Source organism: Furipterus horrens, unplaced genomic scaffold (genome assembly GCF_987537825.1).
Source record: "Furipterus horrens unplaced genomic scaffold, mFurHor1.1.pri manual_scaffold_17, whole genome shotgun sequence".
Classification (NCBI taxonomy): Eukaryota; Metazoa; Chordata; class Mammalia; order Chiroptera; family Furipteridae; genus Furipterus; species Furipterus horrens.
The window spans coordinates 22,547,196-22,619,284 of record NW_028327187.1 but is presented as its reverse complement, the minus strand read 5'-3'; the positions used below and the strand labels follow the sequence as shown (position 1 = coordinate 22,619,284).

The window sequence follows — 72,089 nt, the reverse complement described above, 5'->3', positions numbered from 1 at the left end:
CAGTTGACTCCAGCATCAAAGCAGAGCAAGGCACAGCCTATGTTTTGAGACCCAAGTAGATGTGAAAGTTGAGCTTTTCCACAATATTATAATGTGAGTGGAAAAGGGGCTTTGAAATACATTTGACAAGTTCAGAGACTGAAAGTAACCCCTCAGTGTGATCTGAACAAAAATTTCTAACTAAGCAGGTCAAAGTGGGTAGTAACACCTCAGACCTATAACTTCCCTATTAAAAGTTTATGTTTGCTTTAAGTAAGCCCTGTCCATCGTCCATTGTCCATGTGCATCTAGGTTAACATGTCTTTGAAATGCCAGAGTAATCCTTTTTTTTTTTTTTTTCAGACTTCTGGGAGACCAACCACCTTCAAGAGAGCACATAAACTCATTAACTATCCTATAATCTAATCATAGAGATTTCCTGGTATTGCTTTTTCCAATCTTTATGTACTCTTCTGTACATTTCCTCCTTAATTCCAAATATATAAAAAGAACTGCAAAGCTGTCATTCGCTGGACCATTTGAGATCTTGTTTCTTGGCGTGTTGTCAGTTTGGCTCAAATAAACTCATAAAAATTGTCTACAGGTTTGGACATTCTTACATCAGCAATAATATCATTTAACATTGAACAGAAAGCAGTTGCTTAGAGCTGACCACTGAACTCTCTGTGGAGTGGTGTAGGGCTGAGGACATGGGGCTGTTGTGGGGGAGTGGTTGGAGGGTGCCTAGAGGCAAAAATAAATAACTCAGGCAGTGAAGAGTGAGGGCTCCACACTTGGAAGCCGGAGCCAGGGAGTCTGCCTCCATCCTCAAGGTAAGCTGCTGTGCCACCTTCTAAGACAGGCACCAGGCCTGAAAGTAGAAAAACTGGTGTTTGTGCTGCCTGTCATCTACCAGACCCATAAGCAGAGACAGGGATTGAATCTTTATGGGTGCTTTATTCAGATGGTCAGCAATCTGGGAAGATGGTGGGTTTGTACTCTAACAAACTGTCTTACATTCCATTTTAAACAGGCTCTTTTAATAAAGAGAAGAAAAGTGTAGGTAAAGGGTTTGAAATTCAGGGAAGAAGTTAATCAGATAAAAGCTGCAGCCCTGGCTGATGTGGTTCAGTGGACTGAGCACCAGCCTGTGAACTGAAAGGTCGCTGTTTTGAATCCTGGTCAGGGCACATGCCTGGGTTGCGGGCCAGGTCCCCGGTTGCGGGGTGTGTATCACTCATACAGATGTTTCTCTCACATATCGATATTTCTCTCCCTCTCTTTCTCCCTCCCTTCTCGTTTCTCTATAAATAAATAAATAAATAAATAAATAATTTTTTAAAAAGCTGCAGCATTCTTTCATCTGTGCCCTGGACAAGGTGGTCATCTCACCCTGGAGTATAATGGCTCAGATATCATCTTGAATTGCTTGCAGTCCTCCTGAGGCAGAAAGGTAGAACTGCTTGGGTCTGGAATCAAGGTGGATCATACCTTCAGTTCCTGAAACAATAGCTTCTTACATACATTGATTACTAAGCTTATTAGCCAATAACTGACACTTAACTTTTTCCAACATTTGAGTCCTCCATCAGGCCCTCTCTGCAGAAGCCTACATATAAGACTCTCTACTCTAAGAAATGCAAAAGGGGTCATCCTTGAAATGATTTGCAATTGGTTGCCACTTTTCCAGCCTTTGTCTATGGTGGGAGATGCCTCCAAGTCCTGCCCTGCATCTCAATGGCCTCCACTGCGAGGACTACATGCCCACACTGGCTGGATGCCAGAACATTAAAGGTCCTCATGAAACCAGAAAAGTGGGTGTTCATGCTACCTGTCATCTACTAGACCCAATAAGCAGAGACAGATATTGAATCTTTATTGGCACTTTATTCAGATGGTCACGATCTGAAATGATGGCGGGTTGTACCCTTACATATCATCTTACATTCCATTTTAAATGAGCCCTTTCTATAAGGAGAAGAAAAGTGTAGGTGAGGGCTTTGGAATTCAGAGAAAAAGTTGATTGGATAAAACCTGCCACATTCTTTCATCTGTGTCCTGGGCAGTTGTCTCACCCTGGGGTATAATGGTTCAAATACCATCTTGAATTGCTTGTAATCCTCCTGAGGCAGAAAGATGGAACTGTTAATGGTCTCCTGGAGTCAAGGTGGGTCATACTTTCAGTTCCTGAAACAATAGCTTTTTACATGCACTGATTACTAAGCTTATTAGCTATTACCTGAAACTAAACTTTTTCCAACATTTGAGTCCCTCCTCACTCAGTTGGCAGCCATGTCCAAGTCTTGTATGAAGTCCTCTGATCAGAGGTTGGGCAGTGCAGAGGAACAGGCACTGCCTTTGAACAGGGGCTAGACGTAGACAAGAGCAAGGCTTCACTTGCCCAGTGTCACTTTGGTACCAGTAGCTTTGCCAGTGGCGGGAGCAGAGAGGTGTCCGAGGGAGGGAACTGTCCCAGGCAGGGGCAGAGCTACATATATTCTAGTGCCTTGTACAATGATGTTGCCCCTATGCGGCTCCTGATGAAAGATTCCCCATTGTGGGCAGACATGCAGCAGGAGGAATTCATTGCATTGAGCGTATAAGAGACTAACAAGTGACTGACAAGGGGAAAACCTCTCCTAACCACTTCCAGTACTTGGCTGAAGGTGGGACCAGAGCACATAGCTGCACGTGTACTTCAAAGGTCAACATTGCAATAGAGGGAGGTGCTGCTCTGGAGTAAGACCTGCCAGGACAGGATTAGCTGGGGGAGCTGGACCCTTCCGGAGTGTTCAGAAGTTTAGGCTGAGAGGTTTAAACAGAGGGAAGGGAGAAATGCTTACCTCTTTCTCTGGGATCCATCAGCATGGATGTGCAAGCCAGTGCTTTGCAGGACTGGCTGGCCCTGGAAGTCACATGGCTGAGTTGACCCCACAGCCTGCGAAGCAGAGTTGGCAGCGTGGCACACTGGCCACACATGCAGACTCCAGGAAGGCACCTGAGGCCCAAAAGTGGTGTGGAAAGGAGCTGAGCTGCCTGGATGATTGTGCAGTGGCAGCCTGCAATTCCCAAAGGACAGTATTTTGAATGGGGAACGGAACTCTGGGTACAGTCTTGGACTGGTCTGGTTAGGGGTGGTTGGGTTTTCCTCTGGGTGCTCTGGAGAGGATGGGCTTTGAGGTAGGAGCCTGGCACCCTCCCAGATTGTGTAGCTTTTGAATAGAATACCTCTTTCCTTTTCTCACCAAACCTCTGCCTCCAGGATTTGCCTGTTGGTGACAATGAGCAGCTAAACCCCACTTTCTGTTCAGTAACAACTTCGGGCCCAGGCTGCCCTAAAGATGGGATCATGCTTTGGTTTATTTCCATGGCTCTTGTATTCTGGAGAAGGATATTATCATTGGAGGCAGAGATGGAGCAGCATTTGAGGGTCTTGGAAAGTACTCAACTCATACCCTCCCTCCCTGGGGGCCTGCACCTAGGGGTGGGCCCCACTCCTTGTTCTGGGCCTCAAAGGCTCAGAAGGGTGCTGCATGCCCAGGGTGGCACCACCTTGTGGGGTGGGGTGTTTTTGAGTCTGAGAGCTGCCAGACTCTCTTATCCAAAATGGTGATGGTGTAGACAGGGAAGGTCCCTGGGGAGCTGTGACCCACTCTTGCATTTCTCCAGATGCCATTGGTACTTTACGTTACCAGACAGGAGATCTGGCCCTGAGTGGGTCTGCCTAGGGCCAGCTGATAGTGGGGGTGGTTCTTGACTTCATGTAGGAAAGATTTTATAAAATGAGTCCAGGTGACTATGATGGTATAAAGCTGAGGACAGTGAAACAAGGAAGGGCTTAGCATAAAAGAAGCAACAGGAGAGCATAGGCTAGGCTGCCTTAGCTTACTGGGAAGTCAGAGAAAAGGGGGCCTTGGAGACAGTTTCAGGGGATTAGTCTGGGACAATCTGCCACTGCCCACCGCTCCTCTGACTGCAAGTCTTGGGGTACCTGAGAATTTAGGAGATCTGTGCTTGTGGGGGAAGAAGTGAGGGAACAGGAAAGGCCATGGTGTGGGTTGCTCCCCAGAGAGAGAGTGCTCACCCTGGGTCTTTGTCTTGAGTTTTTATCTTTCTCTTGCAAGTGGGGATTCTTAGGGGGTGGGGTTCAGGGGAGGGTTTCAACAGAATATTCATCAGTTTTGCAGGTGTGCTTTCAGGGTCCTGGTCTCTACTGATTGGGGTCAGTGCCAGGGCAGGGGTCATTAGTCATTGCAGCTGGTCCTGGTGTTGCCCACCTTGTTTTCCTGCTTTTCTGGGTCTGGATCTGAAATAAAACTGAGGCCTAGATGTTATCTTTAGGGAGGTGACCTTCTGTATATGGCTGTAAATTGCTCAGCCATTTTGTTCAGCTATCTGTCTGTTTCCCTATTCCACTTGTCCTGGCTTACTGGCCTGTGTAAACATCATAATACAAGTTGCTAACAATGGGATTATAATCTCTAAAAAATAATCACTTTTCTACATTTTTCCATAGTATACTCACAAAAGTGTAGCCAAAGGCATAATACAAAAACATCTTGATCTACAGAGGACAGAATAACCCAAATGATATTCTGGCAACATATTGGTGAACCATATCAGAGCTGGGAAAGGACTGGTGAACAAAGAATGTGTTTACATGTTAAAAATTCACTGTAAGGATTTAGAAATTTATGACTACTATCAAAAAGGAAGAAAGTAAAAAACATTACAGATGCACCCACACTGATATTTGGTTTTGCTAGTGTTCCAACAGTACACAATTTTAGAGACAAGTGACAGGAATATGATATTCAGGTTTTTCAGTATAAATTATTTAGTAATAAAGAAATTTGATGTACTGCATTCTTCCATTTGCTAAAAGAACAAATTAACAATGAGGCTTATTTAAAGGACATGCTCAACTCTTAAAAAGAGTGGTGGTGACCTCAGGATGAAGCTGAACATCTCTTTCCCAGCCACTGGCTGCCAGAAACTCATTGAAGTGGACGATGAACGCAAACTTTGTACCCTTTATGAGAAGCGTATGGCCACAGAAATTGCCGCTGATGCTCTGGGTTTAGAATGGAAGGGTTATGTGGTTTGAATCAGTGGCGGGGATGACAAACAAGGTTTCCCCATGAAGCAGGGGGTCTTGACCCACGGCTGCGTCTCCCTGCTGCTGAGCAAGGGCCATTCCTGTTACAGACCCAGGAGGACTGGAGAGCGAAAGTGCAAATCTGTTCGGGGTTGCATTGTGGACGCCAACCTCGGCGTTCTCAACTTGGTCATTGTGAAAAAAGGGGAGAAAGATATTCCTGGTCTCACTGATACTACTGTGCCTCGGCGCATGGGGCCCCAAAGAGCTAGCAGGATCCGCAAGCTTTTCAACCTCTCTAAAGACGATGATGTTCGCCAATACGTTGTGAGAAAGCCCCTAAACAAAGAAGATAAGAAACCTAGGACTAAAGCACCTAAGATTCAGCGACTCGTTACTCCACGTGTCCTGCAACACAAACATTGGCGCATTGCTCTGAAGAAACAACGTACTAAGAAAAATAAGGAAGAGGCTGCAGAATATGCTAAACTTTTGGCTAAGAGGATGAAGGAGGCCAAAGAAAAACGCCAGGAACAGATTGCCAAGAGACGCAGGCTGTCCTCTCTGAGAGCTTCTACTTCTAAGTCTGAGTCCAGTCAAAAATGAGGTTTTCTAAGAGTAACAAATAAATAAGAACTAACATAAAAAAAAAAGAGTGGTGGCAACATTTCCTACTATAGCATACTTTCTGGATTTCCCCTAGATTAACATTCACACACACACACACACACACACACACACACACACACACACACACCTGTCAGGAGCATTTGCCAAGGCCAGGAAGTACCTTTTCCTGGAAGGTGAAAAATAGACCATTTACTTAGCTAATTGTAAGCTCAGCCCCTTCGGAAATGTTAAATGAACTTACAATTAGCTAAGAAGAGACTCATATAATCTGCCTGTTGCTTGCTAAATGTCTGCAATATGCAAAATTCCTTAGCCAGCAGCCATTGTTTCTGCCAAGTGTCTTAAAGTTGAACTGTCCCATGTGTGACTTTTCTATTGGGCTAAGATGGGTGCAATAATCAAAGTCTGGAATGTCAGCAGTAACTGGGGTTGTCTTTGATTTATATTAGGAGATGCCCAGGCGGTAAACTTTAGAAGTAGGGGCAGGAAACCACCCATTCACCACCTTGCTCTCACCTGCAGGAGGGAGCCTATGATGAAGGTGCTGAGGGGAAAAAAGCGTTAAAGCAAGCTCCATGGCTATATGTGCAATATTAGGAAGGCTTTATTTAAACTGAAGGTCAGTGTAGCTATGGTATGTGCTGAAGAACCTTGAGCATTTTATTTCACTTTAACTACCAGGGATTCCAGTAATTCCTGATGGCATCCTAACAGGCTGCTACTGCTTCAGTCAGAGCACAGGCCAGATCTTTCCCCCAGAGGAAGCCCAAAGTCAAAGAGCCCCAGGCACCCTGGCATCCTTCACTTAACTCCTCTACCCTGTGGTCTCCCTCCTAAACCCCCAACCCACTGGACCAGCATGACACCAGAAAATTGTATACATATTACTTGATATTTCAACTAAAATTTCATGAGTGCTTGTGCCAGGCACTGTTTGCACGGTATACATTGTCTTCCCAACACCTTTGTGGTTCTGCTACAAGGAAAATGTTATCATCCCCACATCACAGTCAGAAACCTGAGTTCAGTAAATTGAGTCCCTTGACCAGAGCAAGAATTCAAACTCAGATCAATCAAGTTCCTGAGCCATTTTTCTACCACTGTTAGAACGTATTTTCTCTCTGGGAAAGTAACACTATTTTATTAGTCATGAACTATGGATGCCACTTTTTCTGTTGATGTGTGAATCTCAAAATAGGCCATGCTGACCACTCCTACAAGTCAGTTACAAAGTTCTGATACCTGGATGGGCAAAGGCCCTGTGAGTGACTGGCTAGAAATCAAGGTTTCCATGAGTTCTGGTTGGGTGAATTTATCTGCTGTTCAGTAGATACACGTGTTTTATATTTTGCTGAGGACACAATCTTCTTTGTTTTTGTTTTTGTTTCCCCAATAGCTTCAATACTGAGTTCACCGGACTGCATTAATATGATAAACAAGCCCAGTACATTTTCTGAAAAAGGGTGAACTCCTAAGGTATTGATAGCACAAATAGTAGATATGTGAAATTATCAGGTTGAACCAGAGAGATATGCACTGAGCTCTCACCAGGACTAGCAGGCACTGTAAGGGCCCTGAAGGTAGCTGCCTCACAGTCAATCTCTGGTATCTGAGGCAAAGGAATATATGCAGCAATGATGGGACCATGTAACAAAAGTCACACACAGAGAACTGTGAGCTCCTAAAGCTGCAGACTTCCTATTAACAGGCCAGGCAAGTCTTCTGAGAAGGGTCTCAAGAACCTATAAGAAAATGTCAGACGACCAGTAAGAAAGGGGAGTTTTTCAGTTAAAGTAGGATATGTTGACAATTGCATCAAAAAGAGTAAAACACCTAGGAATAAACTTAACCGAGGAGGTGAAAGACCTGTACTCTAAAAAAGATAAGACACTGAAGAATGAAATTAATGACGACACAAGTAAATGGAAGGATATACTGTGCTCATGGATTGGAAGGATTCACATGGTTGAAATGACCATACTACCCAAAATAATGTACAGATTCAAGGAATGCCAGTGTCATTCTTCTCAGACCTAAACCAAATAATCCTAAAATTCCCACGGAACCAAAAAAGACCTTGACTAGCCAAAGCAATCTTGACAAAGAATAAAGTTGCAGGTATCACACTCTCTGATCTCAAACTACAGTACAAAGCGACAATAATCCAAACACATGGTACTGGTACAAAAACAGACTCAGAGATCAATGGAACAGAATAAAGAGCCCAGAAATAAATCCTAGTTTACTTTGTCAACTAATCTATAACAAAAGAGGTAAAAATACACACTGGATTAATGACAGTCTCTTTAACAAGTGGTGTTGGGAAAACTGGACAGCTTCATGCGAAAAAAGAACCTGGACCAACCTCTTTCACCATATACAAAAGTGAACTCAAATTGAGTTAAAGACTTAAATGTAAGCCCTGAAAACCATATTTCTAGAAGAAAACATAGGATTAAACTCTTTGACATCAGTATGAGTAATATATATTTAAAAGGATTTTATTAATTTATTTTTAGCAAGAGGGTAAGGAAGGGAGAGAGAGAGGGACCGAACCTGAAACCCAGGTATGTATCCTGACCAGGAATTGAACCAGCAACCCTTTGCTTTGCAGGTTGATGCCCAACCAAATGAGCCACATTAGTCAGGGCAGTCTGAATAATATCTCATTTGATAAGTCCCCTGAGTAAGAAAATCAGAGGCAAAAATAAATAAATGGAACATCGATTCAGAGGCTTCTGCACTCTGAAGGAAACCTTCAACAAGAGAAAAAAAACAACTTACTAAATGGGAGGATATACTCGCTAATGATACATCTGATAAGGGGCTGATATTCAGAATATATAAGAAATTCACGGAACTCAATAAAGTAACAACAACAACAAAAAAGAACAATCCAATCCAACAATGGATAGAGGATACAAAAATACATATATCCGAAGAAGATAAAGATGATCAACAGACATATGTAAAAATGCTCAACATAGCTAACCATCATGAAAATGCAAATCAGAACCACAATGAGCCCTGCTGGGGTGGCTCCGTGGATTGAGCGCCAGCCAGCAAACCAAATGGTTGCCGGTTCAATTCCCAATGTGGACACACGCCTGGGTTGCAGGCCAGGTTCCCAGTTAGGGGGGCGTATGAGAGCCAACCACACATCCATGTTTCTCTCCCTCTCTTTCTCCCTCCCTCCTCCTCCCTCTAAAAATTAATAAATACAATCTAAAAACAAACAGACAAACAAACCACAATGAGATACCACTTCACACCAGTAAGAGTGGGTATTATCAAAAAGTCAACAAATAACCTGTTGGAGAGGGTGTGAAGAAAAGGAAACACTTGTATACTGTTGGTGGGACTGTAAACTGGTACAGCCTGTATGGGAAACAGTATGGAGGGTCCACAAAAATCTATGTTCGTTGCAGCATTATTTACAATTCCAAGGTAGGGAAGCAGCCTAGGTTTCCATCAATAAATGAATGGATAAAGAAGATGTGACACACACCCACACTAGAATTTTGTGCACCAGTAAAAATGAATGAAATCCTCCCATTTGCAACAACATAGATGGACCTAGAGTGTATTGTGCTAAGTGAAATAATTCAGGCAGAGGAAGACCCACACCTTATGTAGAATCTAAAACAAAAACAAAAACAAACTCATAGAAACACAGGTCAAAAGGATGGTAACTGAAAGGGAGGGGGTGGAGGGATGAGTGAAAGGAGAAGGAGAGTACAGACAATGATATTGTGATAAGTTTACACAGTGACAGGTGATTACTAGAATTAGGGAGGTGATCACATTGCAAGGTATAAATATGTTGAATATCTATACTGCGCACCTAAAACTAATACAGTATTCCCTCACTTATCGTGGGTATTGCGTTCTAGAACCCCCCGCGATAGGTGAAAATCCGCGAAGTAGGAACTTTACATTTATTTTAGTATTTGTATATATTTTAAGGCTTTATAAACCCTTCCCACACACTTATAAACCGTTCCCAGTCCCTTATTAACTCTTCCCACTCCCTTATTAACCTTTTCCACACTTTTATAAACACTACTTATGTTCTTAAACATATTCTACACTCTTAAACCTATGTAACTTTAACAACATACATATACAGTACCGCAAAATTCGGCAATATAGCGAAAAACCCGCAATAAATAATTAAATATAATATTTTTAAAAATCCCGCGATACAGTGAGGCCGCGATAAGTGAACTGCGATAAAGAGAGGGACTACTGTATAACCAATATAAGATTATATACCGATTATACTTAAATTAAAAGTAAACTAAAAAAATTAAAGAGCAGGATATGCTGAAATACCAGAGATACTTTTTAAAACAATGTCAATTAAGATTGAGGGGATTCTGTTTATCATTTAGAGACAAAATTAACATACCATGAATAACACCCTCTAAAATATAAAATTTTGGGTTTTTTTAGTATATTCATAAAGTATATTCATCTACAATCAACATCACTACATATCCCAGAAACTTCATCATCCCCCCACCCCCGCCAAAAAAGAGAGACCCATCAGTAATCATCATCATCGCTGCCGCCACCAGCCTTGGCAACCACCAATATGTACTGGCTCTATGGGTTTGCTAGTCCATACTTTTCCTACACATGGAGTGATACAACTTATAGTACTTTGTGACTGGCTTCTTTCAGGCAGCAAAATGTTTTCACAATCCATCCATGATGTAGAAGGCATCCTTTTATATGGCCAAATACTCCTCCTTTGCACAGATATACCACTTTGTTTATCCAATAATCAATGGATGGACATACTTGAGCTTTCCTCTCTTTGGCTTTTATGAATAAAGGTGCCACAAATATTCGTGTACGATTGCTTGTTTGGACATACGTATTGAGTTGTCTTGTACCTATACTAGGGAGCGAAATTGCTGGTTCACATGGTAACTATTTTAAGTTTTGAGACATTTTAATAACTTTAATAATTTAATAATTCTATCTAGTCCATTGTTTTTTCAAGTTTCATAAGGCATAAACTCCAAGAGTCAAAACGGAAATATTAGAACGGAACAGTTAAATCAAAGGAACACTTAGTAAAGTGCCCTCATTGGATCCCATGCTAGGGTTGGCACCTCAGGGTTTCAGTTGTGGCACAGAAATCAGATTTGCTAGCAAGCTCCCGCATTAAATTCTCGCGCCACAGAGGGTATAGAATCTTGACTCCGGCCACAGGAAATTCACAAGTTACCATCCCCACCTGCACCACTTGGCTTTCAGAGACGAACCTTTGCCTAGAGGAGGACACTGTCACCCCTCTCCCGGCGCCCCGAGGAAGAAAATGTCTGCCTCAGTGACAACAGGTCAGGGTGAAGCCTAAGGCGGTGTGGATAGATAGGACATCCCGCACCAAGACCTGTCAGAAGAGCTCAACAGATCGAGGTCCGGCAGGAAGTGAGTCCCAGGTGACCGGAGCTGGGACTCCAGTGGGTGAAGGGAGCGGGCTCCTTTCCTCTGGCTCCGACCGGCCGCCTCCGCCACTGAGCTGGCTGCGGGCCTGGGAAGAGGCACCGGCACGGGGCCGCTGTTCATCCACGTGCGTGGGAATGTAAGTAACAGCGGGCGCCTGTGCCCGTCCCAAGACAGACGCGGGAATGGAGGTAGCGGCAGGGCCCCGGACCCGGGTCGCTCAAATAAAGGCCAGAAATGAAGGAGCGGTGGTCGACCCGCACCGAGCTTCCCTCTCTCCTCACGGCGAAAATGGAAGGGGCGGTGGGCACCCTGCCCTTGCCCCTAAATGGGAGCCGGGAAATGAAGGGGCGGCAGACAACGGGCTAGTGTCCCTTCCTGCGCGACGAAAATAGAAGGGGCTGTGAGAACCCCGCCCCCGACTCTAAACGGGTTCGGGGATATGAAGTGGCGGCGGGCACCCAACTACTGTCCCTTCAGGAGCGGCGAAAATGAAGGGGCGGCTGGTACCCGGCTCCCAACCCTAAACAGGAGCGGGGAACTGAACGGGGAGCGGGCACCCAACTACTGTCCCTTCAGGAGCGGCGAAAATGAAGCGCCCGCGAGAACCCCACCACCGATCCTAAACGGGACCGGGGAAATGAAGCGGCGGCGGGTAGTGGGCTACTGTCCCATGACTCGTGGCAAAAATGAAGGGGCAGCGAGAATCCTACCCCCCCCGACCCCCGATCCTAAAGCAGAGCAGGGAAATGAAGGCTACTGCCCCTTCACACGCGGTGAAAATGGAAGGGATGGCGAGAACCCCGCCCGCGACTCTAAACGGGACCGGGAAAACGACGTGGAGGCAGGTACCTGGCTACTGCCTCCTCACGCGCCGCGAAAATGAAGGGGCGGCTGGCACCCCTCCCCCAACCGTAAACAGCAGCGGGGAACTGAAGGGGCGGCGTGCTCCAGGTTACCGTCCCTTCACGCTTGAGGAAAACGGAAGGGATGGCGGGCACCTGGCCCCCGACTTAAACGGGTGTGGGGAAATGAAGCGGTGGCGGGCACCCGGCTACTGTCTCTTCTCGCGCGGCGAAATTGAAGGGGGCGTCGAGAACGCCGCCCGCGACTCTAAACGGGACCGGGAAAACGACGTGGAGGCAGGTACCTGGCTACTGCCTCCTCACGCGCCGCGAAAATGAAGGGGCGGCTGGCACCCCTCCCCCAACCGTAAACAGCAGCGGGGAACTGAAGGGGCGGCGTGCTCCAGGTTACCGTCCCTTCACACTTGAGGAAAACGGAAGGGATGGCGGGCACCTGGCCCCCGACTTAAACGGGTGTGGGGAAATGAAGCGGTGGCGGGCACCCGGCTACTGTCTCTTCTCGCGCGGCGAAATTGAAGGGGGCGTCGAGAACGCCGCCCGCGACTCTAAACGGGACCGGGAAAACGACGTGGAGGCAGGTACCTGGCTACTGCCTCCTCACGCGCCGCGAAAATGAAGGGGCGGCTGGCACCCCTCCCCCAACCGTAAACAGCAGCGGGGAACTGAAGGGGCGGCGTGCTCCAGGTTACCGTCCCTTCACGCTTGAGGAAAACGGAAGGGATGGCGGGCACCTGGCCCCCGACTTAAACGGGTGTGGGGAAATGAAGCGGTGGCGGGCACCCGGCTACTGTCTCTTCTCGCGCGGCGAAATTGAAGGGGGCGTCGAGAACGCCGCCCGCGACTCTAAACGGGACCGGGAAAACGACGTGGAGGCAGGTACCTGGCTACTGCCTCCTCACGCGCCGCGAAAATGAAGGGGCGGCTGGCACCCCTCCCCCAACCGTAAACAGCAGCGGGGAACTGAAGGGGCGGCGTGCTCCAGGTTACCGTCCCTTCACGCTTGAGGAAAACGGAAGGGATGGCGGGCACCTGGCCCCCGACTTAAACGGGTGTGGGGAAATGAAGCGGTGGCGGGCACCCGGCTACTGTCTCTTCTCGCGCGGCGAAATTGAAGGGGGCGTCGAGAACGCCGCCCGCGACTCTAAACGGGACCGGGAAAACGACGTGGAGGCAGGTACCTGGCTACTGCCTCCTCACGCGCCGCGAAAATGAAGGGGCGGCTGGCACCCCTCCCCCAACCGTAAACAGCAGCGGGGAACTGAAGGGGCGGCGTGCTCCAGGTTACCGTCCCTTCACGCTTGAGGAAAACGGAAGGGATGGCGGGCACCTGGCCCCCGACTTAAACGGGTGTGGGGAAATGAAGCGGTGGCGGGCACCCGGCTACTGTCTCTTCTCGCGCGGCGAAATTGAAGGGGGCGTCGAGAACGCCGCCCGCGACTCTAAACGGGACCGGGAAAACGACGTGGAGGCAGGTACCTGGCTACTGCCTCCTCACGCGCCGCGAAAATGAAGGGGCGGCTGGCACCCCTCCCCCAACCGTAAACAGCAGCGGGGAACTGAAGGGGCGGCGTGCTCCAGGTTACCGTCCCTTCACGCTTGAGGAAAACGGAAGGGATGGCGGGCACCTGGCCCCCGACTTAAACGGGTGTGGGGAAATGAAGCGGTGGCGGGCACCCGGCTACTGTCTCTTCTCGCGCGGCGAAATTGAAGGGGGCGTCGAGAACGCCGCCCGCGACTCTAAACGGGACCGGGAAAACGACGTGGAGGCAGGTACCTGGCTACTGCCTCCTCACGCGCCGCGAAAATGAAGGGGCGGCTGGCACCCCTCCCCCAACCGTAAACAGCAGCGGGGAACTGAAGGGGCGGCGTGCTCCAGGTTACCGTCCCTTCACGCTTGAGGAAAACGGAAGGGATGGCGGGCACCTGGCCCCCGACTTAAACGGGTGTGGGGAAATGAAGCGGTGGCGGGCACCCGGCTACTGTCTCTTCTCGCGCGGCGAAATTGAAGGGGGCGTCGAGAACGCCGCCCGCGACTCTAAACGGGACCGGGAAAACGACGTGGAGGCAGGTACCTGGCTACTGCCTGCCTCCTCACGAGCGGCGAAAATGGACGGGGCGGCGGGAACCCTGCCCCCAACCGTAAACGAGAGCGGGCAAATGAAGGGGCGGTGGGAGGTGGTTACCGGGCTACGTGCCCCTCACAGAGTCAGGATTTGGAAAGGGCAGCGGGCACCCTGCTCCCACTTTAACGGGTACTGTAAATTGTGAGGGGCGGTCACCACACCCCGTTCTTTGAAACGGGACAGAAACGGACGGAGCGGCCGGCTCCCTCCCCTCTCTGAAGCCACAGTAGCCTTTCACGTCCAACTCTGACCCACGTGGTTCCAGAGCGAGTAAGAGAGAGAAGGCTGCGCATCCCGCAATTCCTTCCACCCGGCGCGGGTAGGAACAGAGGGCGGGGAGCCCCTTTCCCCTCAGCAGATCCTTGCGACCCGACAGGGTTTTGCAGGGATGTTCCCGGCAGGCGGCGCCCCTCCCGGAAGTGGGACGTCTTCACCACAGGGGGCGCACTGCCGTCACGCGCTCGCTGCCGGCACCGGAGTTTAAGCCGGCTCTTAGACGGTTCGAGACTTGTTCCCCTGTTCGCAGTCGCGCGCCTTTTTGACAACACCAGATGCCTGTTTCCGAAGGCGTCTTTATTCACGGGTCCTGTGAGGGTGCGTTCATTTGCAGAAACGGACTTAAAGGCAGGCGCACAGGTGCACCAGGCGAGCGCCCTGGGCCCCGACTTCTGAAGAGCTCCGCAAAAGCCCAACTTTACACTTTTTTCTAATGACACCAAGTTTGGTTTCATATGTGCAGTTTTAATTAGGTACAAGTTGTAAACTTGCGGGGCCCTTCAGAAGTGGGAGCCCAGGGCGCGTGCTTGGTGCGGAGGCCCTTAAATCTGTCTCTGTTCATTTGTGAGGGTTTAGGGAGAAGCCATTCGCCCTGAGGAGAAGTGAAGTTTTCATCTGGAAGGTTCCAGTGGACGGAAACCCGGACGGTGAGTTCCGTGGGAGACGTGAGGTAAAGTCTGGGTCAGTTAAGGGAGCGCTGCCCAACCGTGAGGCTGGAGCACATGAAACGTGGGACCCCGGCCTAATCCGGCAGGGTTCCTGGATGCCCTCCAGCGACCATTCTGTGCCTAGACACGGGAGTAGACGCTTCCTAGGAATGAGTTCTTTCTAGCAGGGCTGTCTCCGTGCCAGGCACACTGCTGTTGGCTTTCCATGCAATTGGATCCGCCAAAGGCAGTTTTATGAGGAGGATGTTACAGAGAGAGGCACTGGGCGCCATTTCGGAAGCTAGTCCACGGATGAGATGGGAACAGTGTCTTTTCTTGATGACTGGGCAGAAAAACAGTTGTGAGTTGTTCTTTTTTTTTCTTGGTCCCGTCCAGGAAAGAAGACATAGGTAGGCGAGCTGTGTGAGCAAATGCAGAGAGAGGACCCGTATCACACGGCAGGTACTGGTCTTCACACATGTGGAGACACCAATGTGACTGCCTAGTGATCTCAGAGACTGCGCCAAGGACATTTGGATGTTTCTAGACACAAACATCATACTGGTGTGTGGTTTTTAACCTCATCGCCATTTCCCCCTGGCATTTGCTATGGGTCCTGGGACACGTTCTTCTGTCTCCGTATGCCTCAGGCCTCAGTGCCCTCAGCTGTATTTAGTGTGTAACACCAGTACCCACCTCCTAACATTGGGCGAGGGCTCAGTGAACTAATATATGTAGGAGGCTCGGAACAGCACCTGGCGGGTAGCGTGCTGAACATAACTGTGCTTCGTTGTTAATGCAGACCAGATTCCTGATGGCCTGCCCTGTGCAGTGTGTTTTTCTCATGAGAAAGCCACTTGGGATGCCACTGCAGGATGAGGATGACGGTGATGTTGGCTGAACTACACATACCTGGAGTGGAGAAGAATGGGGGATTGTTCAGTTGTTGCCTTTGCAGGGCATGGTTCTCGCTAGGATGCCTGGGATTGAAGGTGACTGAGGGTTACTCAAAGCTAGATGAACGTTCAGGGTTATTCACTAGTGTAGTAAGTATTTCTCACCTACTCCTTTTGTGGCCTCCTTATATTGAGACACACGAGAAAATTGTTATTAGATTGGGAGTGGAGATACAGGCCAGCACAGCTCTGGAGAGTTCTTCTTACTGGCAGGTTTTGTAGCCTTGCTCAGTGGAATTCTAGAGAGAGTTCAATACAGCTCTCCTCTATGCACGCATGGTTGCGGAGCACTTGCAATGTAGCTAGGAGCTGAATTTTTACTTAAATAAACATCATGTAAATGTCCACATGACTCTAGGTCCTAACATTGGACAGCACAGTTCTACAGGGTTTGTAAGTGGGTTTGGGCATTTTATAAACTTTTTGTAACTTGGATATGGAATTGGGAGTGTGTGTCTGGTTTTCTAGGAAGTGAGTCCATTGCTTTCATCAGTTTCTGTTTTGTTGTTGTTCCTTTATTTTCTAAGATGCCTCACAATAAGTCAAACTGTTTTCTAAATATAAGTATATTTTAGCCAATGTGAGTGATTTTTAAACAATATGTCTGAAATTTACATGCAAACAAATCCCCCTTTTTTTGCCAACAACATTTTTATTCAAATTGCTTGCATTTACATTTTTAACGTACCTTCATTTTTTTTTTCACAGTTTACATCCAATAATATTTTGTATTACTTTCAGGTGTATAGCATAGTAGTTAGACAATCATATATGTTACACAGTGTTCCCCTTATATTTTCAATACCCACTTAGCACCATACATAATTATTACAATATTATTGAATATACTTATTTTGTTTAAATCCTCACCCAAAGACATGTTACTGATTTTAGAGAGAGAGGAAGGTGGGGAGAGACAGGGCATGGGGATGGGGAGAGAGAGAAACATTAATATGAGTGAGAAACATGGATCGGTTGCCTCCTGTAATGCCCTGATCAGGGATCGAACCCACAACCTAGGCATGTGCCCTCACCAGGAATCAAACCAGCAGTTCTTTGGTGCATGAGACAATGACGATCCAACCAATTCATCACTCAGCCAAGGCATTGACTGTATTTCTTATGCTGTATTTTACATCCCTGTGGTTATTTTCTAACTACCAATCTGCACTTCTCAATCCCTTTACCTTTTTCACCCAACCCCAAATCCCTCCTCCCATCTGGCAACCATCAGTCTGTTCTCTGCATCTATGAGTCTGTTTGTATTTTGTTTGTTTGTTTATGTTGTTCTTGTGATCGCAGGTGTAAGTGAAATCATATGCTATTTGTCTTTCTTTGACTTGTTTCACTTAGCATAATGCCCTGTAGGTCCAACTATGCTGTCGCAAATGGTAAGCTTCATTCTTTTTTATGGCCGGGTAATATTCCATTGTATATATGTACCACCACTCTTTTACCCACTTATCTATTGATGGACATTTGGGTTGTTCCCGTATCTTGGCCATTGTAAATAAAAGCTTCAATAAACATAAGGGTACATATAGTCTTTCAAATTGGTGTTTTGGGATTCTTCTGGTATATGCCCAGAAGTGGAATTGCTGAGTCATAAGGCAGTACCATATTTAATTCTTTGAGAAACCTCCATACTGTTTTCTTAGTGTCTGCACCAATCTGCATTTGTACCAACAGTACACGAGGGTTCCCTTTCTCCACATCTACGCCAACACTTGTTTTGTTGATTTATTGATGATAGCCATTCTGACAGGTGTGAGTTAATATCTTAGAGATTTTAATTTGTGTTTCTCTGATGATTAGTGACGTTGGGCAACTTTTCATATGTCTATTGGCTGTCTGTATGTCCTCTTTGGAGAAGTGTCTATTCAGGACCTCTGCACATTTTCTAATTGGATTGTTTGGGGTTTTTTGGTGTTGAATACTATGAGTTTTCTATAGATTTTGGATACTAACCCCTTATTGGAGACATCGTTGTGGAATGTCTTTTTCCATTCAGTAGATTGTCTTTTCCCTTTATTATTACTGTTATTTATTTTTTTATCCTCCCCTGAGGACATTTTTCATTGCTTTTTAGAAAGAGAGAAGTGGAAGGTGGTGGAGGAAGAGAGAGAGGAATCAGTGTGAGAGAAAAATATCAATTGGTTGCCTTCTCGTATGCACTCCTATTGGGGATTAAACCTGCAACCTGGGTATGTGCCCTGACTGGGAATCAAGTCTGTGATCTTTTGGTCTATGGGACAACACTCCAGCCAACTGAGCCACTCCAGCCAAGGCTGTCTTCATTTTGTTGATGGTTTTCATTGCTGTGTAAAAACTTTAGTTTTATGTAGTCCCATTTATTTATTTTTCCTTTGGTGTCCCTTGTCCGATGCAATATATCAGAAAAAAATATTGCTATGAGAAATGTCTAAGATTTTACTGTCTATGTTCTCTTATGGAGTTTTATGGTTTTGAGTCTTACATTTAAATCTTTAACCCATTTGGAGTTTATTTTTGTATATGGTGTAAGAAGATGGTGTAAATTCTTTTTTTTTTTTTTTTTTTTTTGCATGTGTCTATATGTTCAATTTTCCCAACACAATTTTTGATAGATTATTTCTACCTCATTGTATGTTCTTGCCTCCTTTGTCAAAGAATAACTCACCATATAGGTGTGGGTTTATTTCCGGGCTCTCCATTGTGCTCCAATGATTCGTATGTCTGTTTTTTTTTACCAGTACTCTGCTGATTTGATCAGTATAGCTTGAATGTATACTTTGATATGAGGTAATGTGATATCTCCAACTTTGTTCTTCTTTCCCAAGATTGCTGTGGTTATTTGGGGTCTTTTGTAGTTTCATATAGAATTTTGGATTAATTGTTGTAGTTTTGTGCAATATGCCATTGGTATTTCAATAGGATTTGCATTGAATCTAGATGCTTTGGAAAGTATGGACGTTTTAACAGTGTCAAATCCCCTTATCCATGAGTACAGTCTGTTTCCATTTATTTATATCTTCTTTAATCTCTTTCTTCAGTGTCTTATAATTTTCTGAATATGGGTCTTTTGTATCCTTGGTTAAATGTATTTCTATGTGTTTCATGTTGTTTGATGTGATTTTAAAAATTTTATTTATTTGTTTTTTAAAGAGAGGGGGAGGGAGGGAAAAAGAGAGGAAGAGAAACATCCATGTGTGCGAGAAACATTGATCGGATGCCCCTCGCATACCCCCAACTGGGGACTGGGCCCACAATCCAGTCACATGCCCTAATAGGGCATCAATGGCCCAAACAACTGAACCACATGGGTCAGGGATGCTTGATGCAACTTTATATGTGATCGTTTTCTTAGCTTCACTTTCTGATAATTCATTATTAGTGTATAAAATGCAACTGATTTCTGTACATTTATTCTGTATCCTGCTGCTTTATTGAATTCATTTATCAGTTCTGGATGTTTTTCTGGTTCAATCTTTAGGGTTCTCTATATACAGTATCATGTAATCTGCAAATAATGACAGTTTTACACCTTCAGTTCCCATTTGGATGTCTTTTTATTTCTTCTTTTCTGATTGCTGTGGCTAAGAATTCCTGTACTATGTTGGATAAGAGTGGGTAAGTGGACGTTCTTGTCTTGCTCCTGACCATAAGGGAAATGCTTTTAGTTTTCCCCCACTGAGTAAAATGTTAGCTGTGGGTTTCTCACATATGGCCATTATTATGTTGAGATATATTCCCTCTATACCCATTTTGCTGAGAGTTTTTATCGTTAGTGGTGCTAGATTTTGGCAAATGCTTTTCTGTGTCTACTGATATGATCTTATGATTTTTATACTTCATTTTTTAATGTGGTGTATCACTTTAATGGATTTGAGGATATTGTATCAGCCTTGCCTCCCAGGAATAATCCTTACCTGATTATGGTGTATGAGCTTTTATGTTTTGCTAGATGGGATTTGCTAATATATTTTTATTTATTCATTTTTAGACAGAAGAAGGGACAGAAAAGAGAGGGAGAGGAATATTGATGTGCTAGAGATACATCAATGGATTGTCTCTAGCATGTCTCCAAGTGAGGACCTGGCATGTGCCATGACTGGGAATCAAACTGGTGACCTTTCAGTTTGCAGGTTGGCACTCAATCCACTGAGCCACACCAGCCTGGGAGGTTTGCTATTATTTTGTTGAGGATTTCTGCATCTACGTTCATCAGGGATTATTGGCCCCCATAATTTTCTTTCTGTGTAGTGCCTTCATCTAGTTTTTGCATTAGGATAATGCAGGCATCCTAAAATGAGCTTGGAAGGCTTTGTTCCTCCTGATTTATTGGAATCGTTTGAGGAAGATAGGTGTCAGTTCTTCTTAAAATGTTTTGTAAAATTCACCTGTGGAAGCCATCTGCTCAGGGACTTTTGTTTGTTGAAAGTTTTTTGATTACTGCTTTGATTGCATCAGTTGCAATCAGTCTCTTCAGATTTTGTTTCTCTTGATTCAGTTATGGAAGACTATGTTTCTAGGAATTTATCCATTCCTTCCAGATTGTCCAATTTGTTGGCATATAGTTGTTTATAATATTTCCTGATAATTCTTTGTATTTCTGTGGTTTTGGTTTTTACTTCTTCTCTTTCCTTTCTGATTTTATTTATTTGGGTCTTCTCTCTGTTTCTTGATAAGTCTGGTTAAGCATTTATCAATCTTGTTTCTCTTTTCAAAGAAGCAGGTTTGGTTTCAGTGGTCACCTGCACTGGTATTTTAGGCTCTATTTCATGATTTCCACTTTGAGCTTTATTATGTCCTTTCTTCTACTCACTATGGACTTTGGTCATTGTTCTTTTTCTAGATCTTTTAGGTGTAAGATTAGATTGAGATTTTTCTTGTTTCCTGAGGTAGGCCTATAAGGCTACAACTTTCTGTTTTAGGACTGCTTTCACTGAGTCTTACAGATTTGGGGTTGTTGTGTTCCCATTTGCATTTGTCTCAAGGTATCTTTGGTTTCTTCCTTGATCTCATTGTTAAACCATTCATTGTTTAATAACATGTTATTGAGCCTTCCATGTGTTTGAGTATTTTCACTTTTTTTTTTCTTTTGATTGATTTCTAGTTCTATAGCACTGTGGTCAGAGAAGAGCTTGATATTATTATCACCTCCTTTGATTTAATGAGACTTGTTGTGTTTCCTAACGTGTGTTCTCTCCTAGAAAATGTCCATGTTCACTTGGAAAGGATGTATATTCTACTGATTTGGGGTAAAGTGCTCTCATAATATCAATTAAATCCATCTGGTATAATGTGTTATTTAAGGCTGCTGTTTCCTTGTTGATTTTCTGTTGGACGATGTATCCATTAATGTCAATGAGCTGTTAAAATCCTCTATTATTGGCTGTATTACTGTCGATCTCCCCCTTTATGTCCATCAAAATTTGCATTATATATATATATACGTGCTTCAATGTTGGGTGCATAAATGTTTGCAAGTGTTGTATCCTCTTGTTGGATTAATCTAATCCCTTTAGTATTATGTAGTGTCCTTCTGTGTTTCTTATTACAGCCTTTATTTTAAACTCTATATAGTCAGATATAAGTATTGTTTCCCCAGGTGTTCGTTTGTTTTTTTGTTTTCATGAAATATTTTTTAAAATTATTTATTTATTTATTTTTAGAAAGAGGGGAAAGGAGGGAGAAAGGAGAGACAGAAACATCAATATGTGGTTGCCTCTCACGTCCCCAACTGGGGGCCTGGGCTGCAACCCAGGCATGCGCTCTGACTGGGAATCGAACCAGTGATTCTTTGGTTCGCAAGCTGGCACTCAATCCACTCAACCCACACCAGCCAAGGCTGCATGAAATATTATTTTCCATCCCTTTACTCTTAGTCTGTGTGTGTCTTTCCAACTGAGGTGGGTCTCTTGTAGACAGCGTACATATGGGTCTTGTTTTCTCATTGATTCAGCTACATTATGTCTTTTGATTGGAGCATTTAAGCCATTTACATTTAAAGTGATTATTGATAGGTACTCATTTATTGCTATTTTATTCTTTATAACTATGATCCTGTTTTACCTCCTTCTTCTTAAAGAAGTCCAGTTAACATTATCATCAGTTTCTAAAAACTATCCAAGAGATTAAAGTCTGCTACTTTAGAGCTTTGCTGAAAAGCAAGCAATTATGTAAGGGAGCTAAGAAAGCCCTCTGGTAACCACTGCTGTTTCTCTTTTCTCATTTGCCCTTTCCTCAGCTGGAAGTGTCTTCTCTGAAGAAATACACAACTAAACAAATTTGAATCTGAGACTTCAGTCCCAGATAAATTGGACACTGCTGGAAGAGAGCAAAGGCTGCTGCCTTCAGTTGTCCAATCCTGGCCCGCTGAATCAGGGTGAAGAGTTTCAAGAGTATGACGACAACTCTGTAGTCTTCCATCAGCACTTCAGGCAGTTCCAATACGAAGAAGCAGCTGGGCCTCGCCAAGTTTTCAACAGGCTAAAGGAGCTTTGCGATCAATGGTTGAAGTGAAATACACATTCTAAGGAAAAAATGATGGAGCTTCTAGTATTGGAGCAATTACTGACTATGCCGCCCTCTGAGCTAGAGTCCTGGGTGGCAGAACAATGCCCAGAGACTACAGAAAGTATTGTGTCACTATTAGAAAACTTAGAGACCAAACTTGAGCAACCAGAGCCACAGGTGAGAAAAGAGTATGGGACCTGAGTAATTAAACCAATAGGGTATCAGAGGCAGGTGGGATTGGTTGGGACATTTGTCTCCATGTCATTTTCAGCCCCAGGATTTCTCCACAGTCCTTTTCATATCTCTCTCCTGCTGCGGAAAATATACGGGTCAGTGGTTTTCAAGCTCTTAATACCCAGTCCCCTTTCTGTAACAAATATTCTCTAAAGTCCCAGTAAATGTACTTAAATGAAATTCATAGATAATATAACCTACCTCACATCATTCCTCAGAAGCACCAATATTATGCTCTAGTGTCTGCAGACCAGATCTGGCCACCACCTGTTCTGTATACCCTGTGAGCTAATAATGGTTTTGAAGTATTAAAGCATTGTTAAACACAAAAGAAGAAGAAGGAGAATAAGTCAGAGTCTGAATGTGGCACACAAAGCATAAAATATTTACTATCTGACTCTTTACAAAGTTGTCCAACTTTGAGTCAAGTAGAGTCTAGAAGGAATTTAAAGGAAATGGGACATAGTTTATTATAAAGCACAAAGCATTTCAGCATGCTCAAGTCTGGGCTTCAGTGCTCCATAAGACCTCATGAAGTTGGTAGATGCCTCTCTGCATGGACTCAGAAGGGGACAGGCGGTGTTTCAGACTGATACAGCTTGAACACTAATAGTGTTGCTGCTGGTCATGTGATTTTCCAAAGTGGCAAACAATTCTTGGTGAATCTGAATAATTAGTAGTATAGAATTCCTTTTTAAAAATAAAAAATTCAATTACAGTTTACAGCCAGTATTATTTTTTATTAGTTCCAGGTGTACAACATAGTGGTTAGACAATCATATATTATATTTTACAAAGTGTTCCCCTTGTTATTTGCAGTACTCACTTGGCACTGTACAAAGTTATTACAATATTAATGACTATTTCCTATGCTGTACTTTACATCACCATGATGTTGACTTCCAAAGTATGTAGTCCTTTCCTAGAAAAGTCAAATCATGCTAACACATGCAAAAATATGTTGTGATTATATGACCCATGAGGTGAGGTTCTTGACAGGTTCTTTTTACCTGCATGAATACTTAAGGGGGATAGTCCGAATTTGGTAGGGGCCTGGTGCACCTGCCATCATATCCAAAACACCTCCTGGGGGTGGTGGCCCTGCCCTCTGTTCAGAAGAACAAAGTAAAACTTGTTTGGAGCATGCAATAGCTGAGCACAGGGCAGCCTCTTTGGAGAAGGGAGGAAGTAGTTCTAGTTGGGCATCGGGGGCACTGGAGTCTTGTGTGTTGATGGGACTCTGCAGTGAGCCTGCATGAACAAGACTTCTAAAGTCTGCTGCCTCCGGGATGCAATGCTTTGATGATTTCCCTTCCTTTCTGTGTCTCCTTGTGTGGCTTACTGCATGAATTTTGTCTTCATGTGGTCTAATGCTGCATTGCCAGTATGGTGGGCACCAGCCATGGGTGGCTCTTGAGCACTAGAAATGTGGCTAGACCAAATGGGGATATGCTGTCAGTATAAAATGCACAGCACATTCAGAAGGCCTAGGCTGCACAACAAAGTAGGTGAAATATCATATTAATACTGGTTACATTATGAAATTATGATATTATTGATATATTGTGTTAAATACTGCATATTATTAAGATTGATGTTACCTATTTATTTTACTTTTCATGTGGCCCCTGGAAAACTTAAAATGACTTGGGTGGCTTGTCTTATATTGGTACTGCGCACTGCCGGTCTGGACTTGAGAGTGATGGGTTTTGCCATTTCCTACAGAACGACGGGCAGGAAATGCTCATGGAAGACCTGGCAGCAACTGGAATGGCAGACATATCACCGGACACCCACCTGGAGGCACCCCAACTCCAAGCAATGAACCCTGTCCCTGAGTCCCTAGTGGCAAAGGTGTATATCCCACAGGCAGAGCTGCAGGAGCTGAGCTATGGTGCTGCTGGGGAAGGCCAGCACTTTCTGGAGCCTGGTAAGGAAAGGTTTTATTTATATCCTTGATTTCTGTTTTGACAGCTCAGGTGCTGTCCAGGGTTGGGGTTGGTTAGCAGCACTGAATATCGAATGAAAATGGATCTTCTGATAAAGAGTAGGAAATGGTAATAGCTCTTGGGCAATAGCTGGCTGCAAAGCACTTTAGATCGAACAGGGTTCAGAATCCCTTAAGCTGATGAACCTGCTCAGGAAAGAGGCTTTGACCAAAAATGTTATACAGGATATTGAGGGGAGTTTGTGTGTTATTAATCAAGATTAATTCCCCCAGCACATTTTTTGTCAATGGAATCTGAGCAACATTCATACATGCTAATTTGTCAATACACCATACTCACTTCAGATCCTTTAGGAGGAGTGAATTGCTTGCCACAGTAAAACAAACAGGTGTCTTATCCATAAAAACCTAGACCAGTGTTCCTCCAAGCATAGTAAGCAGATTCTCTATAGCAGTATCACCCAGGTACATTTTTTATAAGCTCTCCAGGTGAGTGCTGCACATACTACTGTTTGAGAACCACAGCTCCAGACAAAGCAGGAGTTAGTCCAGGGGGAGAAGGTCCAGGGGAAGGAAGGCTCACAGAAGTTCATGGAAATCTCAAGCGTGGTCAAGGACTTTCCAGGATTGCATAGAGGGAGAAAGCACACGATTCTCTGGGCAGACCCTGAGAGGTATCATGTTAAAAAAGACCATTAGGTTGTATATGAATTCAAAAATCTGTTAAATATTCAGGTATGTTCCTCGGTTCCTTGCTTTCCCAAGGCCTAAGTGCGTGAGAATTGATATATTAGACACTAGGACCCATTTGCTCTTGAAGCCAATAGAAATTCTACCTCTGGTGCTTGCTTACCTATGATATTACCCCCTCTCTTGTGTTCTCCATTCCAAGTGCCATCTTTCCTCTCCAGTTATCTGGAAGACAATAGGGAAGAGTGCCTGTGAGATTCCACCCTCTCCTTGGAAAGGCTGGCTTGGTCCATTCTAGGCCTAACAGTAGGACCATATGTTATCTGTGCAACACCATGCCCCAAGGACTTCATCTCATAACGCCACAGTGTGGTCGTTTGGTCACAAATTTCTCTCCCTTTCTGCATTTATTCAGTTTGTCCAGGTACCAAATTGCGTAGCTTGCTCTAGCAAGTTTTAGGCATGTAGAAGACATGTACTCTGTCTCTTGTTTAATAGAGGTGACCAGGAGGAAAAACCCAAAAGGACATATATATATCCCTTAAGGTCAAATCCAAACTATGTAAAATGCTGTCATTTATAGTCCAGTCTCTACCTTACCTATAACCCTGATCTGTTAACAACCAGTATTTCTGTGTGTATGCCTGCAAAGAGTGGCAGAACCAGGCCAGCCGTGATCAGTTATAAATCTTTCTGCATATGAGTTCCCATTACATGTGTGAATTCGCTCCTCTTACCAACAGTACTGAGTATAAAGACCACATATGCTGCTGAGCGGCACTATTGTTCTTGGTTTGAATACTTTAGTCTCTAAAGCACAAAAGAGTCCAGTATATTTAATAAGGTAGAGATAGAATGAAGTAACAAGTAAAATATATCAGTTAGGAGGAAAGGAAACTACCCATTTCTCATCACTGTTTAAAATGATAGAATATTCTTTGTCCTACTGACTGGGAGGTCCTTATGTCTACCTCCTGGTCACCAAAGTCTCTTCCTGTTTACCACTTGTAGAAGGTCCAAGGGAACTGCGGGCTGATCTAGGAACAAGATATGACCAGGAGGAGCAATAGCATACACAGCTTTGTTGAGCAACTCTTTGTCAGGTGTGCTGGTGGGGGAATTCAGGGGTCAGAAGGGGAGGGGCAAAGGGAACTCTCCAGGGAGTAAGGGCTCAGTGAGGGTGCTTACTTAAGTCTAGCTGATGTCATAGTCCAGTAGCACACTGGCAGTCCATAGGTCAGAGAATTCCAAAGGGCAGCAGCAGCTTGGGGCCATAGAACCACAAGGCTCCATCTTTTCAGTGGCTAGCAGCTGTGGGGTGATATTTTCTGGGCTATCAAAGGAGGGCAGCGTTAAATGGCTAAAAATATGCTTGTGGGGCTAACTTAAAAAAATGGATGTGAGAGAATTTGAGTTTGGCGCCTGCAGGCTTTTGAGTAAGGAGCCCCAGCGGGACATCAAGAACTGAACAACCTAGGGCCCAATACAAAGAGGGCTCATTCGCACCCCTGAGGCTCATTTCCGGCACTTCTACTCGGGTGGCTACTGTGGCATTTGAGGGTAGAGTGGAGAGCGCTGCCAACAGAAGTCAGCATAGAGGCATGACTTCTGACTGACATTCAGTGTGGACCAAAATACCCTGTGGCCAAGCTGTACAGCACACAGTGAGCAACCTTCCACGGGCATGTGTCAGCAGGACAAATTTCCAGGTTAGGAACGATTAGTTAGTGGGCATATCCACTTAAACTTTAATAGATATGGTCGAATGTCTTCCAAAATTACTGTACCAATTTACCTCCTGTTAGAGCGTATGAGTGCGTGCCTGTGCCCACGCGCCGTCTCTCACAGCTTGCCCTGCGATGAGTGCCGTGGCTGTTTTCCCCGTGTTGGCAGACAGGAGGGCTGATACCTGTGAAAATCTTTTTAATCAGTGTCGAGTTCATTCAGCAATTGTGATAATATTTCACTGACCGTATGAGCAGAGGATGGGAACTGACGTTAGAAGGGTGGGAGATGGGTCAAAGGGAGATTGGTTAGTGGCCTTAGCTGACATGGGCTGTGAGCTTAGGTTGGGGACTGCAAACCAGTGATAGTGGCAGGAGCAGGGCTGTGAGCGTCCAGAAAGTGGGTGCTGAGTGCATCCGAGCCACAACGATCCGAATGTTACACAGGAGAGAAGGGGTGGTTGGTGGACCGTTAAGAAGTGCGTGAGGTTAACATCCAGCAAGGAGCTCTAGTTTGGGCCAGCCTCTTTGAAAGCTGGCACCGGAGAGTACTACGCTGGGATGAGTAAGTAAGGTGACAGTTCTCAGTTTTCTTTGGTTGGTGCTGCACAGAAAAGGGCAGCTGGACTGATGGTAAGTCCGTGAGCCCCAGCTGCCTGCGGATGATACCTCTGGCCTTGTTTTCACGGTGGACAACTGTCTCCAGGGCTGCATCAGCCCTTGACTAGCCACGTCTTTAGCTCCCTTTCACTCAAGGGAGAGGCGTCTGGGGTGGTTTCATGGTGACCTGTGATGAAATCTACAGACTGAAGAATATCAAGTCCATAGGAACACATCCTACCGTTCTGAACTTATTTCCACATCTCTCTTATGGGGGATTCTGGGCCTCCAGGTTTCTGCCACCCTAAGGCTGTGCTGCTGTCCCCCCCACCCCACCTTTCTGGTTGCTCCAACATTCACTTGACAGCAGATTTCCTTTCATCCATGACATCCAGTGTTATTTGATCTGTGGCTCATACCCTCTCATCCTAGCCCTGTCTTGAAATGCAGGCATAAACAAGATGAACACTTGTATTTAAATTCTCTTCCTTTGAAATACCTGGCCTTTTTTTAAATGAAAATAAGAAATAAGGTATTTTCGTCAACTTCCTATGCTTTGATATAATGTCATTTTACTACTTCTAATATTTAAACATTCCCCTGTATTTCCATCTGAAATTAGCCATTTCCAAGTCACTTGATTGTAGACCAGTAAACTTGGTCAGAGGTGAGGTAAGAATGTGCAAAGAGGGTGGCGCCACAGCAGCTCTCACTGAGGAGAGGGGTGATAGGACACAGGGGGACTTCTGGTTTTTTTTTTTTTTTTTTTTTTAGATTGACAGTGAGAAACACTGTTTGATGATTATTTTGGTTACTTTCAAGAGACTCCAGTCCTGGAGTTCAGCTGAAACAAATATATACACATTATTTTTTTCGCTTGTTGCCGACTTACTTCAGTTGCCATTATAATTTATTTCTTACTAAAACTATTCCAGACAGTGTTTCTCAGTTTTAATATGCCAGCGCTTTAAGAAGACTGACTTCATGTTCTGGGCCTCAGCTACATAATTCCATTCTTGAAACAAATATGGAGCACATTCAGTGTATTGACCTTACACCAGATTTGATTCACCACCATTCCATAGACTGGAGGAGGGTCTCTTTGAATTCAAAACAGTAGGATCTCCCCCATCCTTGATTTGGGTTTTGTTCTTATCTCAAAAAACAAAAAAAAAACATCATAAATGACTCATCAGGGGCTCTAGTGAAGCAATGTTGACAAGGTAGTAGGCAGATGTTGAAGAGTCACGTGTCCAGGATAGAGATCTATACTCTGCATAAACCTGTGTTGACTCAAAATACCCTTCCTCCCATCACTCCTAGGGCCTGAATACCCACCAGTGAAGCTTGACCCCACAGAGTCCTGGATGGAGGAAGTACTGGACTGCGTGGAACTGGAACAACTACTGCAATGTCCTGAGCTCTATATAGGTGAGGGTTCAAGTGATGCTTGGGAAGGAAGTAAAGAAAAAGTCATGCTTACTCCCAGGGTAAAGAGATTTGGGATGGCACTTGCAAGTTTTACTTTCCCACTAGCTGTTGAGTATAACTCTTCTCAGTCCCTAGCTCTCCATTCCATTTGTAACACAGTGTTGTCTGCAATTTCTGGTCTGCAATTTCTGTTCGGTCTCTTGATTTTGACACTGGGAGGGAAAATATGTCAAAGCAGAAACAAACTGGAGAGTATCCATTTTCTCTCTTCTTAGATGAAAATACCCTTCTTGATCCCAGTTTACTAGAAGACTTTGAACAGCCACCGAATGAATTGGAAAATCCAGCAGAGCAGCTATCCAGAGCGCACCCATTGCCTGTCCGTGACCAGAACCCCTTTCCAGAAGAAAGAGCTGAGAGACCCAACCAGGAAGAACCTCTCAGCCCCAGAGTCCATGAGCAAAACGGTGCCCAAAAGAACCCGCAGCTATATCATCAGTGTGGGAAAGATTTTGTTTCCAGTAAGATACTTAGTGAACCCCTCAAAGCTCTCCCTTATGAGTGCCTTGAATGTGAGAAAAGATTCCTTCGTAAGTCCGGCCTGCAAAGGCATATAAAAATTCACACAAAAGTGCAATCCTATAAATGCAGTGTGTGTGAGAAGGAATTCAATTACTCGTTGCAACTCAAATTACACCAGAAATCCTTTTCTGGTCAGCAAGCATACACTTGCACTAAGTGTGGGCAGCGTTTTTGCAGTAGACGAAAATTTGTAACACACCTAAAAATCCACACAAACGGAAGACCTTATAAATGTCTCAGTTGTGGTAAAACATTCAGTCGACCAAGAGACCTTCTCATGCACCAACCGACACACACTGATGAGAGACCATTTGTCTGCCAGAAGTGTGGGCGAACATATAAACATAAATCAAGCCTTATTTTTCATTTTAAAACCCATTTGGCAAAGAAGCCATAGAAGTGCACTCATTGTTTTCAAGCTTCATAAAGAAAGCACACTTTAATATGCACCAAGCTGCTCACTTTAGAGAAGGATTCTTTAAGCATTTGTTGAATAAACAGTTTTTAGCTACACAGATTGACACAAATCTACCAAAGCTTTAACGTGTGTAGGCTGTCTTGGAAGAAGAGTTTTGTTTCAGCTTATTCATAAGAATAGCTTTGTGTTGTATTAGCAACAATTTTCTCATCTATTAAAGTAGGATCTATGTTACCTCTAAGATCCTTAAAAAAAAAATCCATCTTCTAAGGTATATAAATTCTAGAGTATCCACTGACTCTTGCCACTGTCCTAGACATGATTATTACTGTGTAGGCAAATCTTGTTTAATCCTTATGATGAACATGTCTTTGTCCCAGGACAACCACAGCATAAATGTTAGTAAGGAGCATATAAATGTTAGCATTCCTTTCAGGTCTAGGGTCAGTAATCCAACAGACAAGGATGTGTCCAGTTGCCCTGTATCTATGCAATATTTTAGTCCTGTGGAAATGGATATGATATTCCTGTTTGATTGCTACTTTCTAGGACTTAGAGCCACACGCAGATGATTCCCCAACAGTGCCAGTGACCACTTCCCTTGACTCACTCTTATACCATATGTCAGAATCTGTACACCCACTGCGATGTTTACACATCATTTGAGCCTTGAACACAGTCCGTTTTTGAAATGTGCAGCACTTCCAAAAGTTAGGGACAAGGGGAAATGTCCAACTCATACAGGGCAGAGAACAGTACCCACCACACAAGTACTGGGAAGAGTGAGTGACTTATATAAATGTGGAGACCTTACTCGGAGTGAATTTCCAGTAAATACTGTATTTTCTTTTTGTTTTTTGAAATGATGAAAGCATCGAGGGCCACGACTTTAAATCTCGTTTTGGTCACATCCCACAAATCGTATGCAGTGTTCTTACCTGTTATTTTGCAATTGTTTGTTATTGCAGTTTTTATTTTATTTTATTTCATTTCTGCCCCAAGAGTTGGACATTGTCAATTTTTGGTTATAATGTAAAGTTATTAATAAACGTGGTTCATTCTAGTTTTGCTTTGAAGTTTATTTATGTTTTCTTGAAGACTTATGTCCTATGGCTGTAGTGACCAATGGTTCCATTTGTAGAGTACACCCTAGGAGAGTAGTGGTTGTGTCATCAGTTTATAGCTATTCACTTTCTCTAAAAACTGCCAAGATGTATAAAGACATCTTTTCCACCTCATTGGCTTGTGGTTTCACTCACTGATTGGTGTCCTTGATGAAGAGAATTTCCCAGGTGTTACATGGTTCAACTTATTATTTCCTCCCCCTCTAATATTAGTGCTGTTTGAATTCTGGTGAAGAAACTTTTTGTCTACCCCAAGATCATGAACATATTTTCTACATTTTCATTTTAAAGTTGTATTATTTTACGTTACACATTCAGGTCACATTTCACCTGGAGCTGATGTCTTTTACAAATGGTATGAGGTAGGGTTCAAGAAAACACTTGATATTTTGTCCTCGGCCTTTGGGTCTTAGCAAAATTCGAGAAGGTAAGAGAATGTTTCTTCCAGCCTGTACATGGAATTGAGCAAATGCATTATGAACAGCATCCCAGGAAAAGGGATGTCTCATGCAAAGGTCTGAGGAGGAGCACAGAGTGGCTGGAGGGAAAGTTCGAGTGCAGGCGGAGGCCAGGTAATGAATGGAGGGTCTCGTAATCCACCTAATGGAGTTGGAACCTTATCCTGCAGTCAATGGGAAACCATTGCTCTAGTTGAGAAGTACAGGTGAGATGTGCATTTTAGAAAGCTCACTCTGGCTCCTGGATGGGGATTAGGGAATTCAAGATGGGAGGCAGGAAGACCAGTGGAGAGGCTACTGCAGATGAGAGAAAAAGTGGGCTGAGGTAAGGGCAGTGGTGTGCAGATGAAACAGAAGGGAAGGATTGTTTGAGGGGAATTAGGAGGCAGAATCCAGAGGCTCCATTGACCAATGGGACATGGGGAGTGTGACAACCAGGTCTGTGTCCTGAGCACCTGGAGTCAGGAGACTGAGGGAGCAGATCATGAAATGAAATGAGGGCCCTCTTAGCCCATAGGTCCATGGTCACCTGTTTAAACTCAAAATTTTCAGTCCTGTCATCCTATTTGCGCTGTTCTAGACTGCCACCCACACTGATTCATTCATTCAATAATCTTGAAGACAATGCTAAGTGGAATAGGTCAGTCACAGAGGGACAAATACTGCATCTTTCCATTTACATGAGGAATCTAAAATAGTCAAACTCTTTAGAATCAGAGTAGAATGGTGGTTACTAAGGGAGAGGGAAATGGGGTGTTGCTACTCAGTGGGATTCAAGATTCAATTTTGCAAGACAAATAAGTTCTGGAGATCTCTTGTACACATTGGGACTCTAGTTAACAGCACTGAACTGTACACTTAAAAATTTTAAGAGGGTAGATCCCATGTTCAGTGTTCTGACCACAGTAACATAAATTTAAAAAATAGAAAAGAAAACCACCAAGACTCACATTTAATGGAATAAAGTGATACAAAACACACAATTATTTTATAAAATAAAATGCCAAACTGCATTTAAGGAGGACAGTCAACACATACTTCCGAAGTGAATAAATGAACACTTTTTTAGGAGAGAACAAAGACTGAGATGTTGTTTACTGACACCTGAGGGCCAACTAGGTGTGGTAGAATGGTTGGATCACCAATGTCCAAATGTTTGCTAGATAGATCCAGACACTCTGTTTTATATATACTCTGAGGAAACCAGGATTGGGTTCTTGGGTTCATGAAATGGGTTGCAAGAGGAAGTTTCTTCTTTTTTGGAAGGCCCTATACACTCACCATGTACTAACATTCAAAGAGAAATAACTGACAGCAGGGAATGAAATACTTGTCGCTTTTGATCTCTGTGTTCTTTATCACTCTATGTAAGCCATAGAGTGAAATGGTCCCCCACTTCCCGGCAAGGCAACGAGAGTTTCTTGACCTCCTTTTCTAGGCTCCATACTGTTAACAGTGTCTATCATTATTTATTGAGTGCTTACAATATGTCACAATTATTACTAAGTATTTTCCATAGTTCATCTCATCTCATCCTCACAATCACCATATGAGGTAAGAACTGTTCATATATATACTGAAGCTTGGCAAAGTTTAAAAAATTACCAATTACCCAAGGTCACACAACTAACTGTGATTGAAACTGCAAAGTTTGACTCTAAGCCATGACACACTTTGTTCCTTTCTGAAAACAGGCTTTTTTTTTTCCCAGCCTGGAACTGAATACTACAGGTCCATAAGCCTTTAATCAAACGACTGGGTCAACTGTGTAGCTGCAGCATTCAGACTTTTCCAATAATGGCAAATTAATACATAACACCATCAGCAGGATATGGGGCACTATCCCATAATGAAACCATCAACATTAATAAAGACAATGAATGAACATTCTCCCATTAATTAAGGGATAGTTTAATTTGACAGATATCCCCACATCCTTTCTGATCAACAACACGCTCCCAATTTTTGCAACAAACTTAAGAAAAGCAACCTGCGTTCAAATAACTTTTCCTGCTTCACAACTATATATGAGGAAATGTAGGACTTTTTGAGACTACACACCAAAGAAAAACATGGATCATCTCTACATCCCCAAGCCACTATCCTGGCCATGTCACTGGTAGATTATACCGGAAAAACAAAACAAAACAAAACGCGACATTGGCTTTTTAAAATGTTTTAATTCTGGAGCTGGCTCCCTCTCTCCAGCTCTAGCTCTAGCTCTCAGGCTCTTCTTCCTTGGGGATGCGTGGATGATGGTGCTGCAGCTGCCTGTGTTTCCCAACGAAAGGCTCCTGGCAAATGGGCCCATCACTAGGCCCCAGCTAATGCTCCTCAGTCCTCATCATCTGTGAAGCTCAAGAAGAGACAGCAGAGAAGAGAGAGACAACAACAGCATCCCCAACAAAAATAGCAAGAGACCAGGCTAGATTAACAAGGATTAGAAGTTATATGTCACAGAGCACAGCAAACAGAAAGAAACGGGGCATTAAGAAATAATGCCAGCCTTTGGGCACCAGTAGGCTTACTTCTACCACACATGGCCCACCCCTGGGGGATGTGGATCAAGTAAAGGCTGGACAAAAGAGAGATGACTCTAATTTAGCCTGAGTTTGAGACCAGAGACAGGAAAATCAAGGATATTGGAAATCAATGAATGAATACATTGAATGATGATGGGAGGAAATGTGACTTGCCCAAGTTGGAGATGTTTCTAAGCAGTTGGTTACCCACGGATTTCCTGTGAACTATTCTGGATCTTCAGGAAGATATTTTGTAATTAGAAATCAGGCTAAGCTGAAACCACTAAACAGATTGATGTCTTCATTTTTAAAAAATGTACTTTTGTCATAAAAGTGGCACATACAGATGAAAAGCATAGATGCAAATAATCTAAGCCCATCACCCAAAGAGCACATTAAGAGATTCTCTCCGTCTTTTCTTAAAGTCTCTTTCATATGTGCATACATAAACACTCTCAACTTCTGCTCCCCACCCCCACCCCAAATTAGGAAATCACATGGTACATTCTACATTGTAACCTGCTTTTGTTACACCAAAATATACAGTTATGTTTGCTCCATATCAATACATAAAGTTTCACATCACTTTTAATGACTAAGTAGTACTCAATGACTAAATCATATGGATTGGGAGTATTTAATTCTCTATGGGTTAGAAATTTGTCCTTTTACATTTTTTAATCGTTATAAACAATGTTACCATGAAGTCTTTACCAATAAAATTCAGTGCATAAAAAAAAATGTTTTAATTCTTAATGTGTAATTTTTAAAAAGTTCATTCTTCATGGGTAATCATATCTTCAAATAACTTTCAGGCAACTGAGAAATCGTGTTGTTGTTCAGAACACAAGCTACAGTAAAACGTCTCATGTCTGATCACTAAGGACAAAGCAGTCAGCATCTCATATATGCCATGTTTATTGAGGTCTGCTGTGTGGAAGGCACTGTGTCAGATGAGTTAGAGATGAGTAAGAGGCAGTCACTTCACTCCGGCTGGCTGTATGGAACAAGAAGGGGTGGGGCAAGACTTGAAGGCCAGGATCAGATTTTATCTTTCCGGTGCCTCGAGATAGGAACATTGGTATAAGGCAGTCACACCCTGGTTTGACAGGGAAGAAGCAGCTGGCTGGAGTCTAAGGCCCATCCTGATATCAAGATCATCACAGTGCTATGACAACTGGCACAGAGCCCATGTCTTGCTCTCTACACATTAAGATCAAACCCTAGCTCAGGGACTGGCATGTATGGACGTTCCATCAATTACATGGTCAGTGAAAATACACTGGACATGAGCACTCAATACTACCCATTAATCACACTTTATTTCTGCTATACATATATTTTCCCATAATATGAGACTATATCTCAAAATTATTACCATACCAGTTAAAGTTTTAATTACACAGATATCTATATCCATTAATTGAAAGTTAGGAAACAGACAAACAGGAAGTGCCTCTTATTTCTCTGAGAAGATAAAAGCCACTGGAAAGAAGATCCTGTATCAACCTCCTGGCACCTGTCCTAGCTTTCTCTGCCTCCCCTCCTAAAATAATCAAGGGATGTCCAAGCCTTCAGTCAAGGCCAAGACCCCCCCACTGGGCACATAGTACCATTCCCTCTTGCCTCCCCGAGGACTTTGCTCCTACAGTACTGTGTATCTTCTTCCTGCAGCAACAATTTTTCTCTCTCTACTGAATCAACATAAAGCATACACCTTGATCTCCCATCTTCTAAAAAAAATAACTAGATAAATAAATCTCCCTTGACCTATCTCCCCTTTATTCTCATGTCTTTGCTAGCCCAACAGGAAAAAAATATAGAAAGAATCATCTGCACTCACTTTCTTATGTCCCATTCTCTCCTCAACCTTCTCTGCTCAGGCTTTTAACCACACCATCCTCGTGAAAGGGTTTTCAGAATTACCAGTAACCAATGGTCACCAAATACACTGGCCAGTTTTCTATGCTGTCACCAACCAACCTCTTAGCACCTGACCCATTTTAATTGCTCCATGCTTCTTGAAATACTTTCTTGCTTGTCTCCTATTTCTCCATCTTCTCCTCAAGAGGCTCCTTCTCAGCCTCCTTTGCTAGAGCTTTCCCCATTGGCCACACACTAGAGTGCTCCATGGCTCAGTACCTGAAATTCTCCATTGACACATCAGTCCTAAGGCTCTATAATTCATATAAATGTCAATGACTCATTTTCATAAATACACTGAGTACAAACATGGATGTCTCATAGGCATCTCAAGCCTAACACTTGTAAAATGTAATATGTCCCAAATTTTCCACAAACATTCGCTCTTCCCCCAATCTTCTTATTTCAGAAAATCACAACTTTGTGCACCCAATGGCTCAACCCCAAACCCCTGGCATAAAACTTAACTCCCTAATTTCCCACACATCTCTCATCCGGTCCTTCAGAAAATTTTATATGTACCTTCAAAACACATCTGCAATCCCAGCATGTCTCACTGTCTCCAGTTCCACCACTCTAGCCCAAACCACTTTCATTTAATGGCTACAATATTACAAAAGTCTTGCCCTGATTTGTGTGCCTCTCTGGACTGAGTGCCAGCCTATAAGCCAAAGGCTCACCACTTTGATTCCCAGTCAGGGCACATGCCTGGGTTGTTGGCCAGGTCCTCAGTTGTCGGTGCACGAGAGGCAACCACACATTGATGTTTCCCTCCCTCTCTTTCTCCCTCCCTGCCCCTCTCTCAAAAAATAAATTTAAAAATCTTAAAAATAAAAACTTATAGCTCATCTGCGTCCTTCCCTCTTTTCTAAGCAGCATCCATCCTCTAATGTGCTTTTCTCTGCACTTCATAAAAATCCAAACTCCCCGCCCTAATCTACAGGGCTACACAAAATGTCTTCCTCTGTGCCCTCATCATCTACTACTCTCCCTCTGTCTCACCACGCTCCAGCATCTCAGATCTCTTCCTGTCCCTCAGACGCACATTCCCTTTTACACTCCCTAAAATCTAACTCTGATGTCAAAACTGCATCCTGCCTGGATCCAAGAGCCCTACCTTGAGACACTCAGACACTAGAAAAGAAGCCATCCATGAGGACTGAGGAGCAGCAGACTGAGGACAATGCCTCTCGGTAGGAAGCTGCAGGGGGACAGACACAGGGAAAGTCTGGCGCTCAACCTTCACATTTCTTGACAAGTGATTTCCACATACCTGAGCCAGGGTACTTTGGGTTCATGTTGGGTAAGTAGGCGGAAAATCAGATGTCAGCAAGATGACACATGATTGAAAGGAAGGCAATGGAGACAGATAACTTTCCAGATGCCTGCCTGCAAAGGGAAAGGGGGTAACTGAAAGAAAAAGCAACCCTGTATGTTATGAGTTGTTTACTCTGGGCTCAGATCTGGGCTTTAAATGGCATGAGCCCTATAAGAGAGAGAACCTAAAGACACAAGAAGAGGGGAGACAATCAACAGTGTGAAAAAACTTTCTGAGAAACAAAGGGAATGGGGGTCTGAAACACAGGTGTGAAGGGTTGGCCTTAAGAAAAGGCCACTTTTTTCTAACAAGAGGAGAGGAGGATCTGATAGGTGTGGACATGATATATTTGCAGGCTTTGCTGTTAAGACAAGCAAAGAAATGAAAACCAAAAATTAATAATAGCTTCTGAAAGAAATGAAAAGCCACCCACCCCTCCAAACCCACCTTACAAAGGGAGACAGGCCTAAAAGGCTTTGTAATCATTTAAAATCTTCATGGAATATAATTCTTATTTTTAAAAAATGCACTCTATATTTTAGAGCAGGTTTAGGTTCAGAGCAAAATTGAGCAGAAGATGCAGATTTCCCATAAGATCGGTGCCCTCCCACCTGTCATACACCCAGCCCCCCTGTTATCAACATCCCCTCACCCAAGTGGCATGTTCATGACAACTGAAGAACCTACCTTGACACATCATTATCACTCAGATTCCCTAGTTTACATGATGGTTCACTCTTGGTGGTGTAAATCCCATGAGTTTGGACAAAAGTATAAGGACATTTATCCACCATTATAGTATCAAAAAGAGTAGATTCACAGCCCTAAAACTCCTCTGTGCTCTACAATTATTCTTATTTTAAACTGTGCAGGAGCATGACAAAGTAAAGAAACTTTCCCAATTCCCTATGTAAAACTGAAAGAAAAGTGACTCCAAAAACTGACAAAATAAGCATAAAAAGATAACTGTAGACCAGTCACACCTATGGAGATGTAAAAAATGACCTGAATAAAAACATAAGCAAATAAGTCCAGCAGTACATTAGAAGAATTATACATCACTTCCTCAAGGTAACGATAGCTCAATAGTAAGAAACAAATTTGTATTTATGAAAAAGAATATCAAAACTATGGACGTTAAAATGAACACTATCACAATAACCAACAACAGAATCTAGGAATCGAAACAAAGGGAAACTAAGTAGGCAATGAGAGTGGGGAAAGAATTATAGGCATGGGGAACATTTTGGGAGGAGGTCAGCAGGGAGGGGAAGGGGAAAAGGGAAGGAGATGGTACAGGAATTGAGAAGCATAGTAGGAGGGAGTGGAGAAGATAGGAAGATGTTGAGAAGAACTATATGCACAACCAAAAGGCATGGACTAGGGGGGGACAACTGGAGGGAGGGGGGTCACTGGGTGGAGAGGAACAAATGGAAAGGCAATTGGGACAACTGTAGCAGCATAATCAATAAAGCACATTAAAAAAAGAAACCAATTTATTTTTTTTTCCGTATTCATAATTCAAAGGAAAAAACGATATGAGAATCTTGAGGTTGTTGAAGGAACATTTGTAAGAATCTATCATGCCTTAATTTTAAAAATCACTCCTTTACCAATCAGGCATTTCAAAACAAATGTCATCAGTGCCATGCCCTCCCCATAAAATAAGAACCAAATAAGGGCTATAATGAGTCCTTTTGTATTTTAAGATGCTCATTTTTAAACGGTTTAACATTTATGAAAGGAAGGTGATAAGCATGCATATTTGAGATTTCCGTTATTAAAGTGATGATGTGCATTAGATGATGGTAGTCTTAAAATTGAGGAAATCCTGTTTTGAAAGGTCAATCAGTGTGAGGCAGAAATAGTGTACTTTGTAGATTCTCAAATCTGCTTTTAAGAGTCTAAAGTCATAATATTTCTTATTATACCTGTCACAATTGACCAAAAAGAAGTTGTGGTACATATACGCGATGGACTATTACCCAGCCGTAGAAAGAAATGGAATGCTACCGTTTGTGACAGCATGGATGGACCCAGAGGACATTATGCTCAGTGAAAGTAGTCAGACAAAGACGAAGACCATATGGTTTCACTTATATGCGGACTATATAGAACGAAATAAAGGGACAAACAAAATTGAAACAGACTCATAGACTCAGAGATGCCACTGATGGTTGTCAGAGGGAGAGGGGTCAGGGGGATGGGTGCAAAAGGTGAATGGACTAACAAGTACAAATTGGTACTCACGAAAGAGGAACGGGAACGCGAAGTACAGCATAGGGAATATAGTCAATAATATTGGAATAACTGTACAGTCTCAGGTGGGTACATAAAAAGACTGTATAATTCTCTACCAACCATGCTGCACGCCTGCAAATAGTAGAAAATAATATTTAATATAAACTGTACTTGAAAACTAAAACTCGAAAGAAGTTGTGGTGCATACGTATATCCAATGAAATAGTACTCTGCCATAAAATGATGAAATATTGCCTGGCCTTTTTTTGTCAACCAAGAGTCTTCTCAGCACCTCGATATAGTCGCTTTTAACAGCTTTCAGCTGGAACTCATTCATGCTACAAATAAGCCATGGAGAACCTGAGGATACCATCTCAGGGCCTTTCCTAAATACCGCGCTGTCATTTCTGGCCCCATGTCGCCCCCTCCTGTTTGTGTGCTGCACTGCTAGGATGTCTCCGTCCCACAGCTCCAGGTAGAATGTGGGGCCAGGTGCCATCCTGCTTTGGGATTCCCAGCCTCTCTTGGACCTCTGTTCATGTTTCCTATCCTGATATTTTCCCCTTACTTTCCAAGGCTCTCAACATTTCGCCTTTTCTCTCCAGTGACACTGCATCCAGTTCTACAGGTGTGTGTACGTGGGGAGAAGCCCCTGGGAGAGCCTGGTGTTGAAGTGGGATGCGATAGGAACCACAGAGCCCCTCGGAATGGAGTCAGGCACATTTGGGCAGGCTAGGAGCTCGGGTGGGGGTGTAAAGCGACGGGCAAGGATGGCAGACAAGCAGGTCCATGACCCTGCAAAGCATCTCCTAGGAGGTCTGTGAGGGGAAAAGGGACAGAAATCCAGTGGGAAGGCGTGAAGCAGGGAGGGAGGCAGCATCCACAGCACTAAACTTTCCAGGAAGAAAGGAAGCAAACTCTCTCTATGTTTAAAGTATTTCAAATTTAAAACTTGGAGGATCAATTAAAAATAAAAGTTGAGGGATCAGCTAAACACAAAACATTGTACTTGAGTGTGTAAATTCTCAGAGGAGCATAGATGAATACTTTTTGAAACTGCCTTACATGCACTACATTTGAAGAAATAAATTAATGGGTGGTGGATGGTGGGAGCAAGGTTTCCTCTCACTGTTGGTGAGGGAAGTCATAATTAAGCAGAAGGGGCAGCTAGAATGATAGAGTGGTAATGGATTAGAGTTGGAGACACCAGTATAAAATCATGTTTATCTTAATACAGACACAGATGTATAGATGTAAAAATATTTATAGATATGTGTGTGTGTGTGTGCATGTTACATTAGTTTCTTATTGCCTCTGTAACCAATTACCACAAACTTAGTGGCTTAAACAAAAACAAATAGTTTATCTTGGCGTTATGAAGATCAGAAGTTTAATTTCAAGTTGTTAGTAGAGCTGCATCCGTGCTGGAGGCTTCAGGTGAGAATCTGTTTGCTTCCTGCCCTTTTTAGCTTCAGAGCCACCTCCATTGCTTGGTTCATGACGCCTTGTGTCTCTCCAATTTCTTGCTTCCAAAGTAATATCTGCTACTACTCACTCTGCTCCTCCTGTCCACCTTTTGCATGGACTTGTAGTGAGTTCAGGGACTTTTCTGAGTTGGGGGGAGGTTGTTAAGAAAGAAGAGACAGGACCCTGAGAGGCAGTAGCACCACACCGAAGCTTTCTTTGGGCAGTGCTTGAGCAGGCTTGTATGAGAAGGGAAGTCCCACCTAGCAAGAGACCTTCCAGAGACAGAGGCATAGGGCTACCATCCAGAGGCAGAATAGGGCAAGGGAATTCCCAGGGAAGAAGGAGAAGGCAGAGAGGAGGCTTATGCTTCTAGGTGATGTTAGTGAGGAGTCTCCGGGTCATATAACCCTGAAAGGCAGCAGCGGTTTAGGGTCTTTTGTAGCCCCAGGATTGGACTTATTTGTGGTTAGCAGATATTGGGTAAAGTTTTGTGGAGTATGTAAAGTAGGTAGGCTCAAATGGCCTTAAAAAATACAGGTGGAAAAAATACAAATATATAATACAGGCGGGGAGTGTTGGACTATATTTAAAGCACTATGACGTATGAGAATTGGAGTTTGGCAGCAGCGGGCTTTGGGCTAATGATCCTAGCCCAGCTCTGGAGGAGTAAACAACACAGGGGCTCATCAGGAGGGCCTCTTCTCTCAAATCCCCCAGTGAACTGACCTTCCAGGTTTCCCTCCCCTGGCTTTTCCAGATGAAAACTTCACTTCCTTTTGGGGAAGATGGCTTCTCCCCAAACCCTCCTGAATAAACACATCCTCAGAGGGTCTGTGGATAGAGGCAAGGGGTGTCACAAAGACAGGGCACTAGTGTAACAGCATGGGGACAAGTCTCAAAGTGTCTAAAGCTGGTGAAGGTGTCCTATTTCTTGGAGGGAAGCTGAAACTCCCCTCCCGGTGCCACAGGGGTACCACATCCTTGCGACACTCAGGGAATCACCTCTTTGGTGCCCACAGCTCAATGGACACAGTACCCAGCACACAGGCACGCAGCCGATCTCACCTCTGAGACCGACTGAGGCCAAGGCACCAGAACTATTTGCGCTGGGCCAGAGTTGGAACCCTGGGTCTGTACTTGGTGCTCCTGGTCATCAGATGGAGATGACACCCATCCTTGCAAAGGGCCAGAGTGCCTTCTCACTTGGACGTGGCTGGTTTTCAATGCCAGGCGCCCCAGGAGCCTGATGACACCTCTCAGAGGAGAAGTGCTTCTGATTCAGCTTCCACAAGGTCAATGGTCCCTGGAGAAACCCTTTGGTGGCCCCTGAAGCTTTGCCGTGGGTGGTGGCTTTGGCCTGAGATGCACATCATGAAGCAGATCTTGGAGTTGCTGGTGTTGGAGCAGTTTCTTATTACCCTGTCCCAGGAAGTCCACAGCAGTGTGCAGAGAGCTTGTCAGGCTGAGGGATTAGGTGAGGGAGAGAGAGAGAGCCAACCTGTGGCTGGTTGGCTCCAAGGACTGCGACTTCACAGAGTCTTACTTCCCCACTTGGACTGTCTTGATTGCCCTGAATAGCCCTTACATGGCCAAGTGACTTTTTGTTGTTTAGTCTGGAACTTTCATCCCCTAGATTTCCCACCCAGGGACACAGAGTGAATCGTGAAGGGAGCCTGTTTCCAGGGGAAGGCAGTGTGGCTACAGCAATAGTGTTAGCTCTGGACCTAGATCAAAGGGGTCCAAATGCTGGCTTTGCTGGCTGCCCACTAGCTGTGTAAGTTTTGGCAAATTACCATTCCTCCTTGTGCCTCGATTTCCCCCTTGGTAAAATGGCTTCTGGGATTCTTTTGAGGATTAAAGGGAGAGTAGAATGTACGTTTTGCTCACACTGCTGGTACCTAGTTAGTGCTTAACACTGTGAGCTGCTCTGGTGTGGTGGTGGATGCCTGTAGTCCCAGCTACTCAGGAGGAGGGGTGAACGTGGCCCCAGGCTGCATTAGCCACTAGAAGTCAGCTCCAGGAGAGTCCTCCAAGCTGTAAAGGAGACAGGTGAGGAACAGGTATTTGGGCAGGTGGGAGGGAAGAAGGGTTTTGGAATGGCCTCCCTGACACCAGCAGGATGGAGGATAGCTGCTAACAAGAGAGAATTTCTGAAGTCAAGGTTCTTAATATGCATTGAAGGACCTCAGAAATGGTGGTTTGGGTTTCTCTGGGCGAGGGGATCTAATAATAACAGTTTCTCTTTAAATCAAACGTTTGATTTTGACTTTGCTAAAATTAACAGTGCAGTTGAAAGAAATAGAGAGGTCATTTTTACCCCTTCATCTCATTTCCACAATGGTAACATCTTGCAAAACTATAATACAATATACAGTCAAGATCTTGACATTAATACGGTCTGCATACAGAACAGTTCATTACCACAAGGCTCCCTCCTGTTGCCCTTTTATAGACTCACCCACATCCCGTCTTTCCCACCACCCCTGTCCTACCCCTTCCCAGATCCTTCACTCCTTGCAACCACTAAATCTTCTGTCTTTTTATAATTTTCTCACTTCAAGAATAGATTTTATCCTCATCTGAGTATATTTAATGATTTTTTAGAGAGAGAGGAATGGGGGAAAGAGAGAGAGAGAGATGTGAGAGAAAGAGAGAGAGAGATGTGAGAGAGAAATATCGATCAATTGCTTCCCATATGTGACCCAACCTGGGACTGAACCCACAACCTAGATTTGTGTCTTAATTGGGAATCTAATCCACAACGTTTTGGTGCACAGGTTGATGTTCTGAGCCACCCAGCCAGGGTTCAAGAATGTTTTATAAGTGGGAATGGCATCCCTACCTCTGCCTCTGGTGCCACCTTCCCCTAAATTTTCTCTCTCTCCTTCCTCCTCTGGACATATCAGTACTTTTCCATTTAAAGTTAAGCACTCAGTGGATCCTAATAGACCTCAAGTTTAATTTGTTCCCTGGACCAAAGCTGAATTAGGAGCTACTGTTAAATAATCTTCTAAGGTAACTGAGGATCCTCGCAAGTTTGCTGAGGAATTAGATATTTTTATTCAGACCTTCAGCCTGGGTTTTCTGATTTATAGCAGCTAATTCATATGCCACTTCGTGAAGGCCAGGCTTGCCATTGGATGATAATTACTTGATGGGAACATCCCAAAAGGGATTTAGAAAAACAAACCTCTAATTTTGGGGAAGAAGCTAGAAGACTAGCTTTGAGTAATTATGGTAGCTATCCCCAAGTCTGTTGGTTGGAGCAAAATTCAGACATGCTCCAAAAAGTCTCACAAATCTCTTCATGACTATTATAATCAACTTCAGGTAATTTTTAAAGAAAATGCTGGTCTTCCTTCAGACACTGATTCCTCTTGGGTAACCATGAACTCTTTGTGTTTTAAGGAACTGAACTGAGATCTTGCCCGTTAGGTTAAAAGGACCAGGATAGAGTGGGAAGCCACGTCCACCCTAGATTTGGTTAATTTGGCCAGTCACCTTGCTTGTACTCTACATGAGCTGCCTAGAAGTAAGATTGCTAAGATTTCTAATTTTCAGCCCTGGCAAATGAAGGCCCTGTATGAGACCAAAAGACTCCAAGCTTCTGCTTTCATTGCAAAAAGCCAGGACATTGGAAAAGGGATCGTTGCAAGTTTAAGCACTTCAGGTGCTCTCAGGCTTCTAACCAGCCTTCCCAAGGTCCTCCTAATCCCCAGTGATGGGGCTCAAGGAAGTACAAGGGACTTACCCAATCCCCCTTCTTAATCGGCTTGGAAGAACTTTTCTTCAAGTTGATAATGGACCCATCTCTGTCCTTATCGACACTGGTGCTACACTCTCAGTTTTCTGACCAACTGGTATAAAACAGTCCCTGCCTCAGAGTGATAAAATAGAACAAATAGTGGGAATTTCAAATAAACCTCAACAGGTTCTTGTCTCTGCAACTATTGCTTTTTGCTTAGATCCTTTTAGAGATATACACACTTTCTTTCCTCCTTCGTTCTTCTGCCCATATTCATTTATTAAGCTGAGGCTTCATAGAGAAGCATCGTGCCAAAAATTCTTTCTCTCAAAATGGGGAAATAATCCAAGGATTTGACAGTAGCTATGAAAACAGCTCATCAGGTGAATTAAACAATTCTTTTCTTTTTTTTTTAAATTTAGTTTTTATTTTGTTTTTTCCTTTATCATTTAGTCCTCTTATGTGCCCTCCCCCCAGCAACCACCACACTATTGTCCATTCCCATGAGTCCTTTTTCCTTTTTGCTCAGTCCTCCCCCACCCACTAGCTGTCATCCTGCTCTCCATCTATGAGTCTGTCCCTGTTTTCCTTGTTAGTTCGTTTGTTCTTTAGATTCCACATATCAGTGAATTCATATGGTACTTTTTTTTTCTCTGACTGGCTTATTTCACTTAGCATAATGTTTTCCAGGTCCATCCATGCTGTCACAAAGGGTAAATCTTTCTTCTTTTTTATGGACTAGTAGTTTTCCATTGTGTAAATGTCCCATAGTTGTTTTATTTACACCATAGTTGGTGATTGTAAATAACGCTGCAAGGAACACAGATTTTTGTGGACCCTCCATACTGTTTCTCATACAGGCTGTACCAGTTTACAGTCCCACCAACAGTATACAAGTGTTTCCTTTTCTTCACACCCTCTCCTACAGGTTATTTGTTGACTTTTTAATAATAGCCATTCCTACTGGTGTGAAGTGGTATCTCATTGTGGTTTTTATTTGCATTTTCTTTATGATTAGTTTTGCTGAGTATCTTTACATATGTCTGTTGACCATCTGTATATATCTTCTTTGGAGATACGTATTTCTTTGTCCTCTTCCCATTGCTCATTTTTTTTTTGTTATTGAGCTGTATGAGTTTCTTATATATTTTGAATATCAGCCCCTTATTGATATATCATTAGTGAATATATCCTCCCATTCAGTAAGTTGCTTTTCACTCTTGTTGAAGGTTTTCTTCACTGTGCAGAAGCCTCTGAGTATGATGAAGTCCCATTTACTTATTTTTGCTTCTTGTTTTCTTACTCAGAGGAATTATCAAATGAGATATTATTCAGACTGCCCTGACTGGTGTGGCTCAGTTGCTTGGGCATCAACCTGCAAAGCAAAGGGTTGCCGGTTCGATTGCCAGTCAAGACAGATGCCTGAGTTTCAGATTCGGTCCCTATCCTTCTTTCTCCCTTCCCCTCTTGCTAAAAGTAAATTAATAAATCTTTTATAAAAAGATATTACTCAGAATGATGTCAAAGAGTTTACTTCGTACATTTCTTTCTAGGAGCATTATGTTTTCAGGGCTTACATTTAAGTCTTTATCTTAATTTGAGTTTATTTTTGTATATGGTGTAAGAGGTTGATCCAGGTTCTTTTTTCACATGAAGCTGTCCAGTTTTCCCAACATCACTTGTTGAAGAGACTGTCATTAATCTAGTGTATATTCTTACCTCTTTTGTCATAGATTAGTTGACCAAATAAGCTAGGGTTTATTTCTGGACTCTCTATTCTGTTCCATTGATCTCTGAGTCTGTTTTTGTACCAGTACCATGTGTTTGGATTATTGTCGCTTTGTACTGTAGTTTGAGATCAGAGAGTGTGATATCTGCAACTTTATTCTTTGTCAAGATTGCTTTGGCTAGTCAAGGTCTTTTTTGGTTCCGTGGGAATTTTAGGATTATTTGGTTTAGGTCTGAGAAGAATGACACTGGCATTCCTTGAATCTGTACATTATTTTGGGTAGTATGGTCATTTCAACCATGTGAATCCTTCCAATCCATGAGCACAGTATATCCTTCCATTTACTTGTGTCCTCATTAATTTCATTCTTCAGTATCTTATCTTTTTTAGAGTACAGGTCTTTCACCTCCTCGGTTAAGTTTATTCCTAGGTGTTTTACTCTTTTTGATGCAACTGTCAACATATCCTACTTTAACTGAAAAACTCCCCTTTCTTACTGGTCGTCTGACATTTTCTTATAGGTGCTTGAGACCCTTGTCAGAAGACTTGCCTGGCCTGTTAATAGGAAGTCTGCAGCTCCAGGAGCCCACAGTTCTCTGTGTGTGACTTTTGTTACATGGTCCCATCATTGCTGCATATATTCCTTTGCCTCAGATACCAGAGATTGACTGTGAGGCAGCTACCTTCAGGGCCCTTACAGTGCCTGCTGGTCCTGGTGAGAGCTCAGTGCGAATCTCTCTGGTTCAACCTGATAATTTCACATATCTACTATTTGTGCTATCAATACCTTAGGGGTTCTCCCCTTTCCAGGAAACATACAGGGCTGAGTTTATTGTATTAACACCGTCCAGCGAACTCAGTATTGAAGCTATTGGGAAAAATGAAAACAAAACCAAAAAAGATCGTGTTCTCAGTGAAATATAAAACACATGTGCCTACTGAACAGCAGATAAATTCACCCAACCAGAACTCATGGAAACCTTGATTTCTAGCCAGTCACTCACAGGGCCTTTGCCCATACAGGCATCAGAACTTTGTAACTGACTTGTAGGAGTGGCCAGCATGGCCTATTTTGAGATTCACACATCAACAGAAAAAGTGGCATCCATAGTTCATGACTAATAAAATAGTGTTACTTTCCCAGGGAGAAAATATGTTCTAACAGTGATAGAAAAATGGCTCAGGAACTTGACTGATCCGAGTTTGAATTCTTGCTCTGGTCAAGGGACTCAATTTACTGAACTCAGGTTCCTGACTGTGATGTGGGGATGATAACCTTTTCCTTGTAGCAGAACCAGAAAGGTGTTAGAAAGGTAATGTATGCCTTGTAAACAGTAACTGGCATATGCATTTATGAAAAAGGAATTGAAATGTGACACAACGTATATAAGATTTTCTGGTACCATGCTGGTCAGGTGGTTTGGGGAAGGAAGTTGAGCCCATGGAGTCAGGTAGGTGAAGTATGCCAGGCAACCTAAGGCTCTTCAGCTGTAGGCAGTGAACTACTTCTATGTGAAAGGTGAGGAATGCATTCTGACTGCAGCAGTGGTATGCAGTTAGAGTACAGTCTGGATCCAAACTGGCTACTGGAATTCTGGTAGTTAAAGGGAATGTTCAAGGATGGTCAGCACAGAGCATGGCTACACTGACCTTGAGTCGGTGTAGAAAAGCCCTCTTAACTACATGAAACTAAAAATTTTTTGCTCAGCAAAGAAAACCATCAACAAAAGAAAAAGAATGGGAGTAGATGTTCATCAGTGATATATATCTGATAAGCAGTTAATATCTAAAATTTATTATTAAATAAAAAGCTTATATAACCCTGGCTGGTGTGGCTCAGTGGATTGAGCGTCAGTCTGCAAGCCAAGTGTCGCTGGTTCGATTCCCAGTCAGGGCACATGACTAGGTTGCACGTTAGGTTCCCAGTTGGGGGCGCGAGTGAGAGGCAACCACACCACACAGTGATGTTTCTCTTCCTCTCTTTCTCTTTTCCCCTCTCTCTAAAAAACAAACAAACAAGTAAATAAATTATTTTTAAAAAACCTTATATTTAATTCAACATCAAAACCCCCCAAACATTCCAGTTTAAAAATGTGCAGAAGACCTGAACAGACACTTCTCCAAAGGGGACATACAGATGGCTATTATTATTTCAAGTATCAATATATGCAAATCTGGTTTTAGTGGGGATAAACACTGGGTTTGAAGTCATTTGAATTTTATCAATCATGTTGTCATCACTTTAAAATATATAAAACAGAAAGTAAATGTAAAATAATAGAAAAATATATATTGGTCTCTGATAATCATTTTGCAATATATGTACATCAAATCATCATGTTATACACCTTAAACATATGCAATCGTATATGTGCATTATTTGTCAGTTAATCTGGGGGAAAAAGAAAGAGGGAAGAAGGGATAGAAGGGGGAGAGAGAAAAATGAAAAGGAAAGAGGGAGGGAGGGGGAAGGGAAAGAGGTAAAAATGAATTCTCTGGAGGAGCTCAAAATCTTACACTTCTGTTTGACAAAAACTTAGCCATAACAGAGCGGCTTATTATGGTAAGTATTGAACCTGGGGAAACCACACCACAAGGAAACAACAGCCTCCACTGTGTTGAGCAGCAGAAAGAAAAAAAAAAAAACGTTGTCATTGTTTCTGCCTCTAACTCCCATTTCACCTCTTGTGAATTAAACCTAGCTCCCATCCCCACCCCAAGCTTTTTCTGACCTTAGCAATTTACTTTTGGTCATAAAGCCTAACAGTCTGTGTGTGGTGTCCCCTCCCATTCTCCTCTGTCGTTTGGATTCCTTATTTGTTCATATAGTTATCTCCCTTTTAGGTGGGGATATATGTGTTTATTCTTTACAAAATATAACTCCTCTATCATTGCTGTGGACTTTGAGGAGACAGAGGATTTTTCCCCATGGAAGATTACCATGTTGATATGCACTGACTTTTTCTTTCCTCCTGTAACATATCTGAAATTGGGATGTGTATTATAATGGATGCCATTTTAGAGATAGTATAGAATTGTACAGTTTTTTAATATTTGGTTTACACTATTATATGAAAAGTTATTGGCCAGATTCATAACTTTCTATCTGTAATCTCTTGTTTTGTTTTTTTTTTTTTGTTTTTTTTTTTGTTTGTTTCTGTTTCAAAGGCAGGAAAGTCAGAATTATTTAATGAAGCAGTGATCTGATGATACAAAGGTTGGGGTGGGTAAAGGAGTTTCAAGGACAAAAATATTTGGCTATCATCATTTCAACTATATGCAAACCTGGTTTTAGTAAGGATAAACACTGGGTTTTGAAGTCATTTGTTTTTTATTGATTGTATTTTCATTACTTTCAAATATATAAATCAGAGAGTAAATGTAAAATACGAGAAAAATATATATTGGTCTCTGCTCTCAGCTCCTGGCACAGAGCTCCTAAAACCCCTATAATGTCCTAACTGATAAGAACACTGGGAGCAACTTTTGTTCTAACATTTCATCTTTGGCCCCAGTTTTTGATACAAGGTTTCTGAATCTCTTGGGATTTCCTGGGTAATAAGAGTGTCTTTTGTTCTATTGAGGTGATTCTTTGTGGGCCCCTAAATAGACCAAGCCATGATTAGAACATTCAGCTTCACCCCCTACCCTCTGGGGAGAGAGGGTCTGGAAATGAAGTTAATGATCAATCATACCTACATGATAACGCCTCCGTAAAAATGAGGTCCTTACACTCTTGTCACTTACAGTGAAATGAGGTATAAGGTGATAAAAAAAATCAAAATAATTCACTTCAGGGAAGCTGAGGACTTCTCTAAAGGAGCCCTGGGGATAGGCAGATGCACGGGTATTACGTGAAGAGAACTCCTTTAGGCCTGAGATCTTATGATACCAAACCTGTCTTCCTCTGAGGTATCGGCAGCCCTTGCATTGAAGTCAGTTCCTTTTTGCCACTGTAAGTCTCACTGAGACAAATGGAGCCTGAGAACGTGAAGAAGAAATCTTTCTTGATGTTTCCTAGGTCTTCCTTTCTATTTCATCCCTAAATCCCAGCCCTAGAGAACTGCTTCCCAAAGCTGGCCTGGCCACCTTCCCTCCCTCCTTCCTCTGGGTTGTCCAGAAGATCTGAAGGTGATATGGCACTCACCACTGCTCCTCTCAACCTTGACTACTGCCCTCTCCCCTCATATGTTCATGCTTGCTGATCCTCGGGAACTTCCCTCACTTCTTGTCCCTTCTTCCGGAACTATGTTCCTCTCCTGAATCCACATGGTAGTAAGGAACCAGCAGCACAAAGGGAGAAGAGGAAGGTAAAGACAAGAATGAGAACAGCAACTGTGTACAGGTGTTGAGCCAGGGACAGGACTTTTGTAGGGAGTACCCGCCTTTAAACTGGAAACAGCTCTCCCCACCACCAGCCATTCTCAGTTATTGTGTCTATTCCTCTGGGAACAGTGGAACACAATAACTCTTACTAGGTCATGTCTCTTGGCACTTCTCCCACGCTGTAGGAATGGAATTGGCAAAATGTCAGCAGAGCTGACCCATGGCAGGGGGAGTAAGGTGGTGAAAAGGAACCTGAACAGGATTTTAGTTATAAGCCATCCCTGTTTGCTGGGAGAAAGAATGTAAAGACCTGGTGTTACTAACATGCTTTTGTGACTCAGCCACAGCAAGCAGCAGCCTTGTGCTTGCTGAGCCCGTGTCTTCCAACCCCAGGCCTTACAAATGCAGACCTGCTCTGCTCCCTCAGTTCCTTTCTCATTCTCTTTACCCATTTTTTCCCCCTGATGTCCTTCACATCCTGAAGACAAGAGCACAGACACTGGGATGTGAATGCACACCCCTCAGACCTGGTTCAGGTCAGCTTTTGTTTCCTGTGGGATCTGAAGTTGGAACATTCTGCCACTTCATTCTGTCCCCCAAATAAATAACTGGCCTGCTTCCTGGGTCCCTGAGCTTTCATATGCTGTCTTCCTGTTGTGTCTTCAGAAAAGTAGTGGAGTTCACATCTCTTCGCCATCTACTATGGAGGTAGTGGACAAGTAAAAGCAGAGTGACAACTCTCCCCTTCATTCCATTCTGCCATTTCTTTCCTTAGTGCCCAATGTCCTTTTTTTGAAATGGCAAGGGCTGATACAAGTGGTCAGACAGAATGCATGGGAAATGGGGTCCCAGGAGGCTGTGCCAGATAAGCGAAAGGGAAGAATAGGTGCTGATGTGTCAGCCAGGACCCTCCAATTTCTAAATCCTGTTCACACCATGGGAACAAGAATATCCCTTCTTCCTGGAGCTCTTGTAGCCCAAGGGCAGTGGAGTTTGATCTTGGAATCAGGAATCCTCAGTTCTCTTCCTGCTTCTGCCCATTCATATCTAAAGGCCTTCCTAACACCTTAAATAACTGATCTCTAAAATAGGACCCCTATTCCCTGTTTTTGACCTCTCCTGGGAATGCTAGATGAGACCCTGAAAAATGAGCTTTCAACCTAACAGGTGTTGTAACAGGGATTGGCAGCTACATGAAAATGGAGTGCCTTTTTGCTGACCCGTTGTCAGGAACTTTGCTGAATCTCACGAGTGGGCAGTTAACTGTTGGTTCCATTGATGCAATACTTCCACTTTTGAGTCAATTCAGGGTGCTATTAAACATGGACTCATGCATAGAGCACCCTCTGTAAGTTTTCTTTTCCTCTTACTTCCAAGGGCACAATCTCATTAAGTTCTAGAAAGGATGGTGGGGCAGTCAGTCTCCAAACTTTAGAATTACAATGGGGTTCTTTTCTTCCAGGCCACTTCCTCCTCCAGGCTTAGTTCTTCCATTATTTTTAGTGAGCATTCTACATTCACTTTTTCCCTCTCTCATTAGTTTGAGTATACATCTAAAATAGTGTAAATACTATCCACAAAAATTCCAGCCCAGCCATCACCTCCCCTTTTTCAGGCATCTACTATGTTTTGGTTGTTACTGATTAACAGTGTATCTAGCTGAATGGGGACATCAGCTTACTGTTTAACAGTGACTAGAGAGAAGCAACTAAAAAAAAAAAAAAAAGTCATACCAGAAAGCTACCATTCAAACCATCATGAAGAGGCTTAAAAGCCAGCTGGAAATGATGGAAACACCATTAATTAGGAATGCTTAAAGTCTAAACAGGTAGGCAAAGTTGATTTTTTTTTAAAAAAACTAGCTGAAAGATGAATGTTCCAAATGTTTATGGAACATGTATGTGGCTCATCAGTGTTAGGCACACTGACAGGTCTCATTTAATCTTCAGAGCAGCCCCGAGAAGGAATTTATTTACATTTTACAAAACTGAAAAAAGGCTTAGAGAAGTTTTTTGAGGAAAAAAATATGAAGATCTCTTTCAAAATAAGTTAACATTGGCCATCTCTAAGTAATTTGGTAACAATGTTTTGTTTAATGTTCAAATTTAATATGAAACATGCCATTTTCATGAACAGGTAAAATTTTATGAATCAATATATAGAAGCTTTGGTCAACATCTTAAACTAGGATCAACTTCCATGCCCTTCCCTTGACATCACATTGTTCCTCAGAAGATAATTACTGAGGCCATGGGGAAGGAAGAAAAATCATCACCACCAAAATAGTTTCCATCTGACCTAGCTCTTACTGGGGCCATCATTCTAAGCCACAGGCCTTATTTTGCTCTGACACTCCTGTACGTTGCCTCCTGATATCTACTGTGCACTGAGGCTATGGGGCCACAGGGCTCTCCTTGCCATTCACAGTAAATTCGTTTACAAAATCTGTAGACTGTCCTGCAGAGCATCCAGGTGTATGGGGTTGTGCTGAACAGCTATAATAATGGGCCTCCCTTTAGGCCCCAAAACAGTATGGCACCAATTTGAAAACTTCAGTGCACATAGTTAAGTCAAAGAAGGCCATTCATCACTGCCCTGTGCTTTCTACAGATGCCTGAATGAGGGACCAGACCGCCTCCTCCACGATTTCATTCTATATATCTCAGTGTTGAGGATCAACAGGAAGAGAGGTATCAAGTGCTTGCAAGGTCCCTAGGTCTGTGTTGACATTCAGGCCTTCACCTGTGACTTGGAATTCCTTGACAGAAAATACTGCAGTAGTGGGTGTTTGGAAGCAACTACAATGGGGAATATGTTTCCCAAGGCAAACAGTGAATCCTCTCTTACTGCTGTTCCAGAATAAAGTTCCCTGAGTTGTTCATCCAGAGTAATAGCCAGAGAAATTCTCTGACCTCCCTTTAGAGAACCTAAATACTTTTATTTTCCATTTCTCCTGAGAAAGAATGAGAGTAGGACTAATGGCCATCATACATTAGGTGAGCACCTGATACCTACCTGCAGAATTTAGATCACAGAGAATTGGGAAGGTGAGTAACTAGACAGATGTATAGATAGATAACCACAGATATATCACAGCTATATTTTCATTATTTTATTGATAAAGTACTCATTATGTATGTCTTATGCTGGGCACTGAAGATACACTGCTGAGTAAGAGAGACAGCTTAGATTCTTTTATGTGAAACATGACATGTTTCCCCTCCCAAATTTTCTATTGATGACAGAATCCTATCACCAGGTGCCTCAAAATTCTGTATTCTTTTATCATCTCTAGTACCCAAGCTCCATTTAGTGACTTTCTTCATATTGGACACTCTGGACATGATTCTCTTCTCCTGTGGAGCTTCTGGTGTCTAAGAAGGCTTGACCGTCTGCTGAAGTTTCTCCTGCATATGTTACAGGAATAAGGCTGCTCACCTGTGTGCGTTCTTTGGTGTTTAATAAGGTGTGAATTCTGAATGAATCTTTTTCCACATTCATGACATTTAAAGGGCTTCTCTCCTGTGTGAATTCTTAGGTGTGTGTGTAGATTTGTGTTATGACTGAAGCTTTTCCCACACCATGAACATCTATATGGTTTTATTCCTTGATGTGCCATTAAGTGCTTATTTAAATCTGAACTCCATCTAAACCTCTTATCACATTGTTGACACTTATAGGGTTTCTCTTCAGTGTGAATTCTCTGGTGCTTAATAAGGTCAGAGCTGACTCTGAAACCTTTCCCACATTCCTGACATTTAAAAGGTTTCTCTCCTGCATGGCCTTTCCTGTGAAGATCCAGATGTTTTGGAAGCTCTTGTTTACAAGTCGAAAGTTTCTTTCTCTTCTTCCCTAGAAAAGCTCGAGGCTGTTTTCGTACCTTGTGTGTACCACCATGATTTTCTTTGCTTGTTGTTTTCCGGGCAACTTTCATTCTGGCCTTTCTTAATACTTTGCATCCTGACGCTTGTATTTCTAATGTAGAAGCAGATACAGGCGGGTCATTACCAGTGTCATTTTTGAGCTTTAACCCTGTTGGGAAAAAACAAAACGAAACAGAAGAATCAGCTATCTGTGTCCCAGAACAAGAAAACTAGGAATGGAGCAAAAAAAAATCAATGATGACTGCTTTTAAAAAATATGGGAACAAGTGATTTCTGGTCCAATCTGGACAAAACTGCATAGAATCATTTCTCCCAGGTCCTCCCTGGTAGGCCTCAAAACAAATCCAAGACAAAATAAACAAGATTATTTTTAAAAGTGGTAAAAGAAAAAAAAAAAGGTAAAATGGTTTGGGACTCCAGGACTAGGAGAATAACATAGTAAAGTCTCTTATATTCTCACACCCAACAGAAGAAAGCAATCCAGATCTAGTGTTTTCTAACTCTCAACCTAGCAACAGGGGCTTCCTGGATAGGCTTATTCCTTGCCAGTCTGAATGGGAAACATTCTGACAACATCAGAACCCATAAGAAGACACCAAGTGGGCAGGCAGAACTAGCAAGAGGTACCTAGGCACAACAAATGGCTTGGTCCAGGAAGCCTATTTATCCCTGTGGATCTGATACTCCCCATTCCCACTGAGAGACACTCTGTCCTAGGTAAATACCTTCCTTACCCTCAGAAAGCACCAGCAGGGATGACACATGGGAGCCCTAGCAGTCCCACATAAACCAAGGAAATACCAAAAAGTCTCTGAAAATTAAACTGTCACTGGAAGCATACCCCACAAAAGTAGGAAAGAATCTATGTGCTAAATTTAAACTAAAACATGGTGACTTCCCATCAAACTAAAATATTTAAATGTTACCCAGACTCTCCTAACATAATAGACATAATGATCAGGACACAATTTTAAAAAGCCATCACACTGAGAACCACCCCCAAATCACAAGTTGGGTGAGAAAAGGCAATCTGACAAAAATGAAATCACTCTAGAATTCAAAAAACAAAACAGGAAAATCTATAAATACATGAAATTAAACAATACTTCTAAATAATCCATGGTTTAAAGAGGAAATCTCAAAAGAAATTTAAAAATATAGTGTTGAGCTCCAGCTGGTGTGGCTCAGTTGGTTGGATGTTGGGTGTTATCCTGCAAACCAAAGAGTCACCGGTTCGATTCCCAGTCAGGACACATGCCTGGGTTGCAGGTTTGGTCCCCAGTAGGGTCACAAGCAGGAGGCAACCAACTGATGTTTCTCTCTCACACTGATGCTTCTCTCTCTCTCTTTCTCCCTCCTTTCCCCCTCTCTCTAGGATAAATAAAAACAAATTTTTTTAAAACTCCAGTTATTAAAAAAAACAAAACAAAAATGAAATTACACAAAGACAAATACCATATGATCACTTATATGTGAAATCTAATGAAAAAAATAAATGATGAACAAAACAGAACCAGAGGCATACATAGTACAGACTGACAGATCTCAGAGGGGAGAGGAGTGAGGAGGAGTGGATAAAAGAAGGTGAAGAGATTAGTCAAAGAACATATATGCTTAGCCAATGAACACAGACAATAGTGTGGTGAAGGCTAGGGGAAGGGGAGGTGGATGTAGGCAAAGGAGGGGAAATGGGGGTCATCGGTAATACTGTCAACAATAAAACAATGAACCCCCCCCAAAAAAAATTAAATTACGATATATCAAAACATGTGGAAAGTACTCAGGGGAAAATGTGCGGCCCAAAATGCTTATAAAAGAAAAGGAGAAAGGTCTCAAAGAAACAATCTAAGTTTCTACCTCAGGAAACTAGAAAATAAATAAATAAAACCAAAGCAAGTTGAAGAAAGCAAATAATAAATATCAGACCAGAGGTCACAAACAAAAGCTTGCTCTTCAAAAGAAATTGATAAACTTTTATCACGACTGACAAAAATAAAAGGAAAAAAGACACAAATCATCAATATCAGGAAGGAAATCGGGTATATCACTACACATTCTGCAGCAATTAAAAAGATAACAACGAAGTACTATAAACAACATTATGTTCATAAATTTAAAAAGGGAAAATGGACCAATTCCTCAAAAACTATAAACTATCAGAATTCAACGAATATGAAATAGATAATCTGAATAGAACTATTACCATTAAAGAAATTGAATTTATAATTAAAAAGCTTCCAGAAACATGAAATCTCCAGGTCCATATGGTGTTACTGGATGATTCTATAAAATATTTAAAGAATTAACACCAATTTTATGCAATCTCTTCCAGAAAAGAGAAGAAATACTACCCAACTCATTTCATATGGCCGGTATTACCCTGATATCAAAATCATACAAAGATAGTACTCTAAGAAAGAAAATTATGGACTAACATCTCCCATGAACCTAAATGCAAAGATCCTCAACAAAATATTGATAAACTGAATGTAACAATATGTAAGAATTATATATCATGATCAAGTAGGATATATTGTAGGTATGCTAAGCTGGTTCAACATTTGAAATCAATCAACATAACCACCATATCAATAAACTTTGAGAGATCATAATCTCACCAGCTGACACAGAAAAGTATTTGAGAAATTTCACATCTAGTCATGATAAAAACACTAAGAAACTTAGGAATTATATGGACTTGATAAAGACTATCAAGAAAAAAACCCTGTACTAACATCATAGGTAATGGTGAAAGACAATGTTTTCATGAAAAGTGGAAGTAAGGCAAGGATGTGTATCCTCATCACTCTTATTCAACATAGCATTGGAAGTTGTGGCTATGGCAATAAGGTAAGACAAAAAAAGTAACGGCAACTTCTGAACAAAATGGCAGTGTAGGTAAACATGTTACAAGCCTCCTCCCACAACCACATGAAAATTACAACTAAACTACCAGACAACCATCATTCAGAACTGCCTGAAATCTAGCTGAAAGGAAGTCCTACAACTAGGGAATTAAAGAAGAAGAAGCCACATCAAGACGTGTGGGGGAGGGGCAGAGACAAGGAACAGGCTGGTCCCACACTCACGTGTGGCAGATAAAAATTGGGGGGGGATGTCTCGGCTGCAGATGTCCCCCCTGAGGAGCCAAGGGTCCCAACCCCACACCAGGACCTCCAGCCCAGGGTGCCAGTGCCAGGAAGATATGTGCCCATAACTTCCGGCTGTAAAAACCAGTGGGAATTGAGGCTGTAGAAGACAGAAACTGCTGGACTCCCAGGCAGCTCCTCTTACTCGAATTCACTCCCTCTGAGCTCCAGTACCAGGATAGCAGCTTGAAAGGCACCAGTGCATACTTGGAAAAACTGCACTGTCTGGCATCAAGATGAGCAGATGCTATTGTCTCTCTGCTATATCCTCCCCCTACAGAGACACAAAGCCAGCAATCTGGTGCCATATCTGAGACACCATCAACCTGGGTAACACTGTTTGCCCCACCTTGGAGATTCCCAGAGACTCTGCCCCACCAATTTATGGGCCCACCCAAGCTGCTTTTCCATATGAATGGCTGGTTTTGGATCATGCTGCACAATTTCCTAAATCCTCTCAAACAAGCAACAGCCAGCTCAGTGAGCCCCCAGCCCCTGTAACCTCTTGCTAAGTGGCCCTAGGCCTGGCACTAGCAGCAGCCAGACTAGATTCACAGCTTGGCTTTGTCTGGGAATCTCCAAGCCCAGCACAGGTAACAGCCATCTCCGATTGCTTTACAGCTCCGATTGCTTTACACAGGTAGGGGATGACCTTGGCCTGCACACCCTGGAAATCCCAGGGCCAGGGCACCCAGTGGACAGCTACAGACCACATCAAAGAACCACAACCCTGCTCCTGCACAGCTGATATTCCACAGAGGGTGGAGGTTGGTGGTCAGTGGTCACAGACAGTCCTGTAGCTACTGGCCTGAATAAACCCCCCCACTGACCTGTTAACAATAATCAAGGCTCAACTACAAGAAAAGGGTGTACTTAGCCCACACAAAGGGAGCACCTCAAGTACCCAGCTTGATGATGGGGAGGCTGTGCCACTGGACCCTATAGGACACTTATTGCATTAGACCACACTACCAAGACAGGAAGTCATATCAGCTCTACCTAATACATAGAAATAAACACAGGGGAGCTACAAAAATGAGGAAACAAAGACACATGGCCCAAATGAAAGAACAGATCAAAAATCCAGAAAAAGTAATAAATGAAATGGAGATAGGCAATCTATCAAATGCAGAGTTCAAAACACTGGTTATAAAGATGCTCAAGGAACTCAGTGAGAACCTCAGCAGCATAAAAAAGATTCAGTCAGAAGTGAAGGATACAGTATTCCCTCACTTATTGCAGGTATTACGTTCTAGACCCCCGCGCGATAGGTGAAAATCCATGAGGTAGGAACCTTACATTTATTTTAGTATTTATATATATTTTAAACCCTTCCCACACACTTATAAACCATTCCCAGTCCCTTATTAACCTTTCCCACTCCCTTATTAACCTTTTCCACACTTTTATAAACACTAATGTTCTTAAACATATTCTACACTCTTAAACCTACGTAACTTGAACAACATACGTATACAGTACTGCAAAATCCCGTGATATAGCGAAAAAACCCATGATAAATAATTAAATATAATATTTTTAAAAATCCTGTGATACAATGAGGCTGCAATAAGTGAACCGCGATATAGAGAGGGACTACTGTACACTAATTGAAATAAAGAACAATTTACAAGAAACAACAGTAGAGTGAATGAAGCCAAGAATCAAATTAAGTATTTGGAACATAAGGAAGCAAAAAACAGTCAATGAGAACAAGAAGAAAAAAGAATCCAAAAAAATGAGGATAGTATAATCAGCCTCTGGGAAACTTCAAGTAGTTCAACACTTGCATCACAGGGGTGCCAGAAGAAGAGAGAGTAACAAATTGGAAATCTATCTGAAAAAAGTGAAAGAAAACTTCCCTAAGTTGGTAAAGGAAATAGACATGCAAGTCCAGGAAGCACAGAGAGTCCCAAACAAGCTAGACACAAAAAGGACCACACCAAGACACATTATAATTAAAAATGCTAAAGGTTCAAGATAAAGAGAGAATCTTAAAAGCAGCAAGAGAAAAGCAGTTACCTACAGGGGAGTCCTCATAAGACTATCAGCTGATTTCTCAAAAGAAACTTTGCAGGCAAGAAGGGACTGGCAAGTAATATTCAGAGTCATGAAAAGTAGGGTGCTCTACCCAGGAAAATACATCATTTAGAATTAAAGGGCAGATAAAGAGCTTCCCAGACAAGGAAAAACTAAAGGAGTTCATCATAACCAAACTATTATTATATGAAATGTTAAAGGAGTTTGTTTAAGAAAAAGAAGAAGATAAAAATTATGAATAATAAAATGGCAATAAATACATATCTATCAACAATTGAACCTAAAAAAATAAAGTAAACGAGGAGAACAGACAGAATCAGGGATACAGAGAGCATTTTGATGGTTTCCAGATGGGAGGAGGGTGTGAAGGCATGGGTGAAGAGGTGAGGGGATTAAGAAGTACAAATAGACCTGGCTGTTATGGCTCAGTGGGTTGAGCGCCAACCTGCAAACCAAAGGGTCACCGGTTCAATTCTCAGTCAGGGCACATGCCTGGGTTTTGGGCCCAGTCCCCAGGTGTGGCGTGCAAGAGGCAACCACACATTTATGTTTCTTTCCCTCTCTTTCTCCTTCCTTCCCCTCTCTCTGAAAATAAAATCTTTTTAAAAAAGAAATACAAATTGGTAGTTACAGAATAGCCATTGGAATGTAAAGTACAGTATAGGAAATGGAGTAGCCAAAGAATCTATGTATGACCCATGGACACAAATAATGGTGATGGGATTGCCTGAGGGAGTGGGGGTGCTCGGTGGAGGGGGGCAAAGAGAAAAAAATTGGGACAATTGTAATAGCATCATCAATAAAATATTACTAAAAAAAGAGTAGAAGAGGGTTGAAAATATTATGCTAAGTGAAATAAGTCATCAGAAAAAAGCTATGGCCCTGGCTGGTGTGGCTCGGTGGATTGAGTGCTGGCCTTTGAACCAAAGGGTCACTGATTTGATTCCCAGTCAGGACACATGCCTGGGTTGTGGACCAGGTCCCCAGTTGGGGGCCTGCAAGAGGCAACCACAAATTGATGTTTCTCTCCCTCACTTTCTCCCTACCTTCCTCTATCTCTAAAAATAAAGAAATAAAATCTTTGAAAATAAGCTATGACCCTGGCTGGTGTGGCTCAGTGGAATGAGTACCGGCCTGTGAACCAAAGGGTCGCTGGTTTGATTCCAGTCAGGGTACATGCTTGGGTTGCGGGCCAGGTTCCCAGTTGGGGGTGCGTGAGAGGCAAAAACACATTAATGTTTCTCTCCCTCTCTTTCTCCCTCCCTTTCCCTCTCTCCAAAAATAAATTTTAAAAAACCTAAAAACAAAGCTGTGAATCATATGATTTTACTCATATGTGGAATATAAAACTGAAACTCATCGACACAGACAATAGTATAGTGGTTACCAGAGGGAAGGGGTTGCGGGGTAGTAAAGGGTAAAGGGGGGCAAATATATGGCAACAGAAGATTTGACTTTGGGTGGTAAACACAATGCAATATACAGATCAAGTATCATAGAAATGTACACTTGAACTTCCGGCCAAGATGGAGGCATAGACAGACACGCTGTGTCTCCCTCCACAAATAAGAAGGAATAAAACTACCTCAAAACTAGAAACAACCAGAAGTTCCAGAAAATCAAACTGCATGGAAGTCCAGCAAACAAAGATATAAAGAAGAAATACTCATTCAGATAGGTAAGAGGGGTGGAGCCGGGGCGGAGAGGATGCGGTGTGGTGGTGGTGGCAGCAGCGGTGTCAGTGGCAGGCCAGCAGAAAGCGCAGTCACACGTTTTAAAAAGTCAGGAGGCACACCTGGGGAGTGTTCCCAGCCCCTCACCAGACCATGCAGCTCATGGTCCTAGCGCTGGGGAAAATCAAGCCTCATTGCTTCTGACTGTGCAAACCAGTGGGTGTTGGGGCGGAGGCAGAAACTGCCAGTCTCTCAACAGAGTCCGCTTGTTTAAAGGGCCCCCATGATCCTAAAACATTCACAGACCCACCCACTTTGGGAACGACCGCCAGGGCAGCTGCTAGAGGGACACCAGTCAGAGGGACACCAGTCAGAGGGGCACCAGCCCGATGTGAAAGTGGGAGAGGTGCCTGGAAAAGGGGCAAGTGCTGGGCAGGCAGCATTTTTCCCTCTTGGACCCCTCCCCCACATACAGCGCCACAATGTGGTGAAACAGGTCGCCCTGTACGGATGAATCCCTAAGGCTCTGCCCCTTACAACGTAACAGGAGCAACAGCTCTACCTGGGACTCGGAGGCAAACAAACATAGGATCTTGTCAGAATCAGGAAACAGAGAAGTATGGCCCAGAAGGGGAAAGAGATCAAGGTTCCAGGGGCAGAACTAAGCAACAAGGAGATAGCCAACCTAATAGATGAGGAGATAGCCAATCTAACAGACGCAGAATTCAAAACACTGCGATAAAGATGCTCTCAGGATTGACAGATATGCTTGAGTACGGCAAATGCATAAGAGAAGTGAACGCTATGCTAAGTGAAACGAAGGAAAATCCACACAAAACCATTGTTGAAGAGAAGGAAACCGGGGTTCAAATCAATGATTTGGAACATAAGGAAGAAAAAAAACAGTCAACCAGTGCAAAATGAGGAAGCAAGAATTGAAAAAAATGAGAAAAACTTCTCAAATTTTGCACAGGAGATGGACATACAGGTCCGGGAAGCACGGAAGGTCCCGGGCAAGCTGAACCCAGAAGGGACCACACCAGGACACATCATGACTGAGATGCCAAAGGTGAGAGATAAAGACAGAGTCCTGGGGGGAGCAAGAGAGAGGCGAAGAGTTGCCCACAGTGGGGTGCCTATAGGACTGTCAGCTGATTTCTCAGAGGACACTTTGCAGGCAGGAAGGGACTGGCAAGCAGTATTCAATGTAATGAAAAGCAACCTACCACCAAGGTTACTCTATCCAGCAAAGCTATCATCTGGAATGGAAGGGCAGATGAAGTGCTTCCCAGACAAGGTGAAGCTAAAGGAGTTCATCATCACCGAGCCATTATTATATGACATGTCAAAGGGACTTACTTAAGAAAAAGAAGATCAAAACTATGAACACCAAAATGACAATAAACTCACAACTATCAACAACTGAATCGAAAACATAAAAACAAAATCCAACTAAGCAAACCAGAATAGGAACAGAATCATAGGTATGGGGATCATTTGGAGGGTTATCAGCTGGGAGGGGGGAGGGGGAGAAATGGGGAATTGGTGCAGGGACTAAGAAGCATAATCAGTTGGTACAAAATAGACAGGGGGAAGTTAAAATAATATAGGAAAGGGTGAAGCCGAAGAACCTATATGCACGACCCATGGACATGAACTAAGTGGGGTGGGATTGCTTGGGGGAAGGAGGGTACTGGGCAGAGGGAGCAAATGGGAAATATTGGAACTACTGTAACAACATAATCAATAAAATATACTTAAAAATTAAAAAACAAGAGTGGAAGAAGTTAAGACATGATTGTATTCAGGATCTATTTTGAAGACTTGTTTATGAATCTGTTGTGGGGAATAACAGACTGGAATAAATGCTGAGAGGTTTTTGGCCTGAGCAATTAGGTAAATTCACAGTGCCCTTTACTGAGATGGAAAAGATATGAGAGGAGCAGGTTTGCTGGGTGGGGCAAGGAGTATGATATGATGGATCAAGAATTCTATTTAGAATAAAGAAGTGGAACGTGTATTTGTAAAAAAACTCCCTAGGTCAGTGATATTCAACCAGTGGGCCCCAAGAGGCACATTGGTGTGCTGCAAGAATTTTTGTTTGTTCGTTTCTTAGAGAGAGGGGAAGGGAGGGAGAGAGGGAGAGAAACATTTATGTGACAGAGAAACAGTGATCAGTTGCCTCTCGCACACTCCCAAATAGGGACTGAACCCGCAACCTAGGCATGTGCCCGTACTGGAAATTGAACCACCAGTAATCTTCTGCTTTCTGGGACGATGCCCAACCAACTAAGCCACAACTGTGCTGCAAGAATTTTTAAAACATACAATACCTGATTATTTAGTCAGAGGCACTGACCTCCTTTCCCTTAGACTGTCAAATTTTAAAATGACAACAACCAACACAATAGCCATCAAGTGAGAATGAACCAAAATTATACTTATTTTTTGTCAGATTGGCAAAAAAGTATATTTTTTGGTGTGCCACAGAATTTTAGTAATTAGTTTATGTGTGCTGTTGAGATGAAAAAGGTTGAAAATTGCTGCTCTAGGTGATCGTTTTCCCCTCGCCATCAGGTTGCAAATCAACCAGCTCTTGGAACATAAGAACTCACAGAAGTGCATTTTCCTATAAACTGAGAACGTAACAGATTATGCAACTTCTACACGAAGGAAAAGAATCTGTGTACCTAGAGAGATGACAGTCTCATAGTTTTCCTGTATGACATCATAGTAGAGCATCTTCTGAGTAGGGGTCAGTATCTCCCATTCTTCCTTGGAAAAAGTCACGGCCACATCTTCAAATGCCAACAACCTCTAAAGAAGAGAATGAATTTTAGTTCAGTACTTGCCACTATAGAAGCTGTACTATCTCTCATTTCTGAATTACATGGTAGGCCAGTCACTGAAGTTAAGTGTATAAAATTTAGGGGGGAAAAAGTGAGTGAAAGAAAAAGGAAGCAAAGAGATCAGTAAACAAGCTTGGGAGGTGCTCAATTCCCACTATGCCAGGCATAGTTGCCTAGGAGACATCTGTGGCTAACTTGGCCCAGAGCACCTGCTGGGCACTGTGGGTCTTGGGCAGCAGAGAAAAGCACAGGCAAGGTCACATTCAGGCTGTCTGAAAAATCTGGAATGTACGGCTCACCTGGGATTCAGGCAAGATGAGCTCAGATGTCATCTTCCAGTTTTGGGTGCTTTTCTGCTCAGAAAAGGCTAGAATCTGTTGAGTAGGCACAGCTGTGGGTGGAAAAGAGCCAGAAAATTTCTCTTTTCTATTTGTGAATATTGTGAGCTGATTTCTCAAATATAAAACGTCAGGCTCCCTCAGTAAAGACGGTTCACCTTCGTGTGTATGCATGTGTGTAATTCCCAAAGTGGCCTTCTCATGGTAAATAAGAAACAAATATCCACCACTCCACAGAACTGGTTCCTCAGTTGACTGTTTCCCTAGGTTTTGTGAGAGAAATTAATGAAAGAAAATCCACTTTTTCCTGGGCAAGAACAAGGGGTTTTAAAATGCAAGACTCAAGTCTTCCAGTATATGGCAGGAAATGTGGGACATTTTTGTTTTTTATTTTTTCCTGATGCACAATTCTCTTCCCATTTTGCCATTGACAGCTCATTTCTGATCCAATTTCTCCTCCTGTACCTTCTCCATATTCTTCTCTCAAGTTTCTAAGGAGCAAGGTCCATGATGTGAAAACCAGAATTCTGTGGTTTGGATATTTCTGTACCCCAGACTGACCCTCACCTTCACTCACCATTGACCTATTGTACTCCCACCTGAGAGACATCCTAACTGCTACCATGGCTGGGCACCTGGAAAATTCCCATGATATTCTAGCTGAAACAATTATTATCACAGTTACCAGAAGGGAATTATTATGAAGCTCCTTGCCTCTTTCATATACAGACTGGGTTTTTTTGTGAGTTTTCCAGCCCAGCTGTTCTTGTAGTAGCTGGTATATATTCCAACATTCGTTCTGTAACATACCCACTGCATGGGTCTCTGCTGGTTTCCACTTAAAGCCTGGGATCACTGCTGTTCCTTCCAAGAGCACTGCCTCCTTTCCCAGGTCATGGGCTGCAACCTAGAAATAATCCCCATCCTCATTAGCACAGGACTTACTTGTGGTTTAAGGGTGGTGGAGGAGGGATGAACAAGAGTAGAGTCCAGATTTGGGGAGTGTGTGACATTCAAGGAAGTAATAAAAAACTGAAGAGGTATTATACTACCCTTTTCTAACAAAAGAATTAAATATATCACTTGGGAAAATTAGAACAAAATGAAGAAAGCTGTGACTGCTGCCAGCCTCTACTCCTCCACATACAGCCAACAGTTCAGGCCACTATCAGAGTGGGGGTAGGCTGCCTGTTCTCATGCTGCCTTCACTGGCTTGCTTCTTTGACTTAGACCCTTGCCGGAATGGATTTCTATCTTTTAGTTTTCTCTGAAAAATAAGGCATTGAATAAAAACGGTTTTCCTCTTTTTCAAACTTTCCAGTCCCCTCATGGCTAGGGAAGGATTTCATGGAGAAAGGGGAGGCAATGGGGAAAAAAAACTGGGGAAAGTTGAGCTCTATCCTCCCTCCACAATTCAGTTTTAGTAAGACACAAAAATGTGTCTGGCCCTGTGTTCCTTAAGGTAGACTCTAGAATAAAGGAAGTGCGCTGCCATCTCCCCAGGGCATAACTTGGTTCCCCACTAACCAGCACAGCCAAGGACAAGACTATTAAGGGAGGGCGGTGGAGGCTCTTTTCCTACCCCAGAGATGTGTGTGTTCCTACTACGGAGGGCTCTAGCCCTCAGGATCTTCATTCTCTTCACTTCTTTTGGCATTTTCTTCTTTCCATATCCTTGTTTCCCATTTTTTCTATTTATTTTCTTCCTCTGCAATCTCCTCAGAGTTGTTTTATACTTCTGTTTGCTACCCTCTCTCTCCTTTGATCTCTAAATGCTGTTTTTTTGTTGTTGTTGTTGTTGTTGTTTTTTCAGATTTTTCTCCCCTTTCCCAAATCTTCCTTGCCTTTTATCTGTTTCTAAGAAATCAAGTCCTGTCTCCTTGGCAATGCCAGACTAGGCCCACCACCCTCAATGAGCACTGGCCCTAAAATAGACAAAATGCAGCTCTTTTTTCTAAGGCCAGGAAAGACTTCCAGGAGCTCTGAAACCTGTGTAGACTATGGCTGAGTATCTGTGATTTCAGATCCCACCTAATTGCCCTAAAGGAACAATGAGAGAGTGACCTAACCCATCTAATTCCTTGATTAACGCCCCCCCCCAACATATCTACCTTCATCCTATTTCACTGTTATGTATAAGGAATCTTACCTCATTACTTATTCCACGAGGTTCTCTCTCAAAATGTTCTACTAGGGCCACAGCCTCTCTGATGCTCTGTGGATGATACTTCTTCACCCAGTTTTGGGTATCCCTGGGCAAAATGGTCAGGAACTGCTCTAGCACCAGCAGTTCCAAGATCTTCTCTTTTGAGTAGATCTCTGGCATTAGCCACTGATGGCATAACTCCTGAAGATGGCTGACAGCCTCAAGCGGTCCAGCTGCTTCATGGTAACAAAAGCCCCGGAAGTGCTGGCGAGCGCTCTCAGGACCAAGACTGCCCACCTGTGGGCTGCATCTCTTACTCTGACTGGAGCTCTCTTTAACAGACCCCTTACTCTCCAACAAAGTCTCCACGTGTGGGTATAAGCATTCATTCACTTTCAGATGTCTCATCATAATTTGCTCTAGAAACAGTTTTTCTCCTATGTGTGACATCTTCCTGGTGCTACTTTTGAAAACTGAGGCCTTGAATGGATCTTCTCCCCAAGGGCACTAGGGGAAGTAAAGGAAAAAGTACAGGTCAGACTGAAAGCCACATGACACATATTTACTTGTTATTTATAATTATCAGAGAAGAATGAACAGAAAAGTTCCTGTTCTGCTTTCTCCTTAAAATCAACTGACAAGTATTAGGCCACTAATGATGACAGATGCTTCAGAACATATGTTTCTCTCCTTTTCTGTTACTCAACTTTGAAACAAAGCACAACTCAGAGAATACAGATGTTGATTGATAACTTTTTGCTAAAAGATTGAGGAAAAATTGGTAGGTGAAAAAAACTAGCACCCATTTGCTAAAAGGAGCTTTGAGACTATCCAATACTTAACCTGTACGCTTTTTGTCCCATCTTCACAAATAGGGCATATTTGAGTTTCTCTAAATTTTAACAGATCATTCCCATCTTTTGTCTTTAGTCAGGAGGAAAATAACTTCTATGTCCCTTCATTCTCTTATGAAGCTGAATGAAACCTTTACTTCATGGAACATTTGATAGTCTTTCTTCCATTGTTTTTACACTGGCAAGAGAACTGAGACAGGAAGATCAGAAAAGAAGTAGTAAAGTAATCAGAGAAAATGTAACCTTATTCCTTTCAGCAAATATCCCCTGACTAAGCAAGCAGATGTCTGCAAGATTTTTTGTCGGTACTTTTGGGGAAGACTTATAAAGGGTACTGTGCAAATTCGTACCTGTGTATTAAATTTCTTGCTTACTTTACTAGAAAAACTTATGTTGGTTTATAAGATATCCAAATGACAGATTGTGAAAAAGGAAAGAAATGGTGATGGTTAAAATTCTGAGACAGGGAGGGTCTAGTAAAGGTACCCCTTCTCCTGAATTTACATTTCCTCAGGGTGATAACAGATCTTTAAGCAAGGCTGATTTTCCCTGAGGTGATCCAGCAAAAAGAGCAACACATTTCTTTTGAGAATGCTACTGATATTCAAAGAAATGCTTGATTCTTCGGTGCTTATCCAGGCTCAGGAGGTACAGGGACACCGCCTGTATTTTTGTATCAGCACAAGCTGTAATGACCCTTTCTCCAGCGATATGATCGTAAGGCAGCAAAAACTGGAAAATTTCGCTGGGTGCAGAAAGTTTCGCTGGGTGTAGTGCAAGACATCACTGCCTCATCCCCACCACTAATTCACACCTTTTGGATCGACCACAAGGGTGATCATAAACCCTGTGCACGCGGGCAGCCTCCGAGTGTGCTCCAGCAGCAACCCTGGGTGATATTTGCTCATAGAATACAAAGAAATTTTTTCCGGAGGTTAGATGTGGAAATAGGAGCCTGAATAACCGCCTTGCCGAGCAAAGGTCCCGCCTGCTTTCAGGCTGCCTGCCGCCGACCAGCAATGATGCCACTGCAAACTGGGGAGGGGTACGTCCCCCGTACCCCTACGCTCTCACCGCCATACAGGCTGCAATTAGCACGTGCGACTGGCATCTCTCAGGCTCTCCGGACCCCGAGAGGGAAAACCGGGTTTCTCGATTACCTTCACGCAGCTCTGGCCTCCGTGGACGCCACTTCCTCTTCCTAGCTAGACTGTGAGGTCGCCACGCCTCCCGGCTATTCTGGGGAGGAAGCGCTTGGTTGCCTGAGTCACTGAGGCGGTGCCTGGAGCGTGCGAAGTCTGGCAAGTGAAGCACCAAGACTCGGGAGCGCAGGGACCTTGGAATATCAGCCTCCCACCCGATCTCTCTATCTCCCGGAGACTGTACCTAGACTCGCCATTTTGGGGTCCCGGACTGTGCCCCAACCGGAAAAGGAAGATGTGTTTCCGGTGCCTTTGTGACAGCCACGCCCAGCCATCTATTTCCCTTCCTCCACCCATACACTTTCAGCAAGACCCCGCGGCAACCGGTTAGAGGGTCCTCTCTGTCCCAGAGGAACAGGCCTTCTGTTCAGGTTCAGCCCCTGTTACAAAAAAGTTAATGCCATCGAGTCTCCAAGCCCACTGGAGGCTCATAGGAGCCCTGGAAGCCACTCTTCTCCCGGGAGTGACTTAGCTTCCTGACAGCAGGTTCGACAATCTCGATCTCTTATACCCGACTACATCAAACTAAAACGTTTTAGTACTGCAAAGAAAATCATCAACAAAATAAAAAGACAACCCACAGAATGGGAAAACACATTCACTGATACACCTGATAAGGACTTGATATCCAATATTTATAAATAACTTTAAAAAGTCAACACCAAAAACAAAACAAAACAAAAACACAAAAACCACAACCCAATTAAGAATAGACAAAGGACCTGAACAGACACTTCTCCAAAGAAGACATACAGAGGGCCCATAGACATATGAGAAGATGCTTAAGGTCACTAATCATCAGAGAGATGCAAATTAAAACCACAATGAGATACCACCTCACACCTGTCAGAATGGCCATCATCAACAAATCAACAAACAACAAGTGCTGGCGAGGATGTGGAGAAACAGGAACCCTCTTGAACTGTTGGTGAGAATACAGACTGGTGCAGCAATTGTGGAAAGCAGTATGGAGATACATCAAAAAGTTAAAAATGCCTTTTGACCCAGCAATCGCACTTCTGGGAATATATTCCAAAGGAACCCAAAACACTAGTTTCAAATAAAATAAGCACCCCTATGTTCATTGCAGCATTATTTGCAATCACCAAGATACAGAAGCACCCCAAGTGTCCATCAGGAGATGAGTGGATAAAACAACTATGGAACATTTACACAATGGAAAACTACATGACTATAAAGAAGAAAAAACTTTTACCCTTTATGATGGCATGGATGGACTTGGAAAACATTATGCTAAGTGAAATAAGCCAGTCAGAGAAAAAAAGTACCATATGAATTCACTGATATGTGGAATCTAAAGAACAAACGAACTAACAAGGAAAACAGGGACAGACTCATAGATGGAGAGCAGGATGACAGCTAGTGGGTGGGGGAGGACTGAGCAAAAAGGAAAAAGGACTCATGGGAATGGACAATAGTGTGGTGGTTGCTGGGGGGAGGGCACATAAGAGGACTAAATGATAAAGGAAAAAACAAAATAAAAACTAAATTAAAAAAAAGAAAATAATTGTTTAATTCACCTGATGAGCTGTTTTCATAGCTACTGTCAAATCCTTGGATTATTTCCCCATTTTGAGAGAAAGAATTTTTGGCACGATGCTTCTCTATGAAGCCTCAGCTTAATAAATGAATATGGGCAGAAGAACGAAGGAGGAAAGTGTGTATATCTCTAAAAGGATCTAAGCAAAAAGCAATAGTTGCAGAGACAAGAACCTGTTGAGGTTTATTTGAAATTCCCACTATTTGTTCTATTTTATCACTCTGAGGCAGGGACTGTTTTATACCAGTTGGTCAGAAAACTGAGAGTGTAGCACCAGTGTCGATAAGGACAGAGATGGGTCCATTATCAACTTGAAGAAAAGTTCTTCCAAGCCGATTAAGAAGGGGGATTGGGTAAGTCCCTTGTACTTCCTTGAGCCCCATCACTGGGGATTAGGAGGACCTTGGGAAGGCTGGTTAGAAGCCTGAGAGCACCTGAAGTGCTTAAACTTGCAACGATCCCTTTTCCAATGTCCTGGCTTTTTGCAATGAAAGCAGAAGCTTGGAGTCTTTTGGTCTCATACAGGGCCTTCATTTGCCAGGGCTGAAAATTAGAAATCTTAGCAATCTTACTTCTAGGCAGCTCATGTAGAGTACAAGCAAGGTGACTGGCCAAATTAACCAAATCTAGGGTGGACGTGGCTTCCCACTCTATCCTGGTCCTTTTAACCTAACGGGCAAGATCTCAGTTCAGTTCCTTAAAACACAAAGAGTTCATGGTTACCCAAGAGGAATCAGTGTCTGAAGGAAGACCAGCATTTTCCTTAAAAATTACCTGAAGTTGATTATAATAGTCATGAAGAGATTTGTGAGACTTTTTGGAGCATGTCTGAATTTTGCTCCAACCAACAGACTTGGGGATAGCTACCATAATTACTCAAAGCTAGTCTTCTAGCTTCTTCCCCAAAATTAGAGGTTTGTTTTTCTAAATCCCTTTTGGGATGTTCCCATCAAGTAATTATCATCCAATGGCAAGCCTGGCCTTCACGAAGTGGCATATGAATTAGCTGCTATAAATCAGAAAACCCAGGCTGAAGGTCTGAATAAAAATATCTAATTCCTCAGCAAACTTGCGAGGATCCTCAGTTACCTTAGAAGATTATTTAACAGTAGCTCCTAATTCAGCTTTGGTCCAGGGAACAAATTAAACTTGAGGTCTATTAGGATCCACTAAGCGTTTTACTTTGAATGGAAAGGTACTGATATGTCCAGAGGAGGAAGGAGAGAGAGAAAATTCAGGGGAAGGTGGCACCAGAGGCAGAGGTAGGGATGCCATTCCCACTTATAAAACATTCTTGAACCCTGGCTGGGTGGCTCAGAACATCAACCTGTGCACCAAAACGTTGTGGATTAGATTCCCAATTAAGACACAAATCTAGGTTGT

The 72,089-nt window shown here is 43.0% G+C and overlaps 1 protein-coding gene and 1 pseudogene across 1 annotated transcript; one reads left to right on the top strand and one right to left on the bottom strand.

Annotated features, from left to right (window-relative positions):
- Window positions 1-4,932: 4,932 nt before the first annotated feature.
- LOC149990666 (small ribosomal subunit protein eS6 pseudogene) lies at window positions 4,933-5,724 on the top strand (annotated as a pseudogene).
- Window positions 5,725-54,107: 48,383 nt separating this feature from the next.
- On the bottom strand, window positions 54,108-69,363 carry ZNF75D (zinc finger protein 75D). Its single transcript, XM_090264009.1, has 6 exons — window positions 69,104-69,363; window positions 67,093-67,596; window positions 65,754-65,850; window positions 64,905-64,996; window positions 64,447-64,573; window positions 54,108-55,042 (listed from the first exon to the last, which is right to left on the bottom strand). Exons 2-6 carry the CDS (start codon window positions 67,537-67,539, stop codon window positions 54,333-54,335), a joined length of 1,473 nt encoding a protein of 490 aa, XP_090120135.1. The 5' UTR covers window positions 67,540-67,596; window positions 69,104-69,363; the 3' UTR covers window positions 54,108-54,332.
- Between the last annotated feature and the right edge of the window lie 2,726 nt (window positions 69,364-72,089).

What these genes read in the sequence shown, in the direction of transcription:
- ZNF75D (XM_090264009.1), bottom strand. Translation starts at nt 67,539, where the DNA reads ATGTCACACATAGGAGAAAAACTGTTTCTAGAGCAAATTATGATGAGA. An exon ending in CTCGTGGAATAAGTAATGAG is followed by an intron (nt 65,851 to 67,092) that starts GTAAGATTCCTT and finishes GATTATTTCTAG; the next exon opens with GTTGCAGCCCATGACCTGGG. An exon ending in AGCAGAGACCCATGCAGTGG is followed by an intron (nt 64,997 to 65,753) that starts GTATGTTACAGA and finishes TTCCACCCACAG; the next exon opens with CTGTGCCTACTCAACAGATT.